We start from the raw sequence: 72089 nt of genomic DNA, 5'->3' as shown, positions 1-72089 counted from the left end.
CACTGTGCCCTCAATCCTCTGGTTTCGCTGAACACAATAATGTCATTTTTAAGACTCAGCGGGCAAAATTTGTAAAGGCCCTCCAAATACCTTGACCAAAAGCATTGCCATTGGTCCTTCTAAATCTTAGATCCACCTCTTTTGGAACTCATAAGCTCTCGCCCTTTGAGATAGTCATAGGACATCCAATGCACTTGGTCCCTGCCTCTTATGACCTACAACTGATAAAAAGAGAGATACTCCACTATTGCAAACGTCTAATTGCTTCTATTAAAAATAATCATGTTTGGGCTTCCCTGGTGGTGCAGTGGTTGAGAGTCCGCCTGCCGATACAGGGTACACGGGTTCATGCCCCGGTCCAGGAAGATCCCACATGCCGCAGAGCGGCTGGGCCCGTGAGCCATGGCCGCTGAGCCTGCGCGTCCGGAGCCTGTGCTCCGCAATGGGAGAGGCCACGACAGTGAGAGGCCCATGCACCGCAAAAAAAAAAAAAAAAATCATGTTCTAGTAGAGCAGTCTTTTCAGAGTGCACTCTCAGGAGATAAAGACCTTAAGTATCACACCTTGCAACCTGGAGATTTCATCTATTGGAAAAAACATCTCCAGAAAGACTCTCTTCAACCTCACTGGAAAGGCCCTTATCAGGTCCTGCTAACAACCCTCACGCCTCCAAATTCCAGGGAATAGACTCTTGGATTCACACTTTAAGAAAGCACTGAAGCCTGACTAGACTTGTATGTCATCCGGCAACCTGAAAGTAAAGATTTCCTTGAATTGAAGCAGACAACATTGGATGAGACCACTTTCCCAAGATATCTAGACCAGGCCTGTTGGAAATTTGTCATCAAACCTTTGATGATGACCTAGTGCTTTAGATGATCTCCAATATCTATGATCTTGATAACATATGGACTTTAGATAAAAAGTAGAGAGTTTTTACTGAGAGTTCTCCCTCCTACCCTTCCTAGTTACTCATATGTGACCTCAATAGGTTTCCAATCTGTGCACCAACATGAGACACTATGCCTAAGAAAGGTCCTTCTTGGCATGAGAGAGAAAAAGCGACTAAAAATGTAAAACCTGTCTCTTGATCAGTGATGCTTCAGAGAAAGATCTTGATCAAAACGGGAAATGTAAAAAGAAATTAATAAACAAAAAAATCAATTAAATAGTCAGGAGACCAGAAGGGGGAGCTCTCATGCCCTGCAACAAGAGCCCAGCTAGAAGGACTTTTTTCCTGGCAAGGACTCAGCCAATGAAAAGCTATGAACTTTTTGTTTACTATAGCCCTCCCAACTTCTTTCCTTAAAAGAATGCTTTTTCCCTTGCTCTGTAGGGACTTGCAGTGGCTCTGTGGTTGCAGACCCCAAATTGCAATTCTTTCTGATCCCAAATAAACCCATTTTTGCTGAAGAAATATCTGACAGTCTATTTATTTTAGGTCAACAAATGATACTATCAAGAAAGTGAAAAGACAACATAACAAATGGAAGAAAATATTTGTAAATCATGCAGTCTATTCTTGCAAACAATGAATTAGCAAAAACTGAAACACTGCTCCTAGGTATAGATAGATAGATAGATACATACATACATAGATAGATAGATAAACAGATAGACAGAGCTCAAGATAGAGAGTAAGATATATATACATGAATGGTATATATGGAGAAGAGATATATACAGAGAGAAGAGATCCCTTCTATCGCTCTCTCTCTCTCCATATACATGTATATATACACACACATGTATAATGTATGTGTATCCTTTCTCTATATTTTTAAAAAGAGAAAACAAAGTTCACAAAAGTTTAGTGACTTGCCTGAGGCAAATGCCAGAGTTGGGATTCAACTATAAGGGACTATTATCAGAATATATAAAGAACTGTTATAACTCAACAAGAAAAAGATAAACACACAATTTTTTTAAAACGGGCAATGGACTTAGAAAGATATTTCTCCAAAGAAGATACACAAATGGCCAAAAAGAACATTAAAAAGGAGATCCATATCATTAATTATAGGGAAATAAGAATCAAAACTTCAAGGAGATACCTTTTTACACCAACTAGGATGACTATATTTTTTAAAGAAGAAAGAAAATAAGTTTTGGCAAGGATGTAGAAAATCAGAACCCTCACACATTGCGGATAGGAGTGTAAAATGGTGCAGCCGTTGTGGAAAACACTTTGTCAGTTCCTCAAAAAGGTAAACATAAAATTACCACATGGCCCAGCAATTCTACTCCTAGGATATACTCAAAAGAATTAAAAATAGGTATTCAAACAAAAACTGCAGCACTATTCACAATAGCCAAAGTGTGGAAACAAGACCAATGCCATCAACAGATGAGTAGAAAAACCAAAGTGATATATCTATACAAAGGAAATTATTCAGCCATAAAAAGTAATAGTGTATCTATACAATGGAAATTATTCAGCCATAAAAGGAATACACGCTACAACATGGATGAACCTTGAAAACCTTTGCTAAGTGAAAGAAGCTAGGTACAGAAGTTCACATACTGCATGATTCCATTTATATGAAATAGAATGGGTACATCCATAGAGACAGACAGCAGATTAGTGACTGCCAGGGTCTGGAGTCAGTGAGAAGAGGAGTGACTACTTAATGGGTAAAAAGTTTCTTTGGGGGTGATGAAAATATTTTGGAGCTAAATAGAGGTGATGGTTTTACTCTGTAAGTACTAAGTGCCATTGAATTATACAGTTTAAAATGGTTAACTTTATATTACATGAACTTTACCTCAATAAAAAAAAGTGTATAACCAAAAAAGTTGAAATTGAAACCAAAAGAAAGCTTTATCTTTTTTTCAAGATTGCAGCATCTGTTGACATGTCGGTTCAGAAACAATCAAATGGTTATCTACCACCTGCCAAGTGGACAGAGGAACTGAGAGAAAGCTGTTCTAGAGAAAAGTAAAGAAGAAAGAAATATAATCTACAGGCAGGAGCATAAATTCTGGATGGAGAGAGAAGACAGATGACATTCCAGACTCTAGTTTCAATTCTTTCTTCTGCCTATGGACTTCTTGAGACACCTCCTGATTCTTATAATTCACTTTTTTTTTCTTCAGAGTTATTATTCTAGTACCTGTAATCAAAAGTGTCCTATCTATTGCACAAATCCAGCTGAAGGATTACTTCTGCCATGAAGCCTACTGTGGTCCAGAGAAATTATTGCATTTTGAAATGTACTATAGAAATGTTGACTCTTAAGATTTGAAAATACCTTAATGGCTCTTCTTAGTGAGACACAATCCCTACACTACCTCTTGCAGTTATCAGCAGACTCTGCTTAAGAAAGCCAACTAATGAAGACATTATTTCCAAGGGCGGATGATTCCATATTTGGGCAACTCTGGCTATTAGACAATTATTCTGTATAAATGGGCGGAAATTTGTTCATCTAAAATATTATAACATTTGGAGTCATTTGGAAAAAAAACATGGAATTCCTTCCCCTATGACAACTATTTAGCAATTTAAAGACAGAGCCATACCTCCACCATACCCCTTCCTCTTTCTTCCTTTGTGTGTAACACGCATACACACACAGACTTCTCCCTGTAAATATTATTTCCTTTCCTACCCCTGTCACAATATCTTAGAATGGCTAAGATGACATGTTGTAACATCAGACTTGGATTTGATTTCAACTCTGCCTTTCCTTAGATGTGTAACTCTGGACAGATCAGTTACTCAGTCTCAGTTCCCTCATCTGTGAATTGAGCATACTAAGAGTATTCTATACAAAGGACTGTTGTGAAGAGTAAATAAAATAATTCAGCGTCTGCCACAAGCAGGCATTCAGTAAATGCTAGCTATTATTATCTTATTAATAATATTATTAATACTTGCTATTATGATTGCTCTTATCTAGCAATCTAGTTTTATTTGATAATGTCTTCAAACTGTGATATACAAAGACATCCTTTTTGAGCTCTCTGTGATTACTATAATACCAGGTACCATAGGACTGGTAGAATATCCCCTTTTACAGAGGAAACTGAGACAAAGGTTAAGTAGCTTGCCCACGTCACCCAGCTAATTCATGGCAGAGTAAGAATTTGAATCCAAGAATTATGGCCCAAACACTGTTGTAACATGCCAGCTACACCAGCATAGCTCATTATTTATCCACAAGGTGATGTTCAGCAATACATTATGGCTTGTTCGGCTAAGCCCTCTCATGAAAAGTACAAGCAACTCAAAAGGAGGCCCCTGGTGGTGAGTCAGTATTTTCAACAAAGGCATTTTTCCTCCAAGGGCAAGACTTTAAGTTAGTTTTTAAGGAGAGTAAATAAGTCATGGGGATGTAATTTACAAGGTGACTATAAATAATAATATTGCATTGCATATTTGAAAGTTACTAAGAGAGTAAAAGTAAAATAAAAAATAAGAAGATTAGGGCTTCCCTTGTGGCGCAGTGGGTGAGAGTCCGCCTGCCGATGCAGAGGACAAGGGTTCGTGCCCCGGTCCGGGAAGATCCCACATGCCGCGGAGCGGCTGGGTCTGTGAGCCATGGCTGCTGAGCCTGCGCGTCCGGAGCCTGTGTTCCACAATAGGAGAGGCCCGTGTACCGCAAAAAAAAAAAAAAAAAAAAAAAAGAAGAAGATTAGATAGGTGGTTTGGTCAGTAGCACAAATTTAGGCACAAGAGAGGCAATTAAATGCTTGAAGAAAATATGAAGGAAAAACTTTTATGAATGTTAACCAAAAAATAAGCAACTTTCTGCAACTACCTACCCTACGTCTGGGTCTCATACGACAAATTTCACATCCCCTTATCTGCTCTATGAATTCAGTCATTCCCTTGGAGAGATGAAAACAAACTATAATAAATTTAAACTATGTATGTATTAATTCATGTGTTCATTATCTTTCATCCTTTCCCACTGTATTAAAGAAAATTCTGCCTTATTCTGGGTTTTTCACTACACCTCAATCCCTCCTCAACTTCAAAAGGCAGATTCAGCATGCTCCAGTTCTGCTTCTAGCCTGTTTTTGACATAGAATTGGCAAATGAGAAGAGAGAAAAATGGAGAAGTGAAGTGAGAGAAAGGCAAATACTTAACTCAAGAGCATAAAATATAGAGGCTAAAGGATAAGAGAAGAAAAACAAAGAGTTACTAAGGCTTAGTTTTGTTTTGTTTTATATTTTTATCAAGACGAGTTTCGTGGAGGATTGAGGTACCTGCAGAGTTTGAGAGTTGTGAAGACTGGGAGGAACAGGGACAGAGCAGGACTGTAGATGGACTAAGTATGAATTACATTCCTGTTGATGTTTGCCAAGAGATTCAAGTAAAGATCGAATCACTTTCAGGACTTCCCTGGGGGTCCAGTGGTCAAGATTCCACACTCCCAATGCAGGGGGCCAGGGTCAATCCCTGGTCAGGGAACTAGATCCCACATGCCACAACTAAGAGTTCGCATACTGCAGCTAAAAGATCCCATGTGCCGCAACTAAAAGAACCTGCATGCTGCAACTAAGACCGGTGCAGCCTAAATAAATAAATAAATAAATAAATAAAAATAAAATCTTAAAAAAAAAGATTGAGTAACTTTAATTACTTTTGGATATTGAACTTTATTCCGTGGAAGATGAATGCACGGAGAACTTCAGCCAGCTGGAATCCTCAGGTTTATTCTGGCTAGAACAACACTTGTCAGAGATATCCACACATGCACCCACCTTGCTGGAATGCACAATTCTTTTTCTTTTTTAATTGTGGTAAAAGTCATATAATATGAAACATACTATTTTAACCATATTTAACTGTACAGTTCAGTGGCACTAAGTACAATCACATTGTTATGCAACTCTCACCATCAACCAACTCCTGAATTTTTCACCTTCCTAAACTAAAACTGCATCCGCGTTAAACACTAACTCCCCCTTCCCCTCCCCAACACCCCCACCCCCGGCCCCTAGCATCTGCCAATGTACTTTCTGACTCTATAAATTTGACTATTCTAGATACCTCGTATAAGTGGAATCAAACAGTATTTATCTGCACCTCATGTATATTGGAATGCATTTTTAAAGTTAACTTTATATTTATATAAAGTTAACTCTATATTTATATATAACTTTATATGTCCTGCAAAGAGATTGTACCTTCTTTTTTGTTTCCCTCTGTGCTATACAGTAGGCCCTCACCAGCCATCTACTTCATACATAGTAGTGTACATAGTAGTCGATCCCAATCTCCCAACCCATCACACTGCCCTGCTTTGGTGTCCATACATTTGTTCTCTACATCTGTGTCTATATTTCTGCTTTGCAGATAGGTTCATCTGTACGATTTTTCTAAATTCCACATATATGTGCTAATATATAATATTTGTTTTTCTCTTTCTGACTTACTTCACTCTGTATGACAGTCTCTAGGCCCATCCACATCTCTGTAAATGGCACAATTTTGTTCCTCTTTATGGCTGAGTAATATTCCATTGTATACATGTACCACCTCTTCTTTATCCATTCCTCTGCTGATGGACATTTAGGTTGCTTCCATGTCCTGGCTATTGTAAATAGTGCTGCAGTGAACATGAGGGTGCATGTAGCTTTTCAAATTATGTTTTTCTCCAGGTATATGCCCCCAAGTGGGATTGTTGGGTCATATGGTAGCTCTATTTTTAGTTTTTTAAGGAACCTCCATACTGTTCTCCAGAGTGGCTGTATCAATTTACATCCCCACCAACAGTGTAAGAGGGTTCCCTTTTCTCCACACCCTCTCCAGCATTTATTGTTTGTAGATTTTTTGATGACAGCCATTCTGACCAGTGTGAGGTGGTACCTCATTGTAGTTTTGATTTGCATTTCTCTAATAATTAGTGATGCTGAGCATCTTTTCATGTGCATCTTGGCCATCTGTATGTCTTCTTTGGAGAAAGTCTATTTAGGTGTTCCACCCATTTTTTGATTGGGTTGTTTGTTTTTTTTGATATTGAGCTGCACAAGCTGTTTGTATATTTTGGAGATTAATCCCTTGTCATTTGTAAATATTTTCTCCCATTCGGAGATCAATGTAACAGGACAGAAAGCCCAAAGATAAATCCATGCACCTATGGTCACCTAATCTATGACAAAGGAGGTAAGAATATACAATGGAGAAAAGACAGTCTCTTCAATAAGTGGTGCTGGGAAAACTGGACAGCTACATGTAAAAGAATGAAATTAGAACACTCCCTAACACCATACACAAAAATAAACTCAAAATAGGTTAAAGACCTAAATGTAAGGCCAGACACTGTAAAACTCTTAGATGAAAACATAGGCAGAACACTCTTTGATATAAATCGCAGCAAGATCTTTTTTGACCCACTTCCTAGAGTAATGAAAATAAAAACAAAAATAAACAAATGGGACCTAATTAAACTTAAAAGCTTTTGCACAGCAAAGAAAACCATAAACAAGATGGAATGCACAAGTCTTATCCCATTTGCCATTCCCTGCCCCAAGGCAGAACTGGTCATATAAATCATTTTCAAAATACTGATAAACCAATATGAAGCAAATGATGCTCCCTGGCCATTTTAAAGTATATAATGTAAACACAAATCCCTTACACACATGCTGGTCTTTACAGTTTCCTTTTTCATCTCATTTGAACTTCACAACATTCCTGAAAGCAAGCAAGGGTCATTACTACTATTTTGCAAGATGAGGGAAAGGAGGGTCATAGAAGTTGCATGGCTTTCACAAGGTCACACAGTCTGTATGTGGCAGAACTGGATTTTAACTTCGATTTCTGACTACAAGTCTACTGGGTTCCATGGGACTTGTCAGCATACTTCTCCACTGTTCAAATGTGCTTCAAATACTATGTAATGGAGACCGCTGTGTATGTAGAGGCAAAAACACTTGGCTTAGAGTTTGAAGATATTGGTTCCAGTCCCTACATTCTATAACTTTGGATAAGTCATTTTTCTGCTCTGGACCTATGTTTATCAACTTCTTCATCCATTTGTATTTTAGAACTTCAATGTTCTACATTCGTGATGAACATAGCTATTATTACTGAAAGTTATAGCAGACAGACCCTAATGACAGGTATATGGATTCATCATCGGTTTAATCTTCATAACCTTGCAAGGTTTCAGAGAGGTTAAAATAACTTTCCCTAACTGGTAAGTAGCAAAATCAGGATCTAAACACAGTCTGACAGATTATTTTTCCCAGTACGATATAGCTTCAAAATCTCTTGTTGAATTATCAGAACATGTGAGTGATTATGAAAGAGGCAGACCACTCTAAATTGGTAGATGGCAGGCTTATTAAGTAAGGGAACATACATTTGAGGTTTGTCTTGGATGCCACAAGATGAGTAGATCTCTGCATCTGCCTGCCAGAATCTTAAAAGTTTATATGGAAGCCTTGAAGAGGGTTCAGTCATGTATCTAGTCCAGATGGTCTCAACAACACATTACACTTTCAAGGCTGTGGCTTGAAAGCGGCTCCAGCTATGGGACTGGTGGGTGGAACAGACATTCCAAGGGCAGGGGAGAGGGTGAGGAGCCTCCATCTGCCTGGGTTTGACTCTTTGGTTAACCAGCAGTCATGTCCTCTCAATAACCTCCTCCCCAGGTTTGGATCTGGGTTTGCCTTCCTCTGAATCTATGTTCTTAAAAACTACATTGCAATGCCCAGATAAGTGGGACTTTTGTGTGGTTCTTATACCTGAGCCTCTGTTTTGACTCTAGATGTGCAGAAGAACTTCTTTAAGTGTGACTAGAAGCCTCTGCTCCATGACCTCAGTACCCTTTTCTCCATGCCTACTTCCTCTTGTTGGTTGAATCCCCTGTCCAGAATTGCTGGTGTATTACCATCTACCTTCCTTTCCACTGCACTAAACCAGGATCTACTAGCTTATACAATTTCTATTTATCAGTATACAGGAAGGTAAACTTTAGGAACTTGATAAGAAATCCTTCTCTTCTTCCCATTAAAGGCTTGGGAACTTTATGTGGGAGAGTAGACAACGTCAAAATACCTGTTCAGACAAGCTTTTGGCTTCATTCTGGATTGTGGCTATATTTTTGAAACCCACAGCCTAAGCAAGTGGGACAGGTTTGGGCACTTAATCTATGGCAGAAGGCCCCCTTCAAGCCAAATGTAGGACTCTCCAAATCCTTACACTGGGAGAGGAAGCCAAGCTTTCACTGGGGAAAACACCATCTCCATGTCAAATAAGAAGATCACCAGAATTCACCTCTGAACTTCATGGGCACCAACCCACGGTGCTCTCCTCGCCCACAGGCAAGTAGGAATTTCCTACTCAGCTCAGACATAACCCTAGCATTCTAGACCATGACAGAGTCACCAGGCTGATCCCACGCCCTCTGACAGAGGCAGAAACTAAGGGCCAGAGACTTACTCAGTGCCAGACGACTCCTATAAACTGTGCTCCCAATCCCCACCCTTTTATGAAAACTTGATGCCTCCTCTTGGGAAACCCAATATCCACTGGGAGTTATCCTGACCAGCAACTCCTGTTGGCAAAATCCTCCTTCCTTCCTGACTTTTCTAAGACAGATCCACAAACTTTAATACTCACAAATGGCCTTAAAGAGCCAGTCTAACATCTTCTCCAAATTATTGTGACAGAAAGAGAGAAAGAAAGAGAGAGAGAGAAGGAAAGAAAGAAAGAGAGAAAATGAGGGATGGAGGGAGGGAAGAAGAAAGGGAAAGAAAGGAAAGAAGGAAAAAAGAAAGGAAGGAGAAAGGGAGGAAAGAAATCTTTGTCAGCAAGTGCCAGAAATGCTGGATTATTCCAAGTTAAAGAGGTGTTTTACTTAGAACTTCTTGAAGCCTTTAATATGGTAAGAGTGTACCATGATCTCCTGATAGAGGAATAAGTTCGCCAACTTAATTTGTAACACATATCCTTTTTATTTTCTCCATTGAGAAGCACACATGTTTGATGTTCTATGAAGCATACTTCAGGATATACTAATGTAGTCCAGTATTCTTAAGATCCCATTTGCAATGTTCAGAAAGCTGAAATGGCTTAATGCCTTGCAGTGTGCATTTAAAAGAAGGAGGCATGACGATCCATGAAATATTAGAAGAAAGAAAAATCATGATTTGTTTAACTATGAGATCACAGTCCTAAAAGTTTAAAAAGTACTTTTTAACTGCTGCAGCAAAACATTCTTAGGGGGAGTTGGTAGGAAACACAATGAACATCAGCTCTGAAGAGGAAGAGGATGAGGATGAAAACAAAGATAATGAAGATAACGTGGAGGATGGAGCTGGTCCACCCAAAGAATAAAAGGAAGAGAATAAGGAGAATGATGGCAAGATGAAGCAAACTCAGAACTGGGGAAGGATGCAGACGAAATAGATCTCTCATACTCAAAGAAAGAAGAATTTCAGAATGCATATTATGATGACTATGTTGACAGGGAGAGAGGAGAAGACAAAGAAGAAGGTCTTCAAGGGAAAGAGAAAAAAAATTTGAAGGATGAAAAAGAGAAAAAGACAGCTACATCATTTTAAAACCACATCCCTTAATGCAATAAAATGATCATTAGTTATTTCTATAGAAAGTAAGTAACATGTTACATTTCACAGGAAGAATGTATTCTACTATTTTCACATTGTCTTCATTCAAAATAAGCTTTATCTACAGTAATCAAAACAGTATGGTACTGGCACAAAAACAGAAATATAGATCAGCGGAATAGGACAGAAAGTCCAGGGATAAACCCACACACCTACGGTCACCTAATCTATGACAAAGGAGGCAAGAATATACAATGGAGAAAAGACAGCCTCTTCAATAAGTGGTGCTGGGGAAACTGGAGACCTACAGGTAAAATAATGAAATTAGAACATTCCCTAACACCATACACAAAAATAAACTCAAAATGGATTAAAGACCTAGAATGCAAGGCTAGACACTATAAAACTCTTAGAGGAAAACATAGGCAGAACACTCTCTGACATAAATTGCAGCAATCTCTTTTTTGACCCACCTCCTAGAGTAATGAAAATAGAAACAAAAATAAACAAATGGGACCTAATGAAACTTAAAACCTTTTGCAGATCAAAGGAAGCCATAAACAAAACGAAAAGACAATCCTCAGAATGGGAGAAAATATTTGCAAATGAAGCGACTGACAAAGGATTAATTTCCCAAAATATACTAACAGCTCATGCAGCTCAATATCAAAAAAAGAAACAACCCAATCAAAAAATAGGTGGAAGACCTAAGCAGACATTTCTCCAAAGATATATGGATGCACAACAAACACATGAAAAGATGCTCACATCACTAATTAGAGAGATGCAAATCAAAACTACAATGAGGTATCACCTCACACCAGTCAGAATGGCCATCATCAAAAAATCTGGAGAGGGCCTTGAGAGAAGGCAACCCTCCTATAGTGTTGGTGGGAATGTAAATTGCTTCAGCCATTATGGAGAACAGTATGAAGGCTCCTTAAAAAACTAAAAATAGAGCTAGCATGTAATCCAGTAATCCCACTCCTGGTCATATATCTGGAGAAAACCATAATTTGAAAAGACACATGCACCCCAATGTTCATGGCAGCACTATTTACAATAGCCAGGACATGGAAACAACCTAAATGTCCATCAACAGAGGAATGGATCAAGAAGATGTGGGACATATATACAGTGGAATATTACTCAGCTGTAAAAAAAAGAATGAAATAATGCCATTTGCAGCAACATGGATGGACCTAGAGATTGTCATACAGAGTGAAGTAAGTCAGACAGAGAAAGACAAATATCATATGATATTGCTTATATGTGGAATCTTAAAAAAGGGTACAAATGAACTTATCTACAGAACAGAATGAGTTACAGATGTAGAAAATAAAATTATGGTTACAAGGGGGTAAGGAGGGGGGTAGGGATAAATTGGAAGATTGGGTTTGACATATATACACTACTGTATATATTGTAAAATAGATAGCTAATAAGGACCTACAGTATAGCACAGGGAACTCTACTCAATACTCTTGTAATGGCCTATATGGGAAAAGAATCTAAAAAAGAGTGGATATATGTATATGTATAACAGATCCACTTTGCTGTACAGCAGAAACTAACACAACATTTTAAAACAACTCTACTCCAATAAAAATTTTAAAAATAAAAAAAATTTTTTAATTTTAAAATAAGCTTTATTAATCTGTCCTTATAAGTAGAGAAAAATTTTCATTGATCTCATTGTCAAATTCCCTAGAAATATATTGTCTTAATTTTTCTCATTATCTTTTTCTTGTTGGTTATTATTAGCCATCAATTAAAACATGACTTATTTTACACAGGTTTAACATGGTACATTTTTTTCATAATGTTTTAAACTTATTTTTAAAATAACAGAAGTTGCTATACTATGAAAAGGCAACAGATTTTCCTTTTGAATGGAATGTTGATTATTTTCAAAACTGACCCAGAGATCTCTAGATTGAAAGCTCTTAGGTTTTTGTTTGCTTTTTTGTAAGAGTTTTTAATTTTATAAAAATTTGTTTGTGTTTAACTGTTTTGTTACATGAGTAAGTTTGGAGAGTAGAAGCAAAGAAACAAAGATTCTATTCAGCCACATAGTGCATAGATTTTAACACTCATATGACAGTACACAGTCACATATATATATATATATATATATATATATATACACACACACACACACACACATATATATACGCATATTATATACACACACAGATAGATAGATAGATAGATGTATATACACACACGTATATAGAGTTAAATTCCTCATGAATCTCTTCTTAAAACTTTTAAATTATTACTCTTTGTGCAACCATGTTCTTTTAAGCTTTATTGGGTATAATTGACAATTCAAGCTCATGTATATGTAAGGTATACAACTTAATGACTTGATATACAGACACATTGTGAAATAATCACCACAATCAAGCTAAATAACATACCCATCACGTCACATAATTGTCATTGTTTTCGTGTTTGGTGAGAACACTTAAGACCTACCCTCTCAGCAAATGTCAAGTGTACAATACAGTATTGTTAACCACAGGCACAGTGTTGTACATTAGATCTCCAGAACTTACTCATCTTGCACAGCTGAAACTTTGTACACCTTGACCAATGTCTGCCCGTTTCTCCTTACCAACAACCCCTGGCAACCACCATTTTATTCTCTGCTATGTTCATTAAGGATATTAGCCTGTAGTTTTGTTTCCTTTTAGTGTTTTTGTCTGGTTTTGGTATAAGGGTGATGATAGTCTCATAAAATTAGTTTGGAAGTATTCCCTCTTCTTCAATTTCTTGGAAGAATTTAAGAAGGATTGGTATTAATTCTCTTTGAATGTTTGGTAGAATTTACCCATGAAGCCATTTGATCCTGGGTTTCTTGGTGTTGGAAGGTTTTAGATTACTGATAAAATCACCGTATTTGTTATTGGTCTGTTCAGGCTTTCCATTTCTTCTTGGTTGAGTTTTGATACATTGTATGTTTCTAGGAATTTATCCATTTCTTCTAGATTATCCAGTTTGTTGGCTTATATTTGTTCATAATAGTCTCTTAAGATCCTTTTTATTTTTACTGAGGCATCCATTGTAACGTCTCTTCTTTCATTCTTGATTTTATTTGAGTCTTCTCTCTCTTTTTATTTTTCTTAGTCTAGCTAAGGATTTGTCCATTTTGTTTCTTTAAAAAAAGAAACTCTTAGTTTGCTGATTTTTTTTCTATTTTTTATTCTATATATAATTTATTACTGCTAGATGTTTTCCTTTTGCTAAATTTTGGTCTCAGTTTGTTCTTCCTTTTTTCTGGTTCCTTGAGGTTAAAGTTAGGTTGTTTATTTCAGATCTTTCTCTTTTTTTAATGTAGATGTCTTATCACTATAAACTCAGTACTGCTTATGCTGCATCTCACACTTCCAGAATAATGGGCCAAAATGACTGACCATGGCTCACACTCACTCCAGAAACATTGAGGGATCTCTGCTGTCAACTGAATAGAATTAATTCCTCAGAAAGGCATTTAAGCCTCTCATGATCTGATCCCTTAACTTACATTCTCAAGCTTAATTTCAAATACTTCCCATCCCACAGCCTCACCGCAACTTAACCCTTTACCATCTCTGAACGTACCCCATAAGGTTCCACCTGGTACTTTGCTTGCTGGTTCCTCAGCTAGCAACACCCTTCACCTGCTTGCTCCGCCCCACTCCCACTCCCACATCTAAATTATGCCTTTTACTGTTAATCATCTCTCAACTATCAGACCAAATGCCACTATCTCCACTCTGAAGGATTAGGAACACCTTGGAGTGAATTGAAAAAATAGCAACAAAGATGGAGAGGGGCTTTAAAAACATGGTTTTTGAGGACAGTTTGAAGAAACTGGGATATTTACCACAGAGGAGAGAATATTTAATGATGAGGGGTTGTTGTGGGAAAGTAGATTAAACTCACTGCTGCTGTTGCTGCCCAGACCCAAGAACAAAAACTAGGGCCAATGTTTGGGAATTACAAGGAAATATTTTAGGCCAAAACAATTAGGAAATATTCCATGAGTCAAAGTTGTGAAAAAGAAAATAAAAAATATCTATCATTTTTTAATATATTCTCTGTGCTGGAGGCTGTGCTGTTTGATCACACTTAAGTTTCTTAACAAGTCTGAGAGCTAAGTATTATAATCTCCACTTTACAGACAGGAAAACTGAGGTTTAGAGAGCTTAAGTAGCTTGCCCAAGATATCAATTGGTAGAGCAGCAACCAAACCTAGTTCTGTCTGACTTCAGAGCCTGGAACAGAACAGAAGCCTGCAGCACACCCCCCATCCCCCAAGTTCCAAGGTTCCTCCATGTCCCCTGCCTCTTGTTTGTAGAAAAGCTGAACTCTCCCAGGCCTCCCTGAGTCACAAAAGAGCAGGCTCAAGCAGTTAATGATTAGGACAACAGAGTCACAGATTCAATATCTGATCCACATTCCTGAGTCACTTGACAGATACTATAGCTGCCACCAGAGGGAAAAAGTTAACTGCACGATGACCAGACTCCAGCTGTGACATAAGCTGCCCCATCTTGTGCAGTACTGAATCTATGGCTAGCACAATTCCAAGAACTAGCCTTAAGAGAATGGGATTGGGCTTTCCTGGTGGCGCAGTGGTTGAGAGTCCGCCTGCCGATGCAGGGGACGCGGGTTCGTGCCCCGGTCCGGGAAGATCCCACATGCCGCGGAGCGGCTAGGCCCGTGAGCCATGGCTGCTTGAACCTGCGCATCCGGAGCCTGTGCTCCGCAACGGGAGAGGCCACAGCAGTGAGAGGCCCGCGTACCACCAAAAAAAAAAAAAAAAAAAAAAAAATAGAATGGGATTAACACTATTGCTCAGAATAATCCATATTTTTGTGGGCATCAAAATAATTGTAGCTTGTTCTGCCCATATATGTAAATGGGCAACTCAAACTGTCAGCAAAGAGATGTGACAGACCCATGTCCACATCTTCCACACTAAGAATACAGCACCCTATGTCAGCATGAAGTACAGAAGGCGGACCTTTGTTCCTAATTCCATAGAAATGGAATGATGTTCTGAGAAGTGGGGATTTGTAAGCAGCTTCTGGCAGGAAAGAACTCTCTGCAGGAGGCTCCTTTTCTCTTGTCACTTTAGCAAAGCTATATTGTAACTAAACAAACCAGGCACCCCCATGCTCTACTCTTCTCTGGCCCAAGCACACCTTTTAAATCTTTTGATCACACAATATCTTGCCTAACCCATTCTTTCTACAGCTCAAAGAAGTAGAAATGAAGAAAAAGTAATTAACAGATGACCAGATCTCTTCCCTAGCTTCCCGTTCAGTAATCTCAGGAACAAACTGTGTGACCAAACTGTGTGAATGAGATAGCATCTAAATAAAGATCACAAGAAGTTGACGAGCCTGTACAGTGAGGGATGGTGACAACTCTGATGCCCTATCTCAATGATTAACTGAGATTACTTCCCTCTTTCCCTTTAAAAACTTTCACGGCTGGACAGAAGCTTGGGAGTTGGTGTTTGGGAACACTGAGTCTGCCCTCTCCCCAGATTTCTGGCTTTCTGATTAAAAGCAATGTTTTCCATTTCTACTAATACTTGCCTCTCGGGTAATGATTTTCGAGCTTCTAGCAGCCGGACCCGAGTTCAGTAACAAGCCAATGCCATGGAGCCACCAGTATGCTGTCTGAAGAGGTAGTGAATGCCCGTCTCTAGAAGCGTAAAAGCAGTCTGGATGCACACTTGGGGGAACAATAGAATGAGGCTCTAAGCAGCTGAGGAGCTGAATGCAACCTTTGAGAATAATTCCAGCCCCGACTTTAGCCTTCCCAATCACATGAACCTTTAAATTTTAAATAGTTCTATAATCTGGTAAATTCGACGGGACATTTAAGATGCAAGCGGCAGAACTAGCAAGAGCAGAATATGATTTCTCTCTGTCTCCTCTCTATGCCGAGATTATGACTTCATCATATTCTGCTTTATATTAAGGTTCTTTATATTTCACGTACTTCTGAAGTGGAGTGGGGCTGTCAACACCTGTGTTTCACAGATAAGGAAACCAGCTCTGAGACATGCTTGTTCCCATGGAACCTACTTCCTTGATTCTCTCACAGCGTGTAATGAGGCTTATCACCACCACTCCACTGGCACTCCTACAAGTGACCAAAGACCTCGCTGCTATATTTATAAAATATCACAATCCTTGTCTTCCTTGATCTCTGAGCCACATCCAACACAGCAGAACGGTACCCCCTTCCGTTAAGCCTCTCTTCCCTTAGCTTCTGTAGTATCTAAATATCCTCTTTTTTCCTTCTTTATTTCTGACAGTTTTTTCTAAATTTCTCCTACAGGGCCTTCTTGCTTTGTGGGGTGCTTACGTGACGATATTTCTTAAGTTCCTCTGTAAGTGCTCGTCTAATTCTAACCACTATCCTTGAATAGTCTCATCTATTCCCATGGCTTTATTTTTCAGTGATGACTCTATCTTATGTGAAGTCCTCTCTTCTGAGTACAGGTCAGAAAATATTTGTTGATAAATGAGTAAATGCAGGAATTAATAAATAAGTTTATGAGAAGTAACCAGGTTCCCACATTTCAGACTAGAAACAAGTAAAATATATTCTTATCACTGGTTTTGTTCAAGTTTAAGCTCTCCCTTACTAGTAGCATGACACTGGATTAGTGAATTGAAAGACCTACACCTTAGTTTGTTTTACTTTGTCATTGTCGCTGTTAATTTTTTTCTTTTTAATAATTTACAAAATGAGGATAATTATACCGACTCTGACCTACATTGCAGGTAGGGTAATTGTGAGCAATGCATGAGTTCTCACATGGGAGAGGGCCTTAGGAATAGGAATTAATCTTACTAAACTGTATTGAACTCTTCTATCAAGAAAGACAGCAGGATGCCTAGCAGTGTACAAGACAGATGTTTGGCTTTGTTTTGTTTATCCCAAGGCTCTGGGGAAATATTGATGGTACCTGCTCACAGCTCAGCCATTAACAGCTTGGTAAAGGAAGGCTATGAAGGATACACAGCGGTGGCCAGATTAACTCCAGCCCTAGACATGCCCAGCACTCACCTACCTGTAATGTATGGTAATGGCTCAGAACGTGAGCCCAGCCCAAACCTCAACCAAAGTGCCTGGTTTCAAAGACTGAGGGAATACAAAGCAACTAGAGAAATCACCTCTTCAGTCATCATAGAATGCCAAGACTAGAAGGCATTTTATTCTAGTCATTATCCCATTCAACATTTTCATTGGAAAAATGGAGAAACTTGGGCCCCAAATGGGCAAAAACAAGTTAGCTGCATAGCTGGAGTACAAATGTAAGCCACCACCCCACTATACATCCCAGCCTCTCCGACTACCTCCACCATCCACAAGGCTATTATAATATTTGTTTCTTTTTCTTGATTTGGATATAATTTACTTAAGGTAAAATATTAAGCTATAATTTACACACGGTTTAAATTTACCCTTTTTACCATGAAGTTCTGTGAGTTGTACCAAACAAAAAAAATTATAACTAAAACCTTCCTCATGGTATAAAATGTCCATCACCCTGAAAATTCCCTCATGCCCATTTATAGTGCTATTAGAAATTATATATTTTAATTTCGACTTCTATTTGTTCTTCGCAAGCACAGAAAACATCCAATTGACTTTTGTACCTTAGTCTTGTGCCCTGCAATCTTATTAAATTCACTTAACAGTTCTAATAGCATTTTTGTAGTTTATTTAGGATTCTCTACATAGACAGTCATGTCTTCAAATAGAAACAATTTTATTTCTTTCTTTCCAATCAGTATGCCTTTTAACTCTTTTTCTTGCTGTACTACACTGGTAAGGACTTCCAGTGCAATATCAAAAAGAAGTAATGACAGAGTATATCTGTCTTTTGTTCCTGATCTAAGGGGGAAATCATCCATCTTTCAATATTAAACATGAAGTTAGCTGTGGATATTTTATAGATACTCTTTATCAAGTTGAGAAATTTCCCTTTTATTCTTGGTTTGTTGAGAGGTATATGCATATAATGAGTATGGAATTTTGTTAAATGATTTTTATATCTATTGAGATGATTACATGGCTTTTCTCCTTTAATCTAGCCACACGATAAATTGCATTTATTGATTTTCAAATTGCATTCCAGTTATAAGCCTAACTTACTTGATATGCTAGTACTTTCTTTGGGGTTTTTATGTTTATGTTTCTGAGGGATATTGATCTGTAATTTTCTTGTCTTATAGTTTCACTTTCTGATTTTGGTAGCAGGGCAATATTGGTCTCATAAAATGAGAGGGCCAATAAGCACAATGAAAGATGCTTAGTATTAAGCTATTCAGGAAATGCATATCAAAATCAAAATTATATACTACTTTGCACCTACTAGGATGGCTAGAATCAAAAAAACAATAACAAGGGTTGGCTATGAAATGGAAAAACTCATACACTGCTAGTGAGAATGTAAAATAGTGTAGCTGTTTTGGAAGAGTATGGCAATTCCTCAAAAGCTTAAACACACAGTTAGCATATGACCCAGCAGTTCCACTCCTACCTATGTATATACTTATGAGAAACAAAAACATACGTCCATTTAAGCACTTGTACAAGATTATTCATAGCAGCATTATCCATAATAGCCAAATAGTGGAAACAATCCATATTTCTATCAACTGATGAATGGATAAATAAAATTCAGTATATCCATACTTTGAATATTATTTGGTAATAAAAATGAAGTGTGATACAGGCTACAACGTAACTGAACCTTGAAAACATTATGCTAATGAAAGAAGCTTGGTACAAAAGGCCACACGTTGTATGGTTACATTTATATGAAATCTCCATTACAGGCAAATCTATAGAGACCAAAAGCAGATTAATGACTGCCTAGGGCTGGAGGGGGAAGGATTAGGGAGAGATGAGGAGTGGCTACTAACAGGTATAGGTTTCTTTGGGTGAGCAATGAAACAATGATAAAATTGGTATGACAACTCCATTAATACACTAAAAAAGACTGAACTGTGCACTTTAAATGGTTGATTTGTATGGTATGTGAAATATATCTCAATAAATCTCTTAAAACAATTAGTGGGGAACAGTTCCCTCCTCTTCTACATGCTGAATGAGTGTTCTGTAGATCCATTATTATTTGTTCCCTGATAGAATTTACTAGTGAAATTATCTTATCCTGGAGTTTCTTCTATTGGAAAGTTTTAAATTATGAATTTCATTCTTTAATAGATACGAAACTCTTCAAATTAGCAATTTATTCGTGAATGACCTTCTTCTGTTTGTGTCAAGGAATGTATCCATTTCATCTAAGTTATATCTATGGGCCTAGAGTAGTTCATATTATTTCTTATTATTTTTATAACTGTACAGTCTATAATGATATCCCCTCTCCAATCCTGATATTGGTAATTGTGTCTTTAATTTCTCTCTCTGTCTCTCTGATTGGCAAGTGTGCCCAGATATTTATCAATTTTATTGTATTTTTCAAAGGGCCAGATTCTGGTTTTACTGATTTTTCTCTTTCTCAATTTAATTGATTCATGTTCTTATCATTATAGTTATTTCTTCCATTTGAGTTTATCTTGATCTTTTTCTAGTTTCTTAAGGTAGAAGGTGAAGTCATTGATTTTATTCTCTTTTAATATAGGTCTTTAACGCTATAAATTCACTGCTAAGCTCTGCATTAGCTGCTCTCATAAATTTTCATATATATATTTTTTTATTTTTATTGGAATATAGTTGATTTACAATGTTTAGTTTCAGGTGTACAGCAAAGTGAATCAGTTATACATATACATATATCCACTCTTTTTTTTTTTTTAGATTCTTTTCCCATATAGGCCATTACAGAGTATTGAGTAGAGATTCCTTTGCTATACAGCAGGTTCTTATCAGTTAACTATTTTATATATAGTAGTGTATATATGTCAGTCTCAATCTCCCAATTCATCCCTCCCCCTTTATCCCCTGGTAACCATATGTTTGTTTTCTACATCCGTGACTCCTGTTCTATAAATAAGTTCATTTGTACCCTTTTTTTTTTTAAGATTCCACATATAAGCAATATCATATGATATTTGTCTTTCTCTGTCTGACTTACTTCACTCAGTATGACAATCTCTAAGTCCATCCATGTTGCTGCAAATGGCATTATTTTGTTCTTTTTATGGCTGAGTAATATTCCATTGTATATATGTACCACATGTTCTTTATCCATTCCTCCGTTGATGGACATTTAGCTTGCTTCCATGTCCTGGCTATTGTAAATAGTTTTTTAATCCAATTCAAAATATGTTTCAGTATCCCTTGGGGCATCCTCTTTGATCCATGGATTATTTAAGACTTTTAAAATTTAATTTGCAAATATTTAAGAACTTTTGACATACCTGATTTTTTGATTTCTAGTTTGATTCCATTATAGTAAAAAATATACTTTGTATTATTTCAATTCTGTTAAATGTGTGAGGCTTATTTAATGATCCAATAAAGTCTATCTTGAACAGTGTTTCCTTTGCAAACAAAAAAATGTGTATTCCACTGTATGAGGTAGCATATTTTATAATGTAATTTAGGTCAATTTGGTTAATAGTGGTATTCAGGTTTTTGCATCTTTCCTGATTTTCTATCTTGTTCTATCGACCACTGAGAGACTAGTTTTGAAGCCTTTATCTGTAATTGTGGACTTGTTTATTTATACTTTCTTGTCTGTCAGTTTTTGCTATATAGATTTTGAGGCTCAATTGTTAGCTGCATACACATACAAGATTATTTATATTCTTAAGGAATTGATTCCTTTATGATTATGTAATGACTCTGTCTCTGGTAATATTCCTTGATCTGAATACTACATTTTCTGATATTAATATAACCACTCCAGGTTTCTTTTGATTAGCGTTTGATGATATATGTTTTTACATTCACTTATTCTCATTATGTCTTTATATTTAAAGTGAGTTTCTGTATACAGTGTAGTCTGACAATCTCTGTCTTATTTTTATGGGTTTATACTGTTTACATTTAATATAATTATTAACATGGCTGTGTTAAAATCTACAATGTTGTGAGATGTTTTCTTTTGATCCCACCTATTCGTTCTTTTCCCCTACTTTTTGCCTACTTTTAGATTAAATGAATATTTTTTATGGATCTATTTTTATCTTCATTATTATCATTATTATTATTTTGGCTACGTCATCGGGTCTTCGTTGCAGCATGTGGGATCTTCGTTGCGACATGCGGGATCTTTTGTTGCAGCACGTGGGCTCTTCATTGCAGCCCATGGGCTTCTCTCTAGTTGTGGTGTAAGGGTTTTCTCTTTCTAGTTGTGGTGTGTGGGCTCCAGAGTGTGTGGGCTCTATAGTTGTAGAACACAAGCTCCAGAGCGCATGGGCTCTGTAGTTTGTGGCACACGGGCTCTCTAGTCGAGGCACGTGGGCTCACTAGTTGTGGTACACAGGCTTAGCTGCCCCGCAGCATGTGGGATCTCAGTTCCCTGACCAGGGATCGAACCTGGGCCCCCTGCATTGGGAACGTGGAGTCTTACTCACTGGACCACCAGGGAAGTCCCTATCTTCATTATTGACTCAGTAGACATGCCTCCTTTAATTAATCACAGTTTTTCTTCTATTTATAGTTCTCAATTTATAGTTTGACAATTTATAGTTTTCAAATCAATTCTGTATCTACTACCTCATTTGATACAGAAAAACCTTGTGATTTAAGTATTATTATACCCTGATCTGGCAAAGATAAATTATATATGACTGGCATAGAAATTTTTACACTGTGAATTTAGTGCTAAGGTCTTCATAATTTGGGGGAAAGTCACTATTTCCATGTGATTAATTTATGCTTAATTTTTTGTTAACTCCCCATCATTCCATCCCGTGTGCCAAAGGCATGACCAAGTACCTCTTCTGGAATGTTGCCTCCACCCTCGCCTGTAGCTCTAGCTGCTAGAAAAACAAAAGCCACTAGACTCTTAACTAACCTTCCTTGTTTAGACCTAGTCTGTTAGTCTGAGTTTTGGCTCTCATTCCAGTGGAGCTCATAAATCACCTCTGCCACTGACTCCAAACATCCATTTACACATTTAATGAGCATCGATTGAACACTCACTGCATTTATTCATCACACTGTGTACTTGGGAGTCATGGTTGTGGGCGAATGGTATTTGAGGACAAATAAGGCATGGCCCACACTTGAGGAACTTGTAGCTTAATGAAGGTGTCAGAAATAAAACAATAACTTATGATTCAATGCAATACATACTACAATAGAGGTGTGTGCAGTGTGGGCCCACAGCAGAAGTGGTGAATTCTGCCATGGATTAGGTCAGGGATGTGACCATGATGTTTTTCTGAAGGATGTAATATTTGAAGTTGAGTTGGTGTGGGTTGGATAATCCATGCAAAACGAACAGGGTGATAGAATAAGAATCAGTCTGGAGGTATGCCTAGTAAAGTAGGAGGGGAAGTCATGTGCTCAGAGAGTGGTGGGAAGTTATAATGCAAATAGTAACATGTATTAGACCCGCACTGTGCTGAGTTTTTGTAGCATGATCTCATTTATGCTATAAAAATTTTATGAGGCTGCCACTCTTGTTATTTTCATAATGAAGAAGGAGAATTGAAGTTAGAAGAGTATCTCCAACTTGCCAAATCACACTGTAAAGGACTGGTAGGATATTGTACTATATAACAACGAGAATACAAATACTGACCCTTCATAGTGGACTGGATATAAACAAACAGTGTGAGCATTCCACACATGCCAGGCAAATACTAACCCTGATGAAATCAGAAATGGAATCCAGGCCATCAAACTGTAGACCCTGTGCTCTAAGACTTATTCTATACTACAACTAAGATAAAACTGGAACTATTGATTGAGAGTAAAACATGAAGGGCTTTAGGTATACACAGTAGGGAGACATGGAAATTATTAGAGATGGGAACTGACAGAAGATGTAAACATAATCATGTTTGAGAAAGATTAAATGACAGCAATGTTTAGGAGATGGGGGAGACATACATTAGGAAGACTAGACTACTATTGCAATAGTCAAGACAATGGCCCAAATTATGACACTATGTGGAAATGAAGAGAATTTGATAAAGCTGAAGGCTATTTGAGTGGAGAATTGATAGGACTTTGTGAGCAAATAGGTTCTGTGGTGAAAAGAGAGTTAAAGAAAATTTGTACTTCAGGTAATTGGATGGATGGCAATATGCTTATCTAAGATTGGAACAGGGAAACAAGAGCAGGGGAAAAGCTGACTCTGAGCTCTAATACTTAGTGGTTTGTGATTTCTTACTCCCCCCAGTGTTCTCTGTTTCCTCTTCTCCCTTTCTCTCTCTCTATTATCTCTTCCTAGCATGTTCATTAATTAAAACGAATTTCAAGATTCAGTTAGCTCACTTTAATTTTCACTTCTAATATCAAAACTCAGGAATTTGAGGGGTCATTCTTAGAAATATGCTCACTCTTCCATGCCTCTGTGCCTTTGCAGATGCCATTCCTCCCACCAAGGAGTCTTCTCCATACCTTGCTTGCATAGTGAACACCTACAAACCCACTTTTCCAGGCTCCAAACAAATGATACCCGCATGATTTCCTCCCCACGCAATGTTCCCACTCCCTGATACTCTTCCATAGGAATCAGTTCATACCTCCATCAGTGTTTCTCGTATTTATATTGCAGTTGTTTGGTTACTTGTTCACCTCCTCAACAAAGGCGAGGTCAGGGACTGGTGTTTTGCATTTTTTTTTTGTCCCTGGTGCCTAGCAGAGCACCTGGCAAACGATGAAAGCTCAAGATGTGTCCACTGAATAAGAAGTTAATGAATTGATGGGTGGCATGACGATTGAATAAGTTATAACGTACGTGTAGAAAGGTGATTAGGGTGACAAAGCATATGGATACCATGGGAATGGGAGCTCTTCCTGCAGCCACGTGCATCCCTTCCAGGGCTGGTCTGAAACTTTAGGTACAGTGAACCAAGGACAAGAGAGGGGCTAATGATTTTCTTATGAGGAATACAGGTGTGAAATATGCCCCAGATGTGATATTAAAGAGGAACTGGGACTTTTCAGTAACTTCCACTTTCCATATATTATTTTAACTTCTCACATACTACCTTTTAATCAGTTCTTTGATTTCCCCCCCCTCAGTCCTGTCCTTAATTCTCTGATCTGAGGTTCAAAGTAAGAAAACACTGATGAGGGCCTCTCCAGGAAGGGTTGCCAGATTCAGCAAACAAAACTACAGGATGCCCAGTTAAATTTAAATTTCAGCTAACCAACAAAATTTCTTTTTTTTGTGTGTGTGTGTGTGTGGTACGCGGGCCTCTCACTGTTGTGGCCTCTCCCATTGCGGAGCACAGGCTCCAGACGCGCAGGCTCAGCGGCCACGGCTCACAGGCCCAGCCACTCCACGGCATGTGGGATCTTCCCAGACCGGGGCACAAACCCGTGTCCCCTGCATCGGCAGGCAGACTCTCAACCACTGAGCCACCAGGGGAGCCCCAGAATTTCTTTTAGTAAAGTATGTCCTGTGAAATGTTTGGGACATACTTATACTTAAAAAATTACTCACTGATTATCTGAAATGCAAATTTCATGATGCATCCTGTATTTAATTCTGTAGCCTTAGCTCCAGTTCACTTTCTGCCAAGGATCGAGAACGCGCTCTGTACCCTGCACCTTTGATAGATCAAACTGAGCTCAAACACAGGTGAATGATGCAGGTCAATGGGAAATCTAGAGACGAATGGGGAAAACAGACCAGATACAGATGGACCTGTGCACAAACAGGCCGGTGACTGCAGGGTTCATTGCGTGACCCTGACTTTCCGCCAGTTACAGCACTGAGCACATGCCGGTGCAAATAAGTTAATAGTTAAGAGTACAGACTTTGACAGGGAACCTTACTCAATACTCTTTAATGACCTATATGGGAAAAGAATCTAAAAAAGAGTCGACATATATATTATGTATAACTGATTCACTTTCCTGTACAGCAGAAACTAATACAACATTGTAAATCAACTATACTCCAATAAAAATTAATTAAAAAAAAAACAGCACAAACTCTGAAGTCACATGTCCTTGAGTTCAATTCCTTGTTCTGGCTCATACATGATTTGTAACACTAGGCAAATTATTTAACTTCTCCAAGCTTGAATTTCCTTATATAAAATTAGGATAATAATGGCAGCCTCTCAATAGCTTTGTTGACATATTTCATCTAGTTTGATTCCTAGTCAGAGTTAACAACATTAGTCTACTACTATTACTATTACTACTACTATTATTATTAGTATTATCATCATCCCTAATGCTGCTTGCATGACTCTCACTCCCTCCTCTGGGACAATCCAAGGTAGAACAGGATAGAACACGATAGGGTAGGATAGGATAGGATAGAATAGAATAGAAAAGCAAGTTTACCATTTAATTTTTGCTTAGTATATACAAGATACTGTGTTGTTTGCATGTGTTTTTCATCAGTCCTCATAACAACCCTGAGAGATAGCATTATTCCTATTTTGTAGAGATTGGATCCAAGGCATAAAGAAATTAGGAACTATTTCTAAGATCACACAGATACACAACTTGTAAGTGGCAATCTGAAACTTAAACTCAGTTGTCTGATTCCAAAGTTCAACCACTAACACACACGTCAAGAGCTGGCTATGAGATTTCCAAATCAGACTACAAGCATTTCCTACCTGAAGAAAGAACTCTGATGACTTTCAGTTACACATGGAAATGTTCATTGGAATTACAGCATGCCATATTCCTTTTATTTTCATATCCTCTTGCCAAACTAGAATGGCATTCTGAAATAAGGTACTCATTTCCTCTTCCTAGCTTGGGTAAAACTGTCTTTCATAATCCCAGTTTCTCCTCTACCTAAAGTCAAATTCATTTGCATATGTCAATAGAGGGTAAGTCACAAGTTCTTGACTGCTTTTGATATGGTACACATTAAAGGTTCTCTACATTTTATCAGGCATTTTATCTGCTATCTCCTAGGTCCTTAAGATAGTGCAGATGACTAGGTGGGAAATTATGTTTCAGTTTTACAGATGAGGAATCTGAGACTTAGAGTGGTCTCAGCCATTTGCCAGAGTTACAAAGATAATAACTGATAGAACTATTACATGAGTCCATGCTTCTCTTCTGAAAATTACTTATTAACTCATTTATTCAGTACATATTGATGGGTATCTTTTATATGTAAGGCACTATCCTAGAAACCGGAGCTATCTCAGTTCTGCCCTTAACATATCTATAGGCTAAAGGAGAAGAGAGCTATTAAAGTACTTAGTTCCCAGACAACTGGTCAAGGGCAATATGGCAGGTGATGGCAGGTGATGGAGCGACCATCTGGAGAAGGGTGGAAGGGCCATGATGGAGATTTTGCAGTAGGGGGCATTTGAACCTGAGCCTGAGTAATAAGTAGGAATGTGTCAAGGAGAGATAATAGGGAAGCTATCCCAGGAAAAATAAAGGGCCTGAGCAACGGCATGGGAGTGTGAATGGGCATGCCCAGGTGGAGACAAGACACTAGCTCAGAGCATGGGAAGGAAGCAGAGCGCACAGGGAGGCAAGGAGGCATGCCTCACCAACTGTTGTTGCTTGCTCCTTGGCACTGAAAAGCAGTTCTGCCTGATCCCCGTCTAATTGTCAATGCTGGCAGTGCAACTAACTCCAAAAGAATGATTCCGGTGCCATTTATAAACACACATTAGAAAAACCAAGAGGGTTTTTCTTTCCCTATCTGTAAAACCCTTAGTTTGAAAGCTAGGGCAGGGCTCATCAGTAGAGATCCAAAAGCAAGCTGTGTCTATCTTACACAACAACCTGAATTCCATAGCAGATGATGTCACCTATAAATGCCCTATAAATGGAGCAAGGCTTCAGGTGCATCTGAACAATTTAACTGCATCGATACCCACTGCTACAAACATGGCTGTCTCAGTGCTACAGCTGACAGTTGTTTGGGGACTGCTTGTCTTAATCTTGACTTGCCAAGCCGGTAAGTACCTGCAATCACAGCTCACGCATTGTGCAGTAGTTAGCCATGACTGGAGGAAGTCAGTGGCGCAGATCCAGAACATAAAGGGGAGAGGAGGGAACTTTGGGCACTGCAGAAAGAGCACTGGACTGGGAGACAAGAGACAGATCTTCTAATAAAAAGAAAGTAGGACTTTTATTCAAATGTGCTTAGGTTACAGTCTCTATCAGTGAATGTACGACGTTTAGAATGACTTTTTTTCTTATATCTTCATGTGATATAGTGACACTATTATAATTTCCTTGAGAGCTGGGGGTGTTTATTTTTTAATGATTATAACTAATAATATTCAAAGGTGAAGAGTCTGGAATAAGACTCCTAGGCCTCGCTCTACCACTAGTCAGAAATGTAACTTCAGGCATGCTCGTTAACCTCTAAGGGCTTCACACTTAAAAGGGAATATCAGTAGTTAACTTTCTCATTTAGCTGTCATGAAAATTAAATAAAAGAGACAAAACATATTGGAAAAGTATCTGGTCCATCATGAGCACCCAATAAATATTAATTGTTATTTTTATCATGTATCATCTCATTTGATTCTCATAATCTTTTTAAGTAAACGTGCACAGTTTTATCATTTCCCTTTTTGCAGGTAAATAAACTGAGCTTGCAGAGGGAAAGTTACTTGAGCATAGACACAGGTAGAAGTGGCACACTTGGGATTGAAACCCAAGTCTTTCGATTCTTTCTATTATAAAGCATCTACTTCTTTCAAGTCTGTTCCAAGCACATAGAGGACCAAAAGGCAGCATGCAGAATTCTCACTAATTAATTTTTGGTCTACAGAAGGCAGTGAGCTCTTAACTTATCTCTGATCAGAATGATAGGTCAGAAAACACAGACAGTACAAATAGTAACAGAGCTTTCTGAGCTCTTCTACATGTAACTTGGCAGAACTCCCACCCTCCATCACCCACTGTCCACTGGCACAACCCACAGGCAGACACTCCAATAAAGCTACAGCAGGGATGGGCTCAGAGGCTACTGTGTCCATCTGCCCCTATAGTAATCACCGTGGTAAAGTAAAAAGTGAGATTTATATCTTAGAGACCAGTCCCAAGTCTGTCTCTCATGAACTCTGAAACTGGTTAAAATCAGTTCACTGCTTTGAACCTCAGTTTCCTCATCTGTAAAATGGGATAATTACCAACTGCACCAGGTGAAATGAGCATGCTTTTGTAGTCACTTTGTAAACTATAAAATCTGTATAAATATCAGCATTACTGTATTTTTTCAGAACTTTATGATTATATTGACTAAGAAAATCAGGTAGTTAATGTAAATAAAGGCTACCCCATATTACAACTGAAAGGAGAAAATATTCCACTGTTGGCTTTGATAATTTGTTTCTGGTATGTCAAATGTCTTCATTTTTATTATTTTTCAGCATTTTCAAAGTTCTTAATATTTTAGCAGCATTTTAAAATTTTCGTATCTTTAAGCACTAGCGGAGAAAGCTACTATGAATCATTCTGTTGCTACTGTTATTAACAATAGTAATAATCATACAGTGAGCATTTATTGTGGGCTCACCTTAGACCTGGTACTGCAATAAGTGATTTATATAATATAGATATGCATATATATACATACATATCTATGATATACATCACAGATAAATAAAGTATCTTTCCATCTTGACAATAAGAAACTGAGAGAGTAATTAAATATTGTTTACACGGTTACATGGTGAACTTTTTGCTGAGGACAGAATCAAACTCAGGTATATAGGACTCCAACATCACCCACCATACTCTCATACCTCTCCTTACATATGCGATCCAAAGGCTGGAGCCAAGGATTTGATCTTCACACACACTGCAATCCAGGGCTCCTTGCAATTTGAAAAGTTAGCATTTAGCATCATATTAAAATAAAACGTTAAAGTAAAAATAATAAAATTAAATTGTTATGCAAGTAGGCAGATAGGAACACAGAAAAAAAAAGAACTCACTTTTCATGCAAGGAATTTCTGGTTCGCAGCTGGTAAATGTCTCCAGGGGACAGTTGCTTGAAGGCAGTATTATATCATATAGGGAACATGCTCTGTGAAATTAAAAAAAAATAAAAGTTCAAACCCTGGCTCAGCCACTTTCTATATGTGTGACTTTAGGAATTTCTCTGAGCATCTGTTTTCTCTCCTGTAATCCTATCACTGAACTGAATAAGGATTAGGCATGTGATGAAAGCACATCCTAGTACCTGAGCATCACAAATATACCTTCTCTTTCCTTCCACTTCATGTAATGAAAACAAAGCAATTCTGGTCACCGTGGTTGCCCTGTGCTTTATGTAACGGTCATGTCCATATATGTCCATTTTTGCCTTAACTCTTAGCAGCATATGATATGTACATAATAGTAGGCTCAAAAACACTTGTTGATGAAAAAACCAACAGCTGAATAAATAAATACTTGGTGGTTAGTATACTGATCTTGGTTATAGGTCCCAGACTGGTAGTGCTCCTATTGAATCTTTTGCAGTGGCATAGTAAACAATAAATGTTTGCAGAATTGAAAGCCATATTTTTTACTAAGACTTTCTATTTTAGGATATAATATAAATGCGACTCTTCTCACTAATTTGACAGCCTCCACACCAAAAGCTAGTTACATCTCCTTCATTCAGAGTAATGGGGTAAATTGTACAGAAGTTGGGACTTCTTGAGTCAAAATTTGTGGTGGGGGGCTTCCCTGGTGCTGCAGTGGTTGAGAATCTGCCTGCCAATGCAAGGGACATGGGTTCGAGCCCTGGTCTGGGAAGATCCCACATGCCGCGGAGCAACTAGGCCCGTGAGCCACAACTACTGAGCCTGCGCTTCTGAAGTCTGTGCTCCGCAACAAGAGAGGCCGCGACAGTGAGAGGCCCGCGCACCGCGATGAAGAGTGGCCCCCGCTCGCCGCAACTAGAGAAAGCCCAAGCACAGAAACGAAGACCCAACACAGCCAAAAATAAATGAATAAATAAATTAATTAAATTAAATTAAAAAAACATTTGTGGTGGGATTGACAGATAAAATACAGGGCACCCAGTTAAAGTTGAATTTCAGATAAACAATAATTTTTTCATTTAATTATGCACTAAATATTTCATGGGTCATTCTTACACTAAAAAAGTATTGTTATTTATCTGAAATTCAACTTTAACTGGGCATCCTGTAATTTTATTTACCAAATCTGCCAACACTACTTGTGAGGCTACAGTAAAACTAAAAGATTAAGGTCCTACTTCATCCTGGCACCAGGGTGGAAAGGGGAGGCTGTTCCTATCTTTAATTGCCGCTCTTGCATTGCTTTTAATCTCCCAAACCACTTAGACCACTAAGCAAAGCCAAACCCCCAGCCATGTCACCAACTTCACTCTGGACCTTTGGCCTCATTCCAAAAGGCATTTGACTAAATATCAAAAGTAAGAGACCTGCAGTTACAGTACCATCTTCTCTTGCTATTTGTAAGATCTTCTGCAGGTCACTTAATGTTCTCAGTTTCTGAGTCCAGTGAGCTCTGCATACTCCACAAGATTGGTCAAGCTTGAACTTACACAGTAGATGTAAAATCATTATTTACAGAACTATCACATGCTGTACAAGTGATAGAATTTCTCCTCGTCATCATTATTATACTACTTTCAACCTTATAATACACTTGTAGTTAGATCATACCTTTTCTGTCAAAGACTATGCAGTTCATCACAGAGTGCTTAAGAACCCGGATTTTAATACCAGGCAAACATGGGATTGAATTCTGATTCTGCCATTTACCGTCTCTGTGACTTTGACCCGCTTCTAAACCTCTCTCAACTTCCATTTCTTTACCTTTAACTTCGGATAATAACTTTGCCTCCCTCATAGTGTTGCTGTGAGAATAAAATGAGATAATGCATGGAGATTGCCTGTCATAGGTATGTGCTCAGAAAACACTACCTATTATTATATCATCCTCCTTATTATCATTTCCATAGGTCCAGGGATTACATGAGAAAAATACATTAAAACCAAGCAATCTGCGTTTCAGTCCCAGCCCTGGCATTTACTAGCTGCTTTAACTCTGAACAAGTTACTTAACCTTCGTGAGCTTCAGTTTTCTCATCTGGAAAGAGAACCAATGTCTGCCTAAGCATCAATATCTGTTGCTCTGTTTGGTTTCAGGAATAAGTGACATAACGCACGTGAAGACAATAACCAGGCAGGCACTAGATATGCAATAAATGTAACTATATGAGGCTATATAATTAGTGAGAGGGGGTATAAAGAGCTCTAGGGTTCCCTACAATGAAAGAAACTTCCCTTTCTTCTTGCTGAGAATCACCCTGAGATTCCATTCTGTTTTTCAGATAACAAACCAGAGAGCAAGTCAGATGACAAGCCAGATGACTCGGGCAAAACCCTAGAACCAGCCTTTCCAAACTTCCTAAGCCTCTTGGGCTCGGAGATCATTGAGAATACGGTGGAGTTCATCATCTGCTCCATGATGAAGAGCAAGTAAGCACTGAGACAAACCTTGCTTTTGTCCAGTTCGCCGTTAGTAATGACCGCATTGCATTAAAATGAATGAGAAACAAAATTGCATGCATGCCAATGTATTGTTTTAATTGAAACTTGTTGCCTACCTTAAGATATATTTGCATCTGCATGAATTTCCCTGAACTCTTTTGGGGTGAACACGTTCCCAAGGAATTTATGGAACAAGGGGTTCCATCAAATATTTTTTATTTCAGGACCGAGTAGGGAGGAAGAAGGCCACTGGACCGAGGGACGGAAAGCCGTGTTCTGGTCTTGACACAGGTGTTATTTACTGGGTGATCTGGAGTTAGGCTTTCCCTCCCTGAGTGCCTCAGTTTGCTAATCTGTAAAGTTAAAGGAATAAAGGACCCACCCAGTGCAGACACAGTAATTTGCTGATGAAGGTGGTGGGTAGAGGTGTGCTCCTCAGTGAGAGGTATGGTGAGTCCCGTCTTTATTTTCTGGTTTGAGTAATTCAAGAGGGTTAGCAGACACAGTAGCTAATCTGTCCTCAGAGGCGATCTGAAGAACCTCTCTTATGAGGGTTTGTTTCGATCACGAGAGATTGCCTTGATGGCAAATTCCACAACCCTGACCCTTCCTATTATTTTCAACCTGCTTCCAAGCTCCTGTGCCCAACTCGTAATACATCCTACCCAAGTTTACATAGCTCTGATTTTTACATCTACTTTACCCTTTCTTCATTCTTCCGACATTAATCTCCCCAAGTTCAGCTCTCCAGGGTCTATTTCGTTCTTTTGAATTTCTAGGTGCTTTCAGTCTCCACCTCTCTGAGGCTCTGCTCTCTAATTCTCTCCTTCACAGGCCCCTAAGCAGAGTTTGACAAAGTGCAGTCTATTACCTGCTTCAGAATCGCCTGGAGAACTTATCCAAAAGGCAGGTCCCTTCATCCCATCTTGCACTTTCCTGGAGCAAGGCTGTATAACAAGCCTTTATAACAAGCTTTGTAACAAGCGTTTTAACAAGCTTTCAGGTGATTCTTATATACAACAAATTTGAGAGCCCTTGATTGGATGCTCTGGGCTACATGGCTGAGCCTTAAAGGTCCACACAGCCTTTAAATTTGTATTCATCTTTTGTGTAGATGTGAATCTTTGTATTTTTCTAGGGAAAGTGCTTCTGATTTTATAAGATTCTCAAAAAGGTCTATTACCAGTAACAGATTAAGAGCCACTTCTATATAGAAGTGATCAGGGGCCATTTTGTATCCCTTGATCTGCTTAAATCCATATATTACTATCATGTGAATGGGCATAATTCTGCATACAATCATCATGAACAAACTGTTAAAACACAGATGTTTATTTTGTGTTTTTATTTTTCATATTGTGGTTGCTTTTGCAACTGTTGAGTTCCCATGACTGTTAGTGTAAACAAGGGAAAAACTGAATAACATCTATTATGTACAAAGTAGACTTTAGACTCCAGTTGAATTCATATGGTTATAAATCACAACAATAGCAAGGCCAAGAATTAGAATCATAATTCTTTTTATTCCTTCCCTGGGGAATCCCCTAGACATAAAATAGCCCTTGTCTTCTCTGTTAACTCTGAACGTTGACCATCTGAAATGCTAAAGAATTGTTAGCTCTGGGTTCAGAAACGGCACATCTTCTACCATTTTCTTTTTCCCTCATTTTATTCTGGGTATATGATATTCTTTCTGTTCTTGGAACTTACAACTGTCTCAGGCTCTCTGCTCGTCCTTTAATTTCTGCCTAAAATGCTCTTTTTCCCCTCCTAGCTAGTGCTTTGTCTTGCCTCGCATCTAAAAGTCACCTCCTCCGAAAACGATGCTATAACCACTCTTATTAATACAACTTCTTTTATTCCCTGGTTATTCTCTATCACTATACCTTGTCATTATGTCATTATAACATATCACCATCTCACATGATTAATTTATTTTTAATCATGTAACTATATGAAAGTAGAGATCAGATCTCTCTAGCTCATTGCTATAGCACAGTACCCTGTAAGTCATATCGGGCACTTAGTAAATAATTGTTGAATTAACTAAATAAGGAAAGGAATCTTAGAGATCAGATCTAAAGCTCACATACCCCTATTTGACTGAGACATTTTGAGGGATCTTTGTTGAAAGATACAGCAGTCCTTGCTCAAGGGAACAAATCTAATTGTCCTCACTCTGTCCAAGAAAAGACCATAAATATAACAGGGAATGGGAAATGGGAAGAGACCAGCAAGAAGTATTCCTAAGAACTTAATACATGCTTAGGAAAGTAGGGGCAGGAATTGTGAAGGAAAAACGTCTAGACTTTAAGCCCCTTCTCCTCAAAGAATTTGCCGTCCTTATTGTATAAGATGGCATGAGCAAATACAATGATAACTAAAATGCTGAATAAGGTAAATGTCAGCCAAACATCACAGTTAATGTCTAAGGAAAGGAGCTGTCACTGGGGCCAGGATGCTTAGGGGAGAGTTTCTGGCAAAGGTAAGAAGAAATTTGGGTCATAAAAGACTCAATGAGATTTCATTAGAAAGAGAAAATTACAAAAATATGGAACTTCATAAAGATAGAAAATTTGCTTTATTTAGTCCTATGTACCCAATGCCTAAATACTGTGTCAAGCACATAATAAATGCTGGACCATAATTTACTCATCTCTTACCTTCTCAGCAGTTACCGCACACCCAATCCTTAAACAGTGGAACGGCCTCTGGTATTAATTCATGCTTCTGGAGACCTAAGTTTTAGACTTTGCTTTGCAATTTACCAGCCATGTGACTTGGACAGGTTTTTAATCTCTTTGAGCTTCAGAGGTTTTTTTCATATGTAAAATGATTAAAATTCATTCATGTATCCATTCAACAAATATTTATTAATTCATACTATATGGTAGGCACTGTTCTAGGTGCTGGGGATATATTATGAAACAAATATATCAAAATATCTGTCTTTATAGAGTTTATATAGGAATAGACATCAAACTAATAGATTTGTTGGCAGATTTAAAGAGATAATTATGTATAATGGCTTGTCAAATTTGAACTATTATGGAAATCTTAGACCTTACTACTTTATGACATAGGAAAACTTGAAGTATTGCTCAAATATTATAAGATACCTTAGTGATGATTCTAACATTCCTGATCAGTCTAAATCATAATTCATTTTTTCCTCTTTTTTTTTTAAGAGGATATATGAAATGTGATGAGAAAAAAGAAGAAGATTCATCAGAGTGACTTCAACCAGGTGATTTTAACCTAAAAACTTACAACCAAAAAATAGTATATTGAACAAAGGAAAAAGGGTCTGTCTGATTTACTTAATAAATTTGGGAACCCACATTTACCCATAAGCAGAAAAGGGGTATTTTTTGTGTGTGTTTTTGCTTTATTCTTGTAGTCGTTTTTTTAAAATTGATTTTAAGTAGATGTATTTTTATCATCTCAAAGTCACTGACTTAATAAGATTCTCTTAAGAGAAGAAGCACAGTTGTGGGGTGAAACAAGTAAGCACTGGAAGTGAGGAGATCTGGTCCTGTCACAACTCTGCTTGGAACTTGACTTGTGCAGGTTCCGCCTATGAAAGGAGGGGTTATATGCACTAAAATCTAAAGACCCAGGTAAACAGGCCATTAGTTACTCATGAGAAGAGTGAGATTTACTGAACCTAACTCCAGGAGAAAGGACTAGTAAGCTCTCTAATCCTGCAGTTAGATTTATGTGCAAACAGTCTGGTTTGAGTCCTCAGAGATACCTGCTGTTTCCTTATCCAGTTCTCTCCTGAGAATGGATATTGAAATATAAATACAGAAATGTCAGACTTGAGAAAGTAATTCTATAAGTAACTAGCATGAACTTAGTACTTCTGTTTTAGGCAGTAAATTAATGCTGTATATGTAGTACCTAATTTAATTCTATCTAACATTCCCTATAAAAAATATGTATTGCTATTCTTAAATTTTATAAATAATGAAACCAAGTCTCAGGGAGCTTAATTAATGTGGCCAAGTTAATAAGGGAGGAGGGGTGGATCTGAATTCAAACAGCCTGATTCCAGTCTGTGCTCTATCACTCAGCAATAGAGCTACTGAACAGCGAATAGTGTAGGAAGAGGCAGTAGAGAATAGTGATTAAGCTGTGTGATCTTAGACATACCTCAAGGTGCCCATAGAAGTAAAACCCTACCCCTTTGGTTAGGTGAATTACCTTATATGCATCTCCAGGAATTATGGCCTTTCCCAACTTTTTCCCTACTGGCTTCATTTCATAACAAGGGAGTGATTGGCGTGAGCTTAGAAAGCTATTATCATATTACCCTGGAACTTAGCCCACCCTTTTCCTTAAGCTTCTAAGGAGGGAAATCAGACTTGCGCATTGGAATCAAGATGTGCTCAATGCAGACACACCTGAACCTCACCCCAAAGAGAGCTAAGCTTCTAAAAACACTCACTTATGTTTGCATCTTCCCATTCCCATCTTCTCAGGGAACAGCCTACCTCTTGTTGCAGGTATCCTAACCCTTTGCCTTCATTCAGGCTCATTGGTGCTCACACCCTGAATCTTTGGAGTGCCATCCTAGAGGCTCAATGTATGAGACAGTCCAATAAGCAAGTCAACATGAAATTTTAGAAAGAGCAAAAGCCATAGAGAAGATGTAAGTTCAGCTTCTATCTTGGCCTCTTATTGGTTGTGTGACCATGGGGAGGTCAGTTGGTCTCCATGAGTCTCACTTTACTCCTTATTAATACTTAAAACATTTGGAACTTAATTGTTCCAGACCTTAATGTCAGAAATTTTTTAACTGCATATAAAAAATCTTTGAGTGGATTCACAAACCAACTGTAGATGCCCTAATGGGCAGAGAGGAATGGCTCTGTCTAGGGATATAAACCAAATGGACTAGAGAGAAAGAAGCTTCTAAGGCAGAGATTAAATTTTGGATGGTTTGATCAAGGCTGTCTCTCCAAACTCCAGTGACTGTTCATTTAATAAATAGTTTTAAAAGTTGCACTTGTATGATAAGTGTCTCATCAAATCATGACTTTAGAATGAGTGATTCACAGCAATGCCTATTTCTCCAGTATAGAAAATCTGGCCAAAGTTTTAGGTATTTCCTAAAGTAAGATAGGTAGATATATAGATATCCCGTTTTTCTCCTACGACATATGCCTCTATCTTACATAGTCCTTTAATGCTTATTTAACCCACGCCTACTATGTGTCAGATTCTGCCAATGCTACCAAGATGAGTAACACTGTCTCATCATTAACAAGTTTATGGTTTGGACTATCACCTAGCACAGTACACCCCAGGATTGTGCAGGAAAACAATGAAGTTCTATGTACAAGTGCCGTGGACATGCCTTGGAGGAAAGGGTGGGCATTAAGAGGGCTTCACAAAGAAGGTGAATTTCTGCATGCAATCTCAGATGATGAGCAGAAAAGGGCAAGTTCTCAAAAACTAATCATCCAATAATTGGACACCTAATTAATCTGAGATTCTCCCAACCTCAGCTCAATCACATTGACATGATTTCCTTATGTTAATAATTTTACAATCTTAACTCCTAATGTCCTGCATCACTTGAAATCATGGGGATTCAAGTCTCCCAGTGTCTTAAGTCATTTGACATTTTAAAGTATAAATTACCTTTCTTGTGTTAAAATAAGAATCCAATGAACCTCACCAAGATTATGAAACAAGTAAAAGATGGGAAAGCACTTTGTGAATTCTTAATATCTATGTACATTTTTTAAATTAAGAACATAATATACTTGGACACACTCGATGACATGTTTCGACCTGCTGAGTCAGAACTTCCTAGTGAGGGAGCTAGGAATAAATAAATTTAATAGGAAATCCTCAAGTAACTAATGAGTAAAATTGCAGATGGGCATGACATCATTCAATATCCACCCCATGAAGTCTGATGGGAAATATTTCTTTTAGAATTTGGAGCAAGAAAAAAAAATTTCCTTCCCTCAGTACTGCTTCCTCATTTCTGGTTATAAGATTTATGTAGCTTGGTTTATTTCATTTATTTACTTTTCCTGTCTATCCAGAAACTCAAAGAGAAACTGATGACTCAATTTACTCCAGTAAACATATGTGCATTCTCCCTTCATCCCTGTTGTTGATTCTTGCCTTTTCATTTTTGTTGTTGTTGCTTGTTTCTTCAAATATATCTTATAGTTGATTTCATTATAAATCATCTCAAGTTCTAAAGGGCAGAGATGTAAAAATGTTAAAGAAAAGATTAAAATATCTTTGTATTTTTCTTAAGTCTTTAAGCCCTCTTTAGCTGGTAATTGTTTCCCTGTCTCTGGTTTATATTTCTAAGGACACCTGCATGGCTCCAGAATAAGCCAAGGGCACCTGAATCCTGCTTTTCCAGTTTTCTGTTTCACAAGTCCTCCAGGACAGAGGCCTCAATGCAGCTTCCAGCAAGTTCTCAGGATTCAGGTCCTGGCTTCAACCAAAGACAGCTTCTTTTGAACATCCTGACTTTGCATTTTTGCTTCTAGAAGTCAAAATAATTGTGTCCTCTTTGGGGACACATATCCTACTTCATTAAGATTTTTGTTGGTGGAAGTAATTTTTCCTGAAGCATGTTTAAAGTTTTTAATTGATGCAAAAAATATGAAATATATAAAAATTATTATTATCCAGAATAACTGAAGAACAATTCAAATTAAGAAAACTAAATTTCAGATAACATAAGGCCAAAGTCACAGAACCAGTAAACAACAGAAAGATTTGAACCTGACTCCAAAGAAAAAACCCTTAACCCCTAAAAATGCATGAGGTGAATTTCAGAGTTAAAAGTTTCATAAACCCTTTTAGGAGAAGTTTTTCAAAAAATCTGAGCCTACACTCCTGGGCTAGTAAACTAAAAACTGACCTTTAAAAAAAAATTAACAAGGTTATTGCTGTTCCACAGTTTTTATTACTCTCATAGAATAGCAGAGTGCCCTTGAAGACATTTGAAACTGGTGGATGGAAGAGTCCTTGACAAGTCTAGCGCAGTTCTTTCATTTCTTCTACCACTTGTTACACAGATGTAGGTTCTCAGTGGCAATTGGTGTGGTTCTTGCCCACTTGTTCATAAAGGATTGAACCATTGTCAAACCTGACCCAACTGAGCCAAGAAAATTCTCCCAGAATTATTTAATATGGACATAAGACAAGACTGAAATCATAAAGCACAATGACAATTATGGCAGCACTCTAGTCTAGATGGGAGGGAAGCTCAAGAGGGAGGGGATATGGGGATATATGTATACTTATAGCTAATACACTTTGTTGTACAACAGAAACTAACACAACATTGTAAAGTAATTACACTAAAATAAAGATATTAAAAAAAAAATCTATGTGCTTCTGTCCTGGATTCCTGTTCTCCCAAGCACTTTGACTCTGAAAGCAACTCCAGTGTATTTTCAATAAACCTTTTTTTTTTTTAACATCTTTATCAGAGTACAATTGCTGTACAGTGGTGTGTTAGTTTCTGCTTTATAACAAAGTGAATCAGCTGTACATATACATATATCACCATATCTCCTCCCTCTTGCGTCTCCCTCCCACCGACCCTATCCCACCCCTCTAGGTGGTCTGAAAGCACCGAGCTGATCTCCCTGTGCTACACGGTTGCTTCCCACTAGCTAACTATTTTACATTTGGTAGTGTATATATGTCCATGCCACTCTCTCACTTCATCCCAGCTTACACTTCCCCCTTCCTGTGTCCTCAAGTCCATTCTCTACGTCTGCATCTTTAGTCTTTATTCCTGACCTGCCCCTAGGTTATTCAGAACCTTTTTTTTTTTTTTTTTAAGATTCCATATATATGTGTACGGTATTTCTTTTTCTCTTTCTGACTTTCTTCACTCTGTATGACACACTCTAGGTCCATCCACTTCACTACAAATAACTCAATTTCGTTTCTTTTGATGGCTGAGTAATATTCCATTGTATACATGTGCCACATCTTCCTTACCCATTCATCTGTCGATGGACACTTAGGTTCCTTCATGTCCTGGCTATTGTAAGTAGAGCTGCAATGAACATTGTGGTACATGACTCTTTTTGAATTATGGTTTTCTCGGGGTATATGCCCAGTAGGCAATTGTTGAGTCGTATGGTAGTTCTACTTTTAGTTTTTTAAGGAACCTCCATACTGTTCTCCATAGTGGCTGTATGAATTTACATTCCACCTACAATGCAAGAGGGTTCCCTTTTCTCCACACCCTCTCCAGCATTTATTGTTTGCAGATTTTTTGATGATGGCCATTCTGACTGGTGTGAGGTGATAGCTCATTGTAGTTTTGATTTGCATTTCTCTAATGATTAGTGATGTTGAGCATCCTTTCATGTGTTTGTTTGCAATCTGTATATCTTCTTTGGAGAAATGTCTATTTAGGTCTTCTGCCCATATTTGGATTGGGTTATTTGTTTTTTGATATTGAGCTGCATGAGCTGCTTGTATATTTTGGAGATTAATCCTTTGTCAGTTGCTTCATTTGCAAATATATTCTTCCATTCTGAGGGTTGTCTTTTTGTCTTGCTTATGGTTTCCTCTCTTGTGCAAAAGTTTTTAAGTTTCATTAGGTCCCATTTGTTTATTTTTGTTTTTATTTCCATTTCTCCAGGAGGTGGGTCAGAAAGGATCTTGCTGTGATTTATGTCATAGAGTATTCTGCCTATGTTATCCCCTAAGAGTTTTAGAGTGTCTGGCTTTACATTTAGGTCTTTAATCCATTTTGAGTTTATTTTTGTGTATGGTGTTAGGGAGTGTTCTAATTTCACTCTTTTACCTGTAGCTGTCCAGTGTTCCCAGCACCATTTATAAAGAGGTTGTCTTTTCTCCATTGTATATTCTTGCCTCCTTTATCAAAGTTAAGGTGACCATATGTGCATGGGTTTATCTCTGGACTTTCTATCCTGTTCCATTGATCTATATTTCTGTTTTTGTGCCACTACCATACTGTCTTCATTACTGTAGCTTTGTAGTATAGTCTGAAGTCAGGGAGCCTGATTCCTCCAGCTCCGTTTTTCTTTCTCAAGATTGCTTTGGCTATTTGGGGTCTTTTGTGTTTCCATACAAATTGTGAAATTTTTTGTTCTAGTTCTGTGAAAAATGCGATTGGTAGTTTCACAGGGATTACATTGAATCTGTAGATTGCTTTGGGTACTATAGTCATTTTCACAATGTTGATTCTTCTAATCCAAGAACATGGTGTATCTCTCCATCTGTTTGTATCATCTTTAATTTCTTTCATCAGTCTCTTATGGTTTTCTGCATGAAGTTCTTTTGTCTCCTTAAGTAGGTTTATTCCCAGGTATTTTATTCTTTTTCTGGCAATGGTAAATGGGAGTGTTTCCTTAATTTCTCTTTCAGATTTTTCATCATTAATGTATAGGAATGCAAGAGATTTCTGTGCATTAACTTTGAACCTTAGCTTTTTTTTTTTTTTTTTTTTTTTGCGGTACGCGGACCTCTCACCGTTGTGGCCTCTCCTGTTGCGGAGCACAGGCTCCGGGCGCGCAGGCTCAGCGGCCATGGCTCACGGGCCCAGCCACTCCGCGGCATGTGGGATCTTCCCGGACCGGGGCACGAACCCATGTCTCCTGCGTCGACAGGCTGACTCTTAACCACTACGCCACCAGGGAAGCCCTGTGCATTAACTTTGAATCCTGCTACTTTGCCAAATTCATTGATTAGCTCTAGTAGTTTTCTGGTAGCATCTTTAGGATTCTCTATGTATAGTATCATGTCATCTGCAAACAGTGACAGTTTTACTTCTTCTTTTCAGATTTGGATTCCTTTTATTTCTTTTTCTTCTCTGATTGCTGTGGCTAAAACTTCCAAAACTGTGTTGAATAAGAGTGGTGAGAGTGGGCAACCTTGTCTTGTCCCTGATCTTAGTGGAAATGGTTTCAGTTGTTCACCATTGAGAACGATGTTGGCTGTGGGTTTGTCATATATGGCCTTTATTATGTTGAGGTAAGTTCTATGTCTACTTTCTGGAGGGTTTTTATCATAACAGGTGTTGAATTTTGTCAAAAGTCTTTTCTGCATCTGTTGAGATTATCATATGATTTTTATCATTCTATTTGTTAATATGGTGTATCACATTGATTGATTTGCATATATTGAAGAATCCTTGCATTCCTGGGATAAACCCCACTTGATCATGGTCTATGAACCTTTTAATGTGTTGTTGGATTCTGTTTGCTAGTATTTTGTTGAGGATTTTTGCATCTATGTACATCAGTGATATTAGCCTGTAGTTTTCTTTTTTTGTGACATCATTGTCTGATTTTGTTATCAGTGGATGGTGGCCTTGTAGAATGAGTTTGGGAGTGTTCCTCCCTCTGCCATATTTTGGAAGAGTTTGGGAAGGATAGGTGTTAGCTCTTCTCTAAATGTTTCATAGAATTCTCCTGTGAAGCCATCTGGTCCTGGGCTTTTGTTTGTTGGAAGATTTTTAATCACAGTTTCAAGTTCAGTGCTTGTAATTTGTCTTTATATTTCTATTTCTTCCTAGTTCAGTCTTGGAAGGTTGTGCTTTTCTAAGAATTTTTCCATTTCTTCCAGGTTGTCCATTTTTTTAGCATAGAGTTGCTTGTAGTAATCGCTCATGATCCTTTGTATTTCAGTAGTGTCAGTTGTTACTTCTCCATTTTCATTTCTAATTCTATTGATTTGAATCTTCTCCCTATTTTTCTTGATGAGTCTGGCTAATGGTTTATCAATTTTTTTAACTTCTCAAGAACCAGCTATTAGTTTTATTGGTCTTTGCTATCATTTCCTTCATTATTTTTTCATTTATTTCTGATCTGATCTTTATGATTTCTTTCCTTCTGCTAACTTTGGGGGTTTTTTGTTCTTCTTTCTCTGACTGATTTGGGTGTAAGGTTAGTTTGTTTATTTGAGATGTTTCTTGTTTCTTGAGGTACGATTGTATTGATATAAACTTCCCCCTTAGAACTGCTTGGCTGCATCCCATAGGTTTTGGGTCACTGTGTTTTCATTGTCATTTGTTTCTAGGTATTTTTTGATTACCTCTTTGATTTCCTTAGTGATCTCTTGGTTATTTAATAGTGTATTGTTTTGCCTCCACATGTTTGTATTTTTTACAGATTTTTTTTTACTGCAATTGATATGTAGTCTCATAGCGCTGTGGTTGGAAAATGTACTTGATATGATTCCAATTTTCTTAAATTAAGTAAAGCTTGATTTGTGACCCAAGATATGTTCTATCCTAGAGAATGTTCCATGAGCACTTGAGAAGAAAGTGTATTCTGTTCTTTTTGGATGGAATGTCCTATTTATATCAATTAAGTCCATCTTGTTTAAAGCATCATTTAAGGCTGGTGTTTCCTTATTTATTTTCATTTTGGATGATCTGTCCATTTGTTAAAGTGGGGTGTTAAAGTCCCCTACTATTATTGTGGTACTGTCAATTTCCCCTTTTATGGCTGTTAGCATTTACCTTAGGCATTGAAGTGCTCCTATGTTGGATGCATAAATATTTACAACTGTTATATCTTCTCCTTGGATTGATCCCTTGATCATTATGTGGTGTCCCTCTTTGCCTCTTGTAATAGTCTTTATTTTAAAGTCTATTTTGTCTGATATGAGAATTGTTACTCCTGCTTTCTTTTGATTTCCATTTGCATGGAATATCTTTTTCCATCCCCTCACTTTCAGTCTGTATGTGTCCCTAGGTCTGAAGTGGGTCTCTTGTAGACAACATATATATGGGTCTTGTTTTTGCATCCATTCAGGCAGTCTGTGTCTTTTGGTTGGAGCATTTAATCCATTTACATTTAAGGTAGTTATCGATATGTATGTTCCTATTACCATTTTCTTAATTGTTTGTCATTGTAGGTCTGTTATTGTTATTGTAGGTTTGTTATTGTAGGTCTTTTCCTTCTCTTGTGCTTCCTGCCTAGAGAAGTTCCTTTAGCATTTGTTGTTAAGCTGGTTTGGTGGTGCTGGATCCTCTTAGCGTTTGCTTGTCTGTAAAGGTTTTAATTTTTCCGTCGAATCTGAATGACATCCTTGTTCGGTAGAGTAATCTTGGTTGTAGGTTTTTCCCTTTCATCACTTTAAATATGTCCTGCCACTCCTTTCTGGCTTGCAGAGTTTCTGCTGAAAGATCAGCTGTTAACCTTATGGGGATTCCCTTGTGTGTTATTTGTTGCTTTTCCCTTGCTGCTTTTAATATTTTTTCTTTGTATGTAATCTTTGGTAGTTTGCTTAATATGTGTCTTTGCATGTTTCTCCTTGGATTTATCCTGTATGGGACTCTCTGTGCTTCCTGGACTTGATTGACTATTTCTTTTCCCATATTAGGGAAGTTTTCAGGTATAATCTCTTCAAATATTTTGTCAGTCCCTTTTTCTTTCTCTTCTTCTGAGACCCCTATAATTCGAATGTTGGTGCTTTTACTGTTGTCCCAGATGTCTCTGAGACTGTCCTCAATTCTTTTCATTTTTTTTCTTTATTGTGCTCTGTGGTAGTTATTTCCATTATTTTATCTTCTAGGTCACTTCTCCGTTCTCTGCCTCAGTTATTCTGCTATTGATTCCTTCTAGAGAATTTTTAATTTCATTTATTGTGTTGCTCATCATTGTTTGTTTGCTCTTTAGTTCTTCTAGGTCCTTGTTAATTGTTTTTCGTATTTTCTCCATTCTATTTCCAAGGTTTTGGATTAGCTTTACTCTCATTACTCAATTCTTTTTCAGGTAGACTGCCTATTTCCTCTTCATTTGTTTGGTCTGGTGGGTTTTTACCTTGCTGCTTCATCTGCTATGTGTTTTTCTGTCTTTTCATTTTGCTTAACTTACTGTGTTTGGGATCTCTTTTTCGCAGGCTGCAGGTTCACAGTTCCTGTTGGTTTTGGTGTCTGCCCCCAGTGGTTAAGGTTGGTTCAGTGGGTTGTGTAGGTTTCCTGGTGGAAGGGACTGGTGCCTGTGTTCTGGTGGATGAGGCTGGATCTTGTCTCTTTGGTGAGCAGGACCACGTCCAGTGGTGTGTTTTGGGGTGTCTGTGACCTTATTATGATTTTAGACAGGCTCTCTGCTAATGGGTGGGGTTGTGTTCCTGTCTTGCTAGCTGTTTGGCATCGGGTGTCCAGCACTGGAGCTTGCTGGTCCTTGAGTGGAGTTGGTTCTTAGTGTTGAGATGGAGCTCTCTGGGAGAGCTTTCACCATTTGATATTTCATGGGGTTGGGAGGTCTCTGGTGGACCAATGTCCTGAACTCGGCTCTCCCACCTCCGAGGCTCAGGCCTGACACTCGGGCAGAGCACCAAGACCCTGTCAGCCACACAGCTCCCATGTGCATAGTCTGTATCTGCTCCACCCCACCAGACGTCTGAGTCAACCTCCTCTGCGTCTGCTGTGTCAATCCAATAAATCTTTTGTTTGTTGTCTTCCTATTTATACCAAGCCAGGATAGGTTTGCATGCAACACAAAGAACCTTTAATAATGCCGATAGCCAAACAAAGAGTGAATATGTACTAAATATTGAAAAATACATATTACTTTCTACAATAAATTTAGATAATCCACCCTCTAATTTTCCAGAGACCTCCAGTTTCTTTTTATCCCCAACTTCATTGAAATATAATAGACATATAACATTGTGGAAATTTAATATGTACAACGTGATGATTGATATACATATATATTGCAAAATAATTCCCACAACAAGGCTAGTTAACACATCCATCACCTCACATGGTTACCTTTTTGTTTGTTTGTTTTGTAGTGAGAACTTTTAAGATCTACTTTGTTAGCAACTGTCAAGTACACAATACAGTATTAACTACAGTCACCATGTTGTATATTAGATCTCCAACTTATTGATCTTATAACTGGAAGGTTGAAACCTTTGGCCAGCTTCACCCATTTCTCCCACCACCTCCTCTGCCCCTGGCAACCACCCATCTTACTCTCTACTTCAATGACTTCCATTTATTTTTTAAGATTTCATATATAAATGAGGTCATACAATATTTGTCTTTCTTTGTCTAACTTACTTCACTTAGCATTACATCCTCATAATTCATCTATATTGTTGCAAGTGGCAGGATTTCCTTCTTTTTTAAGGTTGAAAAATATTCCATTATATATATATACCACATTCAACCATTGACAGACATAGGTTGTTTCTATGTCTTGTTTATTGTAATTAATGCTGCAATGAATGTGGAGGTACAGATATCTCTTTGAGATAGTGGTTTTATTTCCCTTGGATATATACCCAGAAGTAGGATTGCTGGATCATATGGTAATTCTATTTTTATTTTTTTGAGGAACCTCCATACTGTTTTTCTTTATGGCTACACCAATTTACGTTCCCACCAACAGTGCACAAGTGTTCCCTTTTCTCCACACCCTTGTTAGCCTTGTTATCTCTTGTATTTTGATCATAGCCATTGTAACAGGTGTGAGGTCATATCTCATCATGGCCTTGTTTTGTATTTTCCTAGTGATTAGTGATGTTGAGCACCTTTTCATACACCTGTCAGCCATTTTTATGTCTTCTTTGGAAAAATGTCTATTCAGGTTTTTTTAGGTCTTTTTCCTATTTTTTTAATAAAAAAATTTGTTTTTGGTATTGATCAGTATGAGCTCCTTATATATTTTGGAAGTTAATTCCTTACCAGATATATTATTTGCACATATTTTCTCCTATTCCATAGGTTACCTTTTCTTTTTGTTGATCATTTCAATACTGTGCTAAATTTAAACATCACATCCTCTTAATCAAAGTTACCTAAGATTTCTATGATATTCATCATCTGACATGCAGACTGCTTCTTCCCAACAAATGTGAACCAAGAATCCCTCTTCATATTCTGAGTGCCTAACTTGTGCTTGGGAAATATATTTACTATAAGTAAAAGAATCGGTGTACTCCCTATGTGAGAGAGACATGCCCTATCAGAGCTTTGTCTTTAGCTTCACCTGTTTGTTGTACAATTTGAAATCTCACTTTCATGTTGGTAAAATAGCAAAACACAACACAACAAAACAAGCAACAACAACAAAAAAAGCAGGTACCGAATCAGTACTGGATTTTGTGCACTACAAAGACAGACCTGTTTAAGATCTCCAGCAACCTATAGAGATTTTGAAGATTTCCCAATTGCTTTACAAGGCATGTTACTTCTCTTCCCACCCTCCAATAAGACCCCTCTCTGCAGCCAGCAGGAACACCTGTCTTTGTTTTGGGTTTTTTTGTTTTGTTTTTGTGGTACGCGGGCCTCTCACTGCTGTGGCCTCTCCCATTGCGGAGCACAGGCTCCGGACGCGCAGGCTCAACGACCATGGCTCACGGGCCTAGCCGCTCCACGGCATGTGGGATCTTCCTGGACCGGGGCACGAACCCGTGACCCCTGCATCGGCAGGTGGACTCTCAACCACTGTGCCACCAGGGAAGCCCCGGAACACCTGTTTTTGAAGATGAAGAATCTCTCACATCTTTACGGTGTTTTTGTTTTGTTTTGTTTTGTTTTTATGGTCCCTTCACACTATTATCTCACTGTAACCTTTAATTGCCGTACAGTTGAAGTAACCTGGTCAGGCATTATTTTCTTCACATAACAGGTGAGGAAATTGAGGCTCAGGGAAGGTAATGGACATCATGCCTAAGATATGAGAGCTGATGGAGGCTGAGTGGGAGGTTGGTCCAACCTCCAACACAACTCTGCTGCCCTGTGACACCCTGAGGACACAGTCTACTGCATCGCTCTGTCCCCAATCCCAAAGTCCCTACCATGAAATCAGCACTTGAGGGAATTCACCTCTTGCACTTTACAGAGATGCTGAGCAGAAAGAGTACTTCTATTAAAATATAATTCAAATTGTATAAGTTCCTTCTGCTACTTCCCATCTCATTCTGAACAAAAGCTAAATTTTAAAATTTTTCTTACAATGGTGGCTGAGAACCTCCCTGAGCTACCCACATCACATTTCTTCTACTGCCACTCATTCCTTTGCTACCTCCACTCTAGCCTTCTGGGATCCTTGCTGTTCTCTAACACTCCTGGAATGTTTTTTCCTCAGAGCCTTGCATTTATTCTATCTTTTGCCTAAAATACCCTTCCCCAAGACAGTCACTGGCTTGCTGGTTTGCCCCCTCAGTTCTTTAAATCTTATCTTTGAGATCACCTTTTCAGTGAGACCTTTGTTGGGTACTCTGCTTAAAATTGCACCTTCCGGGCCCACCATTTCTTATCCCTTTGGGCTGCTGTATTTTCCTCCATAGTGCTCATCTTTTAACACTATTTAAAACTTCTTCATTTATTTTGTTCCTTTTTCTGCACCCCGAATAGACTATAAGCTCTATGAGGCAATAATTTTACCTCTTTTGTTCAATATTCCTGGAACTATAGTGAGAAATTAGAACAGTATCTGTCAGAGAATAACTTGTCAATAAATATTTATTGTGCTCTGTTTTAAGCAAAGAAATTAAAATCATAATATTTCTACTTAAGGACAAGATAGTAAGGATGCAAAGTTGGATATTCTGTGGTTCTTGCCTTCAAATAGCGCACAACCTTGATGCAGAAGATATGAGCACATAATCAAGTAACCACACTCAGCATGATCTTGTGTAACACAGGCACAGACACAGTAGCATACAAACTGGGACAGCCATTAATGCTCCCTTGGAAACTCTGGGAAGACTTCTCAGTGGTAATAATATTCGAGCTGTATCTTGGTAGATGAGAAAGGATTTGGAGACACAGAGGAAGTGGAGGAAGGGTAATTCAACCACAGGGGACAACTTAAATTAAAGCTCACACTGTGACAATACTTGACATTCAATGGTGGCTCTTCAAAAGCTAACTAAGTTGGTAAAACAATAGATATTGTTGGGACATTACCCATACTTGGACCTTCAGAAATGTTGTCTCATTTAATCCTCACTTTAAGGGCAAAAATTAGATATTAGCATTCCCTTTTGAAATAATGCAATTGAGAACCTGAAAGTTTAAGGAAACATCCCAAGATCACTCACATCACTACCGCTGGAGCCTGAACCTGAAGAAAATTCTGTGTGAGCCTAAAACCCTTGGTTTTTACTTCACTGCTTTTTAAGTTTGTGATAGGAGTTCCTTCTGTTTTTTTTGTTTTTATTTTGAGAGGGAGGGGAACTTACTGTCTAATGTGTATTAATTGACACGATGTTTTATTTAAAATTCCTCTTCAAAAATGATTAAAGTAGCATATGCTTACCCTAAGGGGAAAAATGATGGGGAAAGTGAGAAAATGTATACATTTTAAAAGTTAATCACCTCCCACTCAAACACCATTATCCCCAAATCAGCATTCCCAGCAACCAATATTTACTCCATTCTCCTGTCCATCCAAATATACATACAAATGTAGAGGGAGATCTGTGTGTGCCCTCTATTTTGCAGTTTGCCCTTCTTATTTAATAATATCTCATTGTATTTACTTTAGATAAGTAGATACAAATCTTTTAAAGGCTACCTGATAGCTCAAAATTTAAAACATTATGATTTCCCTATTGATGGGCATTCATAATACAATTCTTTCTACTTTTTCAGCTCTTAAAGGATGTTGCCATAACCATCCTTATACGTATAAACACATGCACTGATTTTTTATTTCTTTATAAAAGACTTCTAAAAACTGAATTGCTAAATCAAAGGACATTTTTATTATTTTTTGGGGGGAGGTAGCAGTATTTTATTTTATTTATTTATTTATTTTTAACATCTTTATTGGCGTATAATTGCTTTACAATCGTGTGTTAATTTCTGCTTTATAACAAAGTGAATCAGCTATACATATACATATATCTCCCATATCTCCTCCCTCTTGCATCTTCCTCCTACTCTCCCTATCCCACCCAAGTATCTTTTCTGACCACAACGCTATGAGACTAGATATTAATTACAGGAAAAAATCTGTAAAAAATGCAAACACATGGAGGCTAAACAATACACTACTAAATAACCAAGAGATCACGGAAGAAATCAAAGAGGAAATAAAATACATAGAAACAAATGACAATGAATACACGATGACCCAAAACCTATGGGATGCAGCAAAAGCAGTTCTAAGAGGGAAGTTTATAGCAATACAATCCTACCTCAAGAAACAAGAAACATCTCAAATAAACAACCTAACCTTACACCTAAAGCAATTAGAGAAAGAAGAACAAAAAAATCCCAAAGTTAGCAGAAGGAAAGAAATAATAAAGATCAGACCAGAAATAAATGAAAAAGAAATGAAGGAAACGATAGCAAAGATCAATAAAACTAAAAGCTGGTTCTTTGAGAAGATAAAAAAAATTGATAAACCATTAGCCAGGCTCATCAAGAGAAAAAGGAAGAAGACTCAAATCAATAGAATTAGAAATGACAGAGGACATTTTAAAAACTTCTGATGGATATTGTCAAAAAATTTTCAAAATGTAGCAATTCTCTTACAGGCCCAAATTGACATTGTATTGACAAAAATTAACTTAGATCTGTATCTCACAGTGTATGAGTAACTTTTTATAACTTTACTGAGGCATAATTGATGTATAATAAACCGCACATATTTAAAGTACACAATTTGAAGAGTTTTTACATATGCATATACCCATAAAACAACCACCACAATCAAGATAATGAATATATCCATTACCCCCAAAAGTTTTCTCTTGTCATTTGTAATTCATCCCTCCCTTTCACCACTCCCTGTTCTAGCCACAGTCAACTACTGATTTGCTTTTTGATACTATAGATTAGCTTGTATTTTCTAGAATTTTGAGATTGACTTTGAAGTACTTATTTTTTCCTTACCATGTTCTCAGTCCTGTCTCAGACACTGACACAACACTTGACAACATCATGTGTCTAGTTTGCTTATGTGGGTCCTGAGCTACCTTGAGAAAGACAATACACATGATTGATATACCTCTAGCCCCAGGTAATATGTGAGGGAAATCAGGGGATTTCTAGCTTTTCAGTGTAATCCTCTTACCAATGTGGGTGGAGAATATAATGTTAATTTACAGCCAGACTAATACTAGACTAATATTAGGATAATGCTAGTATTAGTCTAGACTAATACTAGACTAATACTAGGATAAGTCCCTATCCTTTCTTTAAAGAAAATGCCTTCTAGAGTATCTAGAAAATGAATCATCTACTAGGTGTGTATTTATTCGTGTTACTCAATCATTTAATCATAAAATACTTACTGAATATTACTATGCCCCATGCTCTGTGCTAGGTATTAGATTCTACCCTCTTGGAGCTTGCAAACAAGTGGGAGAGACAAATAATGATCACATAATCATGTATAAATATGTAATTATTTTTGAGAGACATGCTCAGGAAGGAAGGAACATGATTCTACTAGAGCCTCTAACAAATATATCTCACCTGGACAGGGAGGAGGGTTTCCTAAGACAGTGAGACCTGAGCTGTGATCTGGAAAAAAAAAAAAATGACAAGAAGGTAATGAGAAAAAATTCAGCAGAAGTAAATGAAGAGGAAGTACTTATGAGTGAACAGCCTTTGAAAAATCCCTGTATCAGGCATCCTCACGCCAGAAGGTCAAGTGGCTGTGAAACAAATGAGAGCAAGGGAGGAAAGCAAGTGGTAGGCCTACAGCACTCACAGGCTTAATCAGGATTTCATTCTTAACTCCAAGAACAATGGAAAGCCACCAAAGGGTTTTAGGCATTAGAATGAGAATGATCATTGTTCCATTTTGAAAAGATACTTGGCTGCTGTGAGGACCAGACTGAGGGGTCCAGAGTAGAAGAAAGAAACCTTCTAGGAAGCTCTTACAAGAGAAGAGAGGGACTTGGATGAGGGAGTATCAGTGCAGATGGAGCCATGTGGGAGGATTCAAGAGAATATTAGGAGGCGAGGTTGATAGAACAAGGTGATGAGTTGGATATGATGTGTCACGGTTTCAAAAATGACTCCCAGTTGTCTGACTAATATAATTGGACCTGTGGTGGTGCCATTGATGGAGATGGGGATACTGGACACAAAACTGCCCATGACTCTCAGGATATTTGCGCATTCAGGAAACACAACCCAGAATATTCTTTGGCCAAGATGGGTTCTTCACAAGCTCAAGTCCCAACTTAAGTGACATTTCCAAAGGGGGACTTCCTTAGCCACTCAAAATAAAACAGGGAACCTCTTGTCACTGTTACCATTCTTAAAATCTTATTTTTTTTAATTGTTCTGATCATAATTTGTAATGATCTACTTACCTGTGTTTACTCACACAGTTTCTATGTCTTTCTTTAGACTGTAAAATCTGTGGAGCCATGTTCATTTTGTTTATCACCGTGTGCTCAATGTTTGGCACAGATACGGTAATTAATATTCAATCACGACTTGTTGAATTAAAAACATAGAGAGAACATATTTAATAACCAACTATTAGTCATATTAGTGGTTACTATTAGTCATATTAGTCATATTAGTGGTTACCATTATTTAATCACGAAACAAGTTCTCATTAGAAAAAGACCCACCTAGCTAGTGGCAGAGCAAAGAATGCACCTTTTAAAGACGCTCAAAATAAAGCCAGAGGTAGGGGTTTCCCTAGTGGCGCAGTGGTTAAGAATCCGCCTGCCAATGCAGAGGACACGGGTTCGAGTCCTAGTCTGGGAAAATCCCACACGATGTGGAGCAACTAAGCCCACGAGCCACAACTACTGAGCCCATGTGCCACAACTACTGAAGCCCGTGTACCTAGAGCCTGTGCTCCGCAACAAGAGAAGCCACCGCAACGAGAAGCCTGCGCACCTCAACGAAGAGTAGCCTCCGCTTGCCACAGCTAGAGAAAGCCCACGCACAGCAACGAAGACCCAACACAGCCAAAAATAAATAAAATAAATAAATTTTTTAAACATTAAAAAAAATAAAAATAAAGCCAGAGGTAGTTACTAGAAAGGAGGAACATCAGATAATTTTCATTTAGTTGTGTTTCCCAGTGAAAAATTTAATAAATAGAAGGTGCTGATATTTCTTACTATATATCTTGAATAGATATATAAATAAAATGTCTCCTTTGATGTTGTTAACGACCTATGGGTATCTCCTGCTGTCTTTAATCTGCTTCAATAGCCTACAAGCTTTTAAGCTGGTTCCTTTCCAAAATTTAAAAAAATGCAGCAAATAAGTTTTACTTTATCTGTTTGTTTGTATTACTTGACTTAAACATGGAGGCCAGAAATAATATGATTCAGGTATTGCATCTCCAGACCTTCCAACACATCAAGCCGAAAAGGGATTTATTTCTTTCTCAGGCAGAACAATCATACCCCAAGCATTGTCTTTGGTCCCTAATCCATCTTTGGTAATGGACCTTCTCTGACCTCAATAACCTCAGATCCCAACTGCTCTTTTACATGGAACTTTGTCAGTAGCTATCAAAATTTTAAACACTAAAGAATTCTAGGCATTGCATTTCAACTTCCAAGATTTTTCTGAAGAGATAAATAGAAAACTACATGCAAATATATGGATGTTTACTGTAGAACTCTTTATAATAACAAAAATATACTAGAAATGATTTAAATATTCACATAGATGTCAGTTTAAATACAGTGTGGCTTATTCATATAAGAATGCTTTTAAATGAGCAGAAAATGTTTTGAAAAATCACATAAAACTGTGAACGGGTTTCTTCTAGTTTGTTGAACTTATGAAAGAAAGGAATTAAAGTTACATATGTAATTATACACACATATAATTATACATATATGAAAATATATAAATATATATCATATACAGAAATATAACCTATATTAATTAAATTGCATATAATATATATTTCTATATTCTGATTATCTCCACAATACTTTTAACTAAACTTCGTATTTTTTGATAATCATAGAGTCACGTGCAGTTGCAAGAACTGCATGTTCTCTACTAAGTTTCTCCAAATGGCAACATCTTGCAAAACGATGCTACAATATCAAAACCAGCATATTGACATCAACACATACATGATACAAAGCATTCCCACTGCCATAAAAATTTCTCATGGGGCCCTTATATAGCACACTCACTTCCCTCCTACTCCCATCCCCTTCTTAGCCCCTGGAACTCACAAATTTGTTTTCCTTTTCTGTAGTTTTGTCATTTTGAGAATGTTTATGTTTATATAAATGGAATCATACAGTATTTAACTCTTGGGATTTGACTTTTTTCACTTAGCATAAGTCTCTGAAGATTCATCCAGGCTATTGTGTGTATCAATAGTTTATTCTCAGGTTATTGATGATAGTATTCCAATCCTATAGTACAGCAGTTTGTTTAACCATTCATCCATTGGAGGACAACTGAGTAGTTTCTAGGTTTTGACTATTACAAATAAAACTGCTATGAACATTTGTGTACTGGGTTTTGCATAAATATAAATTTTATTTCTCTGGATAAATGTCTGGGAGTACAATTGCTGGGTTGTATGGTAGTTCCATGTTTAGTTTTTTAAGAAACTGTCAAAATATTTTTCCAGAGTAGCTGTACCATTTTACCTTCACACCAGCAATGTACTTACTAGTGATCCAATTTTTGTATATCTTTGCCAGCTTTTGGTGTCACTTTCATAATAAATTGTATCAACTTCTGCCAAAATCATCAGGTTCTGCCTATGTTCCTAAACATAGTCTGTCTTCTAATTCCTTCTTAACTAAGTCATTCCCTTTGATACCCACCCAGAAAAAAAACCTCCAGACCCAACAGGCTGCTATATTACATTTATTATTCAAAACTTTGTGACACAGAATTCTTTCCTCAGACTTCTCCATTTAGCACCTTGAATGAAGGCATAATCATCCTCTCAAATATGCAAAACACAGCAAGCGAGGAGAAATAGTAATGAATAGCTTAATAATATGACTGATGGGAGAGAACAAAGGGTCAACCCAACAAGATAAAACTTAACAGAAAGACATCCATCTATTCAAAAACACAAACCCAATGCTGACTACCTACGAGCTCTGTGCTATGTGCTGAGAAAACAGACATAAATAAGTTTAAGTTCCTATTTTATTTCACAGTTGAGAAAGGAGATTTTGAAATAAGTATGAAAATAAGTATGTCTAAATCTGTGTTTTGAATATGTTTGTTGGTTTAAAATAGTGTCTGACTTTTTTTCAATCAGCACTAAAAAACTTTCAATGAGTTTGAAGCTAGGGAGTGATTCATATTTTAAGAAATCACTTTTCCTTTTGTGCAGATGACAGATTGGAAAAGATCAGCTTTGGGAATACAGAGGCCATTTGGGAGATTAACACAGTAGTCTGGTGAGGAATGACAAGGTTTTGGGAAAAGCAGTAGCTGTAGTGATAATGAAAATATGCATATGATAGATATGGAAAAGGCTTATAATTAACAGGGCTTTCTTACCAATTAGAAAATAAGGCTGAGAAGAGGGAATACTTAGAATGATTCCCAAGTTTCTGACCCATGCAACAAGGAACATAGTGCTATATATTGAGATAGGAAATTAGAACATCAGAGTGTGTTTTGAAAGACAGACAAGAAGTTCAGATAAATGTCTGTTGAGCTGAACTTTAAAAAACAGCATCTGTTGGAAGTGATTTATGGGTAATTGAATCTCTTCTCCTCAAAGGAAAAATACAGGTTGCAGCAATAGATTTTAGAGTACTTAACATGGAGATTATATTGACAGCTACAGGAACACATGAAAACCCCCAGTGAAGGCTATATGTAAAGTGAAAAGAGAAGAGGAATCAAGTTTAGAATTTTTGGAGGCATCAACATTCAGAGGAAGTCAGGATAATGAGGGCCATTTTAAAGAAACTGAAAAATAATGGTCAAATAGTAAGAAGGATACTAGAAGTGGGAGGAAAGAAAATCCAGCAGAGCAGAAAAGTACAAGTAGAGTGGAGATATGGCAGGTGGCAGTTACTTGGAAGTAGTCAAGTAATGTGGTAAATTACATTATGTTAACCCATATTTGGCACGCTTCCATTTGTAGAAATGTATATGCCCTTCCTAAATAAGTCAGGCATTGTCTTGTGACTTGCCTTGGTCAATGAAACAAGACAGGATCACTTCCAAGAAGAAGCTTTAAAAATTAGCCCATGGTTCACTAAGTTCTCTTTCCTCATGAGCCATGATGATCAGAAATGCTCCAGACAAAGACTGTTCCATCAGTTCTGGGTCACAGAATTCAGGCAACATGGGGAGAGCTATAGTCAACCCAAGATGGCCATAGTATGAGAAAAAAATTTAAATGTTGTGGATGTAAGCCCCTGAGATTTGGAGTTATATATTAATACAGCTGGGCAACCCAGTCTGTTCTTAGTAGACGCAGGCAAAGTGAGAAAGGAAAACAGGAAGTTTCACAAGGTTCAACAATTTTAGCTGTAAAAAACACGGGGGTTAAGAAATGGCGGGAGGAGGAGACAAGGTGGAGGGATAGGAGGTTGCAGAATTTGTCTCTCCTCACAAGTACATCAAGAATCCATCTACAGGGCTTCCCTGGTGGCGCAGTGGTTGAGAGTCCACCTGCCGATGCAGGGGACACGGGTTCGTACCCTGGTCCAGGAAGACCCCACGTGCTGCGGAGTGGCTGGGCCCGTGAGCCATGGACACTGAGCCTGCACGTCTGGAGCCTGTGCTCCGCAACAGGAGAGGCTACAACAGTGAGAGGCCCACATACCGCAAAAAAAAAAAAAAAAAAAGAATCCATCTACAAATGGAACAATTCTCACAGAACACCTGCTGAACATTAGCAGAAGACTTTGGACACCTGAAAGGACAAGAAAAATCCCCTCGCCAAGTAGGATGAAAGAAAAATAGAAAAGAGGAATTAGAAAAGGGACCAGCAACCATGGCAGGAAACTGAAGGTGAGGAGAGATTCCTGCACTCAGAAAAACCCCTGCACCATGGGGAAATTAGCTGGGACAGAAAGAGACCTTTGGGGGATCAAAGGGGAACACAGCAGACAGTCTGTGGAACGCAGGAGAAAGTAAGAACTGTGCACACGGTCTGTGTTACAGCCCTGCGCACCCCAGCCTGAGTCGTGTGTCTCCTGTTGCAGAGAGGGGCTGGGTGCTGGAAGGTGAGGTTTGAAGCATGGACCCAGGGAGGGGACAGCTGTTGGCTGTGAAAAGACAGCCTGAAGAGACAGGACTAAGGAGCTCTACAACCAGGAAAGTCTGTGGAGGGAGCCCGGGACACCATAGAAGCAAGGTGCCATTGTTGAGTGGCGCTCAAGGGGCAGGGCCACCACTGCAACCCCCTTCCCCACCTGCCGGCTTCAGCCTTCATGGGCACTGGGAGGGGCAGCCATCTGAGCAGGCTCACCCACCCCTCAAGCCAAGGCCTCCTCTGCCCATGTAGGCTCTGGGGTCCTGAGTGCTACTCATGCCAGAGCCTCCTTGAGATGGTAATCTGCCAGTGCTGGCAGGGGCTGAGTGATTAAGCATGGGATTAAGAGAGCAGATCCAGGAAGAGGACTGCTGTTGGCTGCATGGATACAAGAGAGGGAATGGGAGTGACTCTGCAGCCAGCAGTGCCCTAGAGGAAGAATGGTCTGCCTAAGAAACAAGTTGCCATTGTTGCACATAAGGGGCAGGGCCACCACTACCCTCACAAGCCAGCCCCTGACTCTGCAGGCACTGGAAGGGACTCCCACCAGAGTGAGCATGCCCCAGTCTGTTGCAACTGCCTGCTGGTCTCTGCCACTTCACACACACCTCAGTTGTCCTCACTGTACCCCTCCCCAGCCTGAGTAAGTGTGCCCCAATCAGCTGCTGCTTTTGCTCTCTCTCTCGCCTGGGTGGGGAACAGATGCCTGAGGGTGGTACACATGCAGAGGTGGGACCAAAACCAAAGCTGAGCCCAGGGACAGTGTGACTAAGTAAGAGGAAGAGAAATCTCTCCATGCAGCTGCACAAGCTGTGGATTAAGTCCCCGTGATTGGATTGGTAAATCCTGCATCTGTGGAATATCTGAATAGACAATGAGTGTTCCCACAACTGAGAACAGTCTAGCTTTAGCAGCAGTGGACTCTGGGGCCAAGTACACATGGGAGTTGGGCCAGGTCAGAGTCTGAGCTGGCCCCATAGTGCCCACAGCAGGTCCAGAGACCTAGCTAGAAGTACTGGGGGGCCTCTTGGAGAGGCAGGGGTTGGCTGTGGCTCACTGTGGGAGCAAGAGCACTGAGAAAGAGTCCCCAGGAAAATATTCTTATTACTATTATTCTTTTCTTACTTGTTTCATTTTGTTCTGTTGTTCTTAATATTTTTACTTTTTTTAATATATATTTTTCTATTTTTACTTTACTTTGTTGTTGTTTTGTGTGTTTTTTCTTGTTTTTGCTCTTTGGAGTTTTTTTGATCATTTTTATGTGTTTGTTTTACGTATTCTTTGCTTTTTTTTAGTTGCTCTCCTTTTGTTTTGTTTTTCATTTTTTGTTTTTGTTAGTTTAGGCTTTATTGATTGTTTTCATCTTTGAGTTCTTTGTTTCTTGTTTTCTTTTTTCTTTTTTTGTCTGTTTCTTTGTTCCTGTTTGTTTGGTTTTGTTTTATCATTTGTCTTGGGTTTAGTTTGTCTGTTTATTTGTTTTCCTTCTTTTTTATGTGTTGTTATCATTGTTGCTGTTTGTTTTTGCTCTTTGTCTTGGGTTTTGTTTTTTTGATTTCTTTCTTTTTTTGTTTTTCTTTTTTCTCTGGCTGTGCTGTGTGGCTTGGTTCCCCAGCAAGGGGTCAGGCTTGGGCCTCCGCGGTGGGAGTGCTGAATCCAGGACGCTGGACCACCAGAGAATTCCCTGGCCTAGAGAATATTAATTGGCATGTGCTCTCTGGAGGTATCCATCTTGACACCAAGACCCACCTCCACCCAACTGCCTGCGGGCTCCAGCGCTGGACACCTCACACTAAACAACCAGCAAGACAGGAACACAGTCCCACCCATCAGCAGACAGGCTGCCTAAAGATGTACTAAGCTCACAGACACCCCAAAACACACCACATGATGCACCCCTGCCCATCAGAGGGAAAAGACTCAGCTCCACCCACCAGAGCACAGGCACTAGTCCCTCCCACCAGGAAGCCTACACCAGCCCCTGGACCAACCTCACTTACCAGGGTACAGACAACAGAAGCAAGAAGAGCTACAACCCTGCAGCCTGCAGACAGGAGACAACAAACAAAGTAAGTTAGACAAAATGAGATGACACAGAAATATATTGCAGATGAAAAAGCAAGGTAAAAACCCACAAGACCAAATAACTGAAAAGGAAATATGCAATCTACCTGGAAAAGAATTCAGAGTACTGATAATAAAGATGATCCAAGATGTCAGAAACAGAATGAGGGCAGGATCGAGAAGATACAAGAAATGTTTAACTAGGACCTAGAAGAAGTAAAGAATAAACAATCAGTGATGAAAAACACAATAACTGAAATGAAAAATACACGAGAAGGAATCAATAGCAGAATAACTGAGGCAGAAGAATGGATAAATGAGCTGGAAGAGAGAATGGTGGAAATAACTGCCATAGAGAATAAAGAAAAAAGAATAAAAAGAAATGAGGACAGACTCAAACAGCTCTGGAACATTAAACACAACAACATTAGAATTATAATGGTCCCAGAAGAAGAAGAGAAAGAGAAAGGGTCTGTGAAAATATTTGAAGAGATTATAGTTGAAAACTTCCCTAATATGGGAAAAAGAATAGTCAGTCAAGTCCAGGAAGGGCAGAGAGTCCCATATAGGATAAATCCAAGGAGAAACACGCCAAGATACATATTAAGCAAACTATCAAAAATTAAATACAAAAGAAATTTTAAAAGCAGCAAGGGAAAAATAACAAAAAACATACAAGGGACTCCCCATAAGGTTATCAGCTGATTTTTCAGCAGAAATTCTGCAGGCTAGAGGGAGGATATATTTAAAGTGATGAAAGGGAAAAACCTACAACCAAGATTACTCTACCCAGCAAGGATCTCATTCAGATTCGACAGAGAAATCAAAAGCTTTACAGACAAGCAAAAGATAAGAGAATTCAGCTCTACACCAAATGCTAAAGGAACTTCTGTAGGCAGAAAACACAAGAGAACAAAAAGACCTACAAAAACAAACTCAAAACAATTCAGAAAATGGTAATAGGAACATACATATCGATAATTACCTTAAATGTAAATGGATTAAATGACCCAATCAAAAGACACAGACTGGCTGAATGGATACAAAAACAAGACCCATATATAGGCTGTCTACAAGAGACCCACGTCAGACCTAGGGACACATACAGACTGAAAGTGAGGGGATGGAAAAAGATATTCCATGCAAATGCAAATCAAAAGAAAGCTGGAGTAGCAATACTCATATCAGACAAAATAGACTTTAAAATAAAGACTATTACAAGAGACAAAGAAGGTCACTACACAATGGTCAAGGGATCATTCCAAGAAGAAGATATAACATTTGTAAATATTTACACACCCAACACACACTCCAATACATAAGGCAAATACTAACAGCCATAAAAGGGGAAACTGACAGTAACACCATAACACTGGGGGACTATAACACTCCACTTACACCAATGGATAGATCATTTAGACAGAAAATTAATAAGAAAACACAAGCTTTAAATGACACATTAGACAAGATACACTTAATTGATATTTATAGGACAGTCCATCTGAAAACAGCAGAATATACTTTCTTTTCAAGTGTACACAGAACATTCTGCAGGATAGATTACATCTTGGGTCACAAAAAAAGCCTCAGTAAATTTAAGGAAATTGAAATTGTATCAAGCATCTTTTCTGACTACAACGTATGAGATTAGAAATCAATTACAGGAAAAAAACCCCGTAAAAAACACAAGCACTTGGAGGCTAAACAATATGCTACTAAATAACCAAGAAATCAAAGACAATATCAAAAAATAACTAGGAACAAATGATAATGAAAACACGAGGACCCAAAACCTATGGGATGCAGCAAAAGCAGCTCTAAGAGGGAAGTTTATAGCAATATAATCTTACCTCAAGAAACAAGAAAAAACTCAAATAAGCAACCTAATCTTACACCTAAAGCAACTAGAGAAATAAGCACAACAACAACAACAAAAACCCCAAAGTTAGTAGAAGGAAAGAAATCATGAAGATCAGAGGAGAAATAAGTAAAATAGAAAAGAAGAAGACAATAGCAAAGATCAATGAAACTAAAAGCTGGTTCTTTGAGAAGATAAACAAAATTGATAAACTTTTACCCAGACTCATCAAGAAAATAAGGGAGAGGACTGAAATCAATAAAATTAGAAATGAAAAAGGAGAAGTAACAACTGACACTGAAGAAATACAAAGGATCATAAGAGATTACTACAAGCAACAATATGCCAAAATAATGACAACTTGGAAGAAATGGACAGATTCTTAGAAAAGTACAACCTTCCAATACTGAATCAGGAAGAAATAGAAAATATGAACAGACCAATCACAAGTAATGAAATTGAAACTGCAATTAAAAATCTTCCAACAAATAAAAGTCCAGACCCAGATGGCTTCACTGGTGAACTCTATTAAACATTTAGGGAAGAGCTAACACCTATCCTTCTCAAACTCTTCCAAAAAATTACAGAAGGAGGAACCTCCCAAGTTCATTCTACAAGGCCAATATCACCCTGATACCAAAACCAGACAAAGATATCAAAAAAAAAGAAAATTATAGGCCAATATCACTGATGAACATAGATGCAAAAATCCTCAGCAAAATACTAGCCAACCAAATCCAACAACACATTAATGGGATCATACACCTTGATAAAGTGGGATTTATCCAAGGAATGCAAGGATTCTTCAATATATGCAAATCAATCAATGTGATATGCTGTATTAACACATTGAAGAATAAAAGCCATATGAACATCTCAGTAGATGCAGAAACAGCTTTTGACAAAATTCAACACCCATTTATGATAGAAACTCTCCGAAAATGGGCATAGAGGGAAACTACCTCAACATAATAAAGGCCATATATGACAAACCCACAGCAAACATAATTCTCAATGGTAAAAAACTGAAAGCACTTCCTCTAAGATCAGGAACAAGACAAGGGCGTCCACTCTTATGCAACATAGTTTTGGAAGTCCTAGCCACAGCAATCAGAGAAGAAAATGAAATAAAAGGAATCCAAATTGGAAAATAAGAAGTAAAACTGTCACTGTTTGCAGATGACATGACACTATACATAGAAAATCCTAAAGATGCCACCAGAAAACTACTAAATATCATCAATGGATTGAGTAAAGTTGCAGGATACAAAATTAATACACAGGAATCTCTTGCATTCCTATACACTAACAAAGAAAAATCAGAAAGAGAAATTAAGGAAACAATCCCATTCACCATTGCAACAAAGAGAATAAAATACCTAGGACTAAACCTATCTAAGGAAGCGAAAGAACTGTACGCAGAAAACTATAAGATACTGACAAAAGAAATCAAAGATGACACAAACAGATGGAGAGATATACCATGTTCTTGGATAGGAAGAATCAATATTGTAAACATGACTATACTACCCAAGGCAATTACAGATTCAGTGCAATCCATATCAAATTACCAATGGCATTTTTCACAGAATTAGAACAAAAAAATTTTACCATTTGCACAGAAACACAAAAAACCCCAAATAGCCAAAGCAATCTCAAGAAAGAAAAACAGAGTTGGAGGAATTAGACTCCCTGACTTTGGACTATACTACAAAGCTACAGTAATCAAGACAGTATGGTACTAGCACAAAAACAGAAATATAGATCAATGGAACAGGATAGAAAGCCCAGAGATAAACCCACACACTGATGGTCACCTAATCCATGACAAAGCAGGCAAGAATATACAATAGAGAAAAGACAGGCTCTTCGATAAGTGGTGCTGGGAAAACTGGACAGCTACATGTAAAAGAATGAAGTTAGAATACTCTTTAACACCATACACAAAAATAAACTCAAAATGGATTAAAGACCTAAATATAAGGTCAGATGCTATAAAATTCTTAGAGGAAAACATAGGCAGAACACTCTTTGACATAAATCTCAGCAAGATCTTTTTTGATCCACCTCCTAGAGTAATGAAGATATAAACAAAAATAAAGAAATGGGACTGAATGAAACTTAAAAGATTTTGCACAGCAAAGGAAACAAGACAAAATGACAATCCTCAGAATGGGAGAAAATATTTGCAAACGAAGCAACTGACAAAGGATTAATCTCCAAAATATACAAACAGCTCATGCAGCTCAATATCAAAAAAAACCAAATAACCCAATCAAAAAATTTGCAGAAGACCTAAATAGACATTTCTCCAAAGAAGACATACATATGGCCAACAAACAAATGAAAAGATCAACATCACTAATTATCAGAGAAATGCAACTCAGAACTACAATGAGGTATCACCTCACACCTGTCAGAATGGCCATCCTCACAAAATCTACAAACAAGAAATGCCGGAGAGGGTGTGAAGAAAAGGGAGCCCTCTTACAGTGTTGTTGGGAATGTAAATAGATAGTCACTATGGAGAACAGTTACAGGGGTTCCTTAAAAAACTAAAAATAGAACTACCATACGACCCAGCAATCCCACTACTGGGCATATACCCTGAGAAAACCATAATTCAAAAAGACACATGCACCCCAATGTTCACTGCACCACTATTTACAACAGCCAGGACATGGAAGCAACCTAAAAGTCCATCAACAGAGGAATGGATAAAGAAGATGTGGAATGTATATACAATGGAATATTACTCAGTCATAAAAAAGAGTGAAATTGTGTCATTTGCAGAGACATGGATGGGCCTAGAGAGTGTCATACAGAGTGAAGTAAGTCAGAAAGAGAAAAACTAATATCATATATTAATGCATACATGTGGAATCTAGAAAAATGGTATAGATGATCTTATTTGCACAGCAGAAATAGAGACACAGCTGTAGAGAACAAACGTATGGATACCAAGGGGGAAAGGGGGTTCAGTGGGATGAACTAAGAGATTGGGACTGACATGTTTACACTACTATGTATAAAATAGATAACTAATGAGAACCTACTGTATAGCACTGGGAACTCTACTTGGTGCTCTGTGGTGACCTAAATGGGAAGGAAACCCAAAGTAGAGGGGATATATGTGTATGTATGGCGGATTCACTTTGCTCTACAGCAGAAACTGACACAGCAGTGTAAAGCAACTATACTCTAATAAAAATAAATAAATAAATAAATAAAAAGAAATAGCAGGAATCAAGGTAATCTTCACAGAGGAGATGAAGTTAACAATATATTAGTCAGGAACCAACCAGGAAACAGAAACTATTTGTATGCTTAGAACAGAGGAAATGTAATGCACAGAATTGACTCAATAGATGATAGAAGACCTAAAAAAATCAAATAGGTGATGGTGAGGCAGCTTAGAAACTGATAACAGCAGGAAGCCACTATGAACTTCAGCTGGAGAGAAAAAGAAGAGATGGTGTAACAAGAGTCCAGGGACTGGAGTCACCAGCCAAAAGCTGAAACAAATATAAACTTATCCAGCAGGACCTGGTGGCTCAGACATAGTGCAGGCACTTCCAGAGACTTCTCCCAAATAGAGAGACAGAGAGAGAGGGGAGGCCACACTCTGGCCTTTCCCCTTTTCCCACCTCCCATCTCCTGCCTGGGCCTCCTGGGGCAGAATGCAGCCCAAATGTCAACTGACATGGGAACCTGAGAAACTGACCTGGGAACCACCTGCAGGGGTCAGCATCATGTCCCCTCCCTCCCCCTAATATGGAGCAGAGCATGGAAAGCACGGGGAATGGATCTAAGAGCAAATAGCCCCAAGACTGGCACAAGCCCAAGTCTGGAGGCAGACCACAGCAGACATCGTAGGTGGGAAGAAGCTTGAGTTTTTTCATTAAGGCATAAAAGTGTTAGCAGCAGGGTTTCCCTGGTGGCGCAGTGGTTGAGAGTCCGCCTGCTGATGCAGGGGACATGGGTTCGTGCCCCAGTCCAGGAAAATCCCACATGCCGTGGAGTGGCTGGGCCCGTGAGCCATGGCTGCTGAGCCTGCACGTCCGGAGCCTGTGCTCCACAACGGGAGAGGCCACAACAATGCAGGAGAGGCCTGCGTACCGCAAAAACAAAACAAAACATACAAACAAACAAAAAAGTGTTAGCAGCAAAGAGATTTAGTTATCTCTTCAGCATGGCTGGGGCTGGAGCACATGTGAAGAAAGGAATATTGATGAGACTAGACATGTAAAGTAAGGCCAGATCATGAAAGACCTTGTATGCCATGCTAAGGAGCTTGAAATCTATTTTATAGGTGGTCGTATAGAGCCAGAATTATGTCTTGGAAAAGATGATTCTGTAATCATAGTACACGGTAGCATTGGGGAAAGGAAAGGATAGTTCAGAACCATTTGCCAGAGAATGACGTAGTAGAGGCCTAACTTGGTGGAAGGGTCTGTGAAGCTATGGAGTGGCACTAATATAACTGCTAACTTAATCAAACCTCACATTCTGGTGATGTAGACTCCAAACAAATGAAGCTTGTAAAACTTCCCTTTTCTTCACACCCTCTCCAGCATTTATTGTTTGTAGTTTGTGTGATGATGGCCATTCTGACCAGTGTGAGGTGATATCTCATTGCAGCTGTGATTTCAATTTCTCTAATAATTGGTAATGGTTGAGCATCTTTTCATTTTTTGGAGCATCTACTCTATCTAAACTATCAGAGTGTCACCAGGTAACACCAGTGGAAGAGCTATCCAGGTGAACCCAAGGCAAATTGCAGAATTATAATCAAATAAAGTGCTTTTATTTTAAGGTTTTTTTTTTTAAAAAAATTCTGGACGAGGGGGAAGATGGCGGAAGAGTAAGACACGGAGATCACCTTCCCCCCCACAGATACATCAGAAATACATCTACACGTGGAACAACTCCTACAGAACACCCACCGAATGCTGGCAGAAGACCTCAGACCTCCCAAAAGGCAAGAAACTCCCCACGTACCTGGTTAGGGCAAAAGAAAAAAGAATAAACACAGACAAAACAATAGTGACTGGACCTGCACCAGTGGGAGGGAGCTGTGAAGGAGGAAAGGTTTCCACACACTAGGAAGCCCCTTCGTGGGCGGAGACTGCGGGTGGTGGAGGGGGGGGAGCTTCGGAGCCATGGAGGAGAGCACAGCAAGAGGGGTGCGGAGGGCAAAGCGGAGAGATTCCCGCACAGAGGATCGGTGCCAACCAGCACTCACCAGCCCGAGAGGCTTGTCTGCTCACCCGTCAGGACGGGCGGGGCTGGAAGCTGAGGCTCAGGCTTAGGTCAGAGCGCAGGGAGAGACTGGGGTTGGTGGCGAGAACACTGCCTGCAGGGGGTTAGTGCACCACGGCTAGTCGGGAGTGAGTCCGGGGAAAAGTCTGGACCTGCCGAAGAGGCAAGAGACTTTTTCTTCCCTCTTTGTTTCCTGGTGCACGAGGAGAGGGGATTAAGAGTGCTGCTTAAAGGAGCTCAAGAGGCGTGTGAGCTGCGGCTAACAGCGCGGACCCCAGAGACGGGCATGAGACGCTAAGGCTGCTGCTGGCGCCACCAAGAGGCCTGTGTGCGAGCACAGGTCACTATCCACACCCCCCTTCCGGGGAGACTGTGCAGCCCGCCACTGCCAGGGTCCCGTGATCCAGGGACAACTTCCCCGGCATGGCGGCCTCAGGCTGGTGCAACGTCCTGCCGGCCTCTGCTGCCGCAGGCTCGCCCCGCATCCGCACCCCTCCCTCCCCCCGGCCTGAGTGAGCCAGAGCCCCAGAAGCAGCTGCTCCTTTAACCCCATCCTGTCAGCGCAGAACAGACGCCCTCAGGCGACCTACATGCAGAGGCGGGGCCAAATCCGAAGCTGAGCCCCAGGAGCTGTGAGAACAAAGAAGAGAAAGGGAAATGTTTCCATGCAGCCTGAGGAGCAGCGGATTAAAGCTCTACAATCAACATGATGTACCCTGCATAGGTGAAATAACTTAAAAGACAGTGGATCATCCCAAATTGAGGAGGTGGACTTTGAGAGCAAGATATATTATTTTTTCCCCTTTTCCTCTTTTTGTGAGTCTGTATGTGTATGCTCCTGTGTGAGATTTTGTCTGTACAGCTTTGCTTTCACCATTTGTCCTAGGGTTCTGTCCATACTTTTTTTTTTTTGTATGTTTGTTTCTTAATTTCTTTAAAAAAAATTTTCTTAATAATTATTTTTTATTATTTATTTTAATAACTTTGTTTTATTTTATCGTACTTTATTTTATTTTATCCTCTTTTTTTCACTCAACTTTTTCTCCCTTTTATTCTGAGCCGTGTGGATGAAAGGCTCTTGGTGCTCCAGCCAGGAGTCAGTGCTGTGCCACTGACGTGGGAGAGCCAACTTCAGGACACTGGTCCACAAGAGACCTCCCAGCTCCACGTAATATCAAATGGCTAAAATCTCCCAGAGATCTCCATCTCAACACCAACACCCAGCTTCACTCAACGACCAGCAAGCTACAGTGCTGGACACCCTATGCCAAACAACTAGCAAGACAGGAACACAACCCCACCCATTAGCAGAGAGGCTCCCTAAAATAATAATAAGTCCACAGACACCCCAAAACACACCACTGGACATGGACCTGCCCACCAGAAAGACAAGATCCAGCCTCATCCACCAGAACACAGGCACTAGTCCCCACCACCAGGAAGCCTACACAACCCACTGAACCAACTTTAGCCACTGGGGACAGACACCAAAAACAACGGGAACTACGAACCTGCAGCCTGCAAAAAGGAGACCCCAAACACAGTAAGATAAGCAAAATGAAAAGACAGAAGAACACACAGCAGATGAAGGAGCAAGATAAAAACCCACCAGACCTAACAAATGAAGAGGAAATAGGCAGTCTACCTGGAAAAGAATTCAGAATAATGATAGTAAAGATGATCCAAAATCTTGGAAATAGAAAAGAGAAAATGCAAGAAATATTTCACAAGGACCTAGAAGAACTAAAGATGAAACAAGCAATGATGAACAACACAATGAGTGAAATTAAAAATACTCTAGAAGGGATTAATAGCAGAATAACTGAGGCAGAAGAACGGATAAGTGACCTGGAAGATAAAAGAGTGGAAATAACTACTGCAGAGCAGAATAAAGAAAAAAGAATGAACAGAACTGAGGACAGTCTCAGAGACCTCTGGGACAACATTAAATGCACCAACATTCGAATTATGGGGGTCCCAGAAGAAGAAGAGAAAAAGAAAGGGACTGATAAAATATCTGAAGAGATTATAGTTGAAAACTTCCCTAATATGGGAAAGGAAATAGTTAATCAAGTCCAGGAAGCACAGAGAGTCCCATACAAGATAAATCCAAGGAGAAACACACCAAGACACATATTAATCAAACTATCAAAAATTAAATACAAAGAATACATATTAAAAGCAGCAAGGGAAAAACAACAAATAACACACAAGGGAATCCCCATAAGGTTAACAGCAAGCCAGAAGGGAGTGGCAGGACATATTTAAAGTGATGAAGGAGAAAAACCTACAACCAAGATTGCTCTACCCAGCAAGCATCTCATTCAGATTTGATGGAGAAATTAAAACCTTTACAGACAAGTAAAAGCTGAGAGAGTTCAGCACCACCAAACCAGCTTTACAACAAATGCTACAGGAACTTCTCTAGGCAAGAAACACAAGAGAAGGAAAAGACCTACAATAACAAACCCAAAACAATTAAGAAAATGGGAATAGGAACATACATATCGACAATTACCTTAAATGTAAATGGATTAAATGCTCCCACCAAAAGACACAGACTGGCTGAATGGATACAAAAACAAGACCTATATATACGCTATCTACAACAGACCCACTTCAGGCCTAGGGACACATACAGACTGAAAGTGAGGGGATGGAAAAAGATATTCCATACAAATGGAAACCAAAAGAAAGCTGGAGTGGCAATTCTCATATCAGACAAAATAGACTTTAAAATAAAGACTATTACAAGAGACAAAGAAGGACACTGCATAATGATCAAGGGATCGATCCAAGAAGAAGATATAACAATGGTAAATATTTATGCACCCAACATAGGAGCACCTCAATACATAAGGCAAATACTAACGGCCATAAAAGCAGAAATCGATAGTAACACATTCATACTAGGGGAGTTTAACACCCCACTTTCACCAATGGACAGATCATCCAAAATGAAAATAAATAAGGAAACACAAGCTTTAAATGATACATTAAACAAGATGGACTTAATTGATATTCATAGGACATTCCATCCCAAAACAACAGAACACACATTTTTCTCAAGTGCTCATGGTACATTCTCCAGGATAGATCATATCTTGGGTCACAAATCAAGCCTTGGTAAATTTAAGAAAATTGAAATTGTATCATGTACCTTTTCAGACCACAACGTTATGAGACTAGATATCAATTACAGGAAAAGATCTGTAAAAAATACAAACACATGGAGGCTAAACAATACACTACTTAATAACGAAGTGCTCACTGAAGAAATCAAAGAGGAAATCAAAAAATACCTAGAAACAAATGACAATGGAGACACGACGACCCAAAACCTATGGGATGCAGCAAAAGCAGTTTTAAGAGGGAAGTTTATAGTAATGCAATCCTACCTTAAGAAACAGGCAACATCTCGAATAAACAACCTAATCTTGCACCCAAAGCAATTAGAGAAAGAAGAACAAAAACACCCCAAAGTTAGCAGAAGGAAAGAAATCATAAAGATCAGATCAGAAATAAATGAAAAAGGAATGAAGGGAGCAATACCAAAGATCAATAAAACTAAAAACTGGTTTTTAGTTCTCTTCTCAAAACTGGTTTGAGAAGATAAACAAAATTGATAAACCATTAGCCAGACTCATCAAGAAAAAAAGGGAGAAGACTCAAATCAATAGAATTAGAAATGAATAACAAGAAGTAACAACTGACACTGCAGAAGTACAAAAGATCCTGAGAGATTACTACAAGCAACTCTACGCCAATAAAATGGACAACCTGGAAGAAATGGACAAATTCTAAGAAATGCACAACCTGCCAAGCCTGAATCAGGACGAAATAGAAAATATGAACACACCAATCATAAGCACTGAAATTGAAATTGTGATTAAAAATCTTCCAACAGAGGCTTCCCTGGTGGCGCAGTGGTTGAGAGTCCACCTGCCAATGCAGGGGACATGGGTTCGTGCCCCGGTCCGGGAGGATCCCACGTGCCACGGAGCGGCTGGGCCCATGGGCCATGGCCGCTGAGCCTGCGCGTCTGGAGCCTGTGCGTCCGGAGCTTGTGCTCCGCAACGGGAGAGGCCACAACAGTGAGAGGCCCGTGTACAGCAAAAAAAAAAAACCAAAAAAAAACTTCCAACAAACAAAAGCCCAGGACCAGATGTCTTCACAGGCAAATTCTATAAAGCATTTAGAGAAGAGCTAACACCTATCCTCAAACTCTTGCAAAATATAGCAGAGGGAGGAACACTCCTAAACTCATTCTATGAGGCCACCATCACCCTGATACCAAAACCAGACAAGGATGTCACAAAGAAAGAAAACTACAGGCCAATATCACTGATGAACATAGATGCAAAAATCCTCAACAAAATACTAGCAAACAGAATCCAACAGCACATTAAAAGGATCATACACCATGATCAAGTGGGGTTTATTCCAGGAATGCAAGGATTCTTCAATATATGCAAATCAGTCAATGTGATACACCATATTAACAAATTGAAGGAGAAAAACCATATGATCATCTCCATAGATGCAGAGAAAGCTTTTGACAAAATTCAACACCCATTTATGATAAAAACCCTGCAGAAAGTAGGCATAGAGGGAACTTTCCTCAACATAATAAAGGCCATATATGACAAACCCACAGCCAACATCGTCCTCAATGGTGAAAAACTGAAAACATTTCCACTAAGATCAGGAAGAAGACAAGGTAGCCCACTCTCACCACTCTTATTCAACATAGTTTTGGAAGTTTTAGCCACAGCAATGATAGAAGAAAAGGAAATAAAAGGAATCCAAATCGGAAAAGAAGAAGTAAAGCTGTCACTGTTTGCAGATGACATGATACTATATAGAGAGAATCTTAAAGATGCTACCAGAAAACTACTAGAGCTAATCAGTGAATTTGGTAAAGTAGCAGGATACAAAATTAATGCACAGAAATCTCTGGCATTCCTATACACTAATGATGAAAAATCTGAAAGTGAAATCAAGAAAACACTCCCATTTACCACTGCAACAAAAAGAATAAAATATCTAGGAATAAATCTACCTAAGGAGACAAAAGACCTGTATGCAGAAAATTATAAGACACTGATGAAAGAAATTAAAGATGATACAAATAGATGGAGAGATATACCATGTTCTTGGATTGGAAGAATCAACATTGTGAAAATGACTCTACTACCCAAAGCAATCTACAGATTCAATGCAATCCCTATCAAACTACCACTGGCATTTTTCACAGAACTAGAACAAAAAATTTCACAATTTGTATGGAAACACAAAAGACCCCAAATAGCCAAAGCAATCTGGAGAACGAAAAACGGAGCTGGAGGAATCAGGCTCCCTGACTTCACACTCTACCACAAAGCTACAGTAATCAAGACAGCATGGTAGTGGCACAAAAACAGAAAGATAGATCAATGGATCAGGATAGAAAGCCCAGAGATAAACCCACGCACATATGGACACCTTATCTTTGATAAAGGTGACAGGAATGTACAGTGGAGAAAAGACAGCCTCTTCAATAATTGGTGCTGGGAAAACTGGACAGGTACATGTAAAAGTATGAGATTAGATCACTCCCTAACACCATACACAAAAATAAGCTCAAAATGGATTAAAGACCT

At 38.6% G+C, this 72089-nt stretch overlaps 1 protein-coding gene across 1 annotated transcript; it reads left to right on the top strand.

The window, feature by feature from the left end:
- Positions 1-27526: 27526 nt before the first annotated feature.
- On the top strand, positions 27527-35364 carry LOC309820111 (uncharacterized protein C5orf46 homolog; the record flags this gene model as incomplete). The annotated part of the gene is made up of 3 exons (XM_082650615.1): positions 27527-27596; positions 31968-32115; positions 35316-35364. 3 exons carry the CDS (start codon positions 27527-27529, stop codon positions 35362-35364), a joined length of 267 nt encoding a protein of 88 aa, XP_082506741.1.
- Positions 35365-72089: the final 36725 nt, after the last annotated feature.

Source organism: Grampus griseus (assembly GCF_964374135.1).
Source record: "Grampus griseus genome assembly, chromosome: 3".
Taxonomy (NCBI): Eukaryota; Metazoa; Chordata; class Mammalia; order Artiodactyla; family Delphinidae; genus Grampus; species Grampus griseus.
The sequence above is the reverse complement of the archived record's forward strand: the minus strand, read 5'-3'. Positions and strand labels throughout refer to the sequence as shown.